This window comes from Apium graveolens, chromosome 7 (assembly GCF_009905375.1).
Source record: "Apium graveolens cultivar Ventura chromosome 7, ASM990537v1, whole genome shotgun sequence".
Taxonomy (NCBI): domain Eukaryota; kingdom Viridiplantae; phylum Streptophyta; class Magnoliopsida; order Apiales; family Apiaceae; genus Apium; species Apium graveolens.
The window spans coordinates 12,383,867-12,451,715 of NC_133653.1; the positions used below are offsets into that span (position 1 = coordinate 12,383,867).

A 67,849-nucleotide genomic window follows, 5' to 3' on the forward strand; every position below is an offset into this window, starting at 1 on the left:
AAATCAACTTGATTTGATTTTGATGTGTGCAGGGAAACAGAAAGAATCTTTGGTATCTGGATAGTGGTTGCTCAAGGTACATAACTGGAGATTCTACCCTGCTCACTGAGTTCAAGAAAAGAGCTGGCCCAAGTATTACTTTTGGAGATGACAGCAAGAGTTACACTGTGGGATATGGCTTGATTTCAAAAGAAAATGTCATCATTGAAGAGGTTTCCCTAGTGGATGGTCTCAAGCATAATTTGTTGACTATCAGCCAGCTTTGTGATAAGGGCAACTCAGTAACCTTCAATTCAGAAGCATGTGTTGTGACAAATAAGAAAAGCAACAAAGTGGTTCTCACTGGTGTGAGAAAAGAAAATGTGTACTTAGCTGACTTCAACTCATCAAATGCAGAATCAATCACTTGTCTTCTCAGTAAAGCAAGTCAAGATGAAAGTTGGCTATGGCACAAGAAGCTGTCCCATCTAAACTTCAAGACCGTGAATGAGCTTGTCAAGAAAGAACTGGTTAGAGGTATTCCTCAAGTGGAGTTTACTAAGGATGGATTGTGTAATGCCTGCCAAAAAGGAAAGCAGATCAAAGCATCATTCAGAAAGAAGCTTGATTCAATAATTGAAGAGCCTTTGCAATTGTTACACATGGATCTGTTTGGACCAATCAATGTATTGTCTATCTCAAGGAAAAGATATTACCTAGTTATTGTAGATGATTTTTCAAAGTTATCATGGACATATTTTCTTAAGTCCAAAGATGAAGCTAGTGAAATCATCATCAATCACATAAGGCAAGTCAACAATCATCCTGACTTTAAAGTAAGAAGAATCAGGAATGACAATGGAACTGAGTTCAAGAATTCTGTGATGAGATCATTTTGTGAAGAGAATGGGATTATGCATGAGTTTTCTGCAGCAAGAACCCCACAACAAAATGGAGTGGTGGAAAGGAAAAACAGATCTCTTATTGAAGCTGCAAGGACAATGCTTGAAGAATCAAAGTTACCAACATATTTTTGGGCTGAAGCTATGAACACTGCCTGCTACACTCAGAATATATCTTTGGTTAATCAAGCAAAGTGCATGACCCCCTACCAATTGTTTAAGAACAGGAAGGCAACTCTAAATTTTTTTCATGTCTTTAACTGCAAATGTTATATCTTAAAGAATCAAACTGATCAATATGGATAGTTTGATGCTAAAGCAGATGAAGAAATTTTTGTTGGATATGTTGTGGGTAAAGCATATAGAGTCTACAATCTAAGAACCAACATTGTTATGGAATCAGTACATGTTGTGTTTGATGATAAAAAGATTGAAGGACTGCAAGATGGAGATTACCATGAGAGCCTCAAGTTTGATAATGTGGAGATGGTTAGTGATGACAGTGATGATGAAAGTGATCAAAAAAAAGTGACTAAGATTAATGCAGAAAAATCTACAACTAATGAAGCACATAATTCAACATCTGTCGAGTTACAAAACGCTTCATCCGTCGGTAGGAAATCTGCATCATCCGTCGGTAGACAATCAGCCTCATCCGTCGAGACACAAAGTGCATCATTCGTCGGAACAATGAGAGAAGCTGAAAGTCAGAATAGATCACCAACATAAAGTTTCCCTTTCTCAAATCAAAGATTCACAAACTCAGGGGGAGTTTCTCATAATCAAAACTCAGTTACACATCAAGACAACAATGAGGCCTCTTCATCTAGAGCTAATCTACCTCAACAAAGAAAATGGACTAAAGATCATCCTTTTGAGCTCATCATTGATGATGAATCTTCTAGAGTTCAAACAAGGAGAGCAACTCAAGAAGAATGTCTATATAGCAGCTTCCTATCTAAGGAAGAACCAAAGAAGGTAGAAGAAGCTTTGTTGGATCCTGATTGGATTTTAGCTATGCAGGAGGAGCAAAACCAATTTGAAAGGAACAAGGTATGGAAACTGGTACCCAAACCTAAAGGAAAGAATCAAATTGACACCAAGTGGGTATTCAAAAACAAGATGGATGAAAATGGCATAGTGGTCAGGAACAAACCTAGATTGGTTGCTAAGGGCTACTGTCAACAAGAAGGAATAGATTTTGATGAAACATTTGCTCCTGTTGCAAGACTTGAAGCCATCAGAATTTTCTTAGCCTATGCAGCTCATGCCAATTTCAAGGTCTATCAAATGGATGTCAAAAGTGCCTTTATGAATGGAGATTTGGAGGAGGAAGTCTATGTCAGTCAACCTCCTGGTTTTGAAGATCCAAATTTTCCAGAATATATCTACTATATTTTGAAAGCACTTTATGGACTGAAGCAAGCACCTAGAGCCTGGTATGACACTTTATCAAAGTTTCTTTTGGAAAATCACTTCATAAGAGGTACTGTTGATAAAACTTTATTCTTTAGAAATGTTAATGGCTCTAGTATACTTGTTCAAATTTATGTAGATGATATTATATTTGGCTCTACAGGTGAAAAACTTTGCAAAAAGTTTGTCAAATTAATGCAAAGTAAGTATGAAATGAGCATGATGGGAGAACTAGCTTACTTTCTTGGTTTACAAGTTAACAAGTTAGTGATGGAATATTCATTAGTCAAACTAAATATATTCATGATCTTTTAAAGAAGTTTGACCTAATGGATTGCACATCTGCAAAAACTCCCATGGCCACTGCAACTAAGCTTGAATTAAACACTACTGAGAAGTCTATGGATATTTCAAGTTATAGGGGCATGGTTGGCTCACTTCTGTACTTAACAGCTAGTAGGCCAGATATAATGTTTGCTACTTGTCTTTGTGCTAGATTTCAGGCTGATCCTAGAAAATCTCACTTAGTAGCTATTAAGAAAATTTTCAGATATCTCAAGGGAGCACCAAAACTTGGCATTTGGTATCCTAGAGATTCTGGTTTTGATCTAACTGGTTATTCAGATGCAGATTATGCAGGTTGTAAAATAGACAGAAAAAGTACAAGATGAACCTGTCAATTTATAAGGAACAAGCTTGTGTCCTGATTCAGTAAAAAGCAAAATTCAGTTTCTACTTCTACAACTGAAGCTGAATATATATGCTGCTGGTAGTTGCTGTGCACAGATTTTGTGGCTGAAAAACCAATTGTGTATGCTTACTTATTCTTGAATTATTTCAGATATTTTTGCAAGTTTTAATGCAGCCAGAAACTTAATTGATTTCTCTGTTTTGGATGAAATTTTGGCTAAGTCAAAATTTACATCCCGACGGATGATCATTATCCATCGAGTTTGATCATCCATCGGAATATTATTTGTTAATAAAAATCAATTACTTTTCTGGATTATTTTATAACCCGAGGGATATTGCTTTATTCTCATCCGTCGAATTGTCTCAATCTTAGCCGTTAAATCTCTGAACATTATCCATCGGGTATACTTACAGTTTGTAAGTATAACATGACTGATAAGTGACAGAATTTTTACAGTTTATTTATTGTTAAATGGCTATTTTGGGCTATTTTGATTGGTTACTGTATTTCAATTTATTATTTTTGACAAGTTTATTTCTGAGATAGTATAAAAGCGGAATTCATTTCTATTCTACTCTTTTATCATTCTCAAATCAATTGCTTTAACTTCCTTTCTTCTCCAAAGAAAATATTCTCTCTGCAAATTTCTCATTCTCTAACAATGGCACCAGTAGTCAAAATCATGTTCTCAATCTGGATTTATCTATGAAAAGAACAACTTTGTAGCTCTTGTAAACAAGGAGATTCCACAGTCTAGAGACTTTCACAAGATGATGGACTTTGTGAAGAGCTGTAAACTCAGTTATGTTATGCTGGAATCACCCACAATCTACTGTGAAGTTGTGGAGGAGATATGGACAACTGCCGTGTACAACTCTACTGATAAGACTATAACTTTCACTCTTAAAGGTAAACAGTTTTGCATTAATAGTGACATTATCAAATCATGCTTTAGAATTCCGGATAACACTACTACTGTTCCACACACAGATACTGATATAGTTAACATGCTTAATGTTATTGGCTATGCTCTCCCCACCTCTAAGTTGAGTGAAATTAGGAGGCTAGGTCTTAGAAAAGAATGGAGCTATGTGTGTGATGTAGTTACCAAAGTATTTTCTGGTAAAATAAGCAATTTTGATTCTGTTATCATTTCTATGCTTAACATGCTTTATATGCTAGTTACTGATAAATTCTTTAATTTCAGTGACATGATCATGTTTGAGTTAGGTTATAAGTTAGGAGAACTTAATAAAAGAGGTAAAAGTGTCTATTATGTTAGATGCTTTATGATGTTTGCTAACCATCTTATTGAGAACATTGTTGTTGAGAACTCAACCAACAAACTAAATTATTGGGTTCAAGAAAGGAGAGTCATTGATGATCTCAACAGGGCAAGTCACTACAAAGAGGTGCCCTTCTTATCATGGGGGGACCTCAGGTAAGTGAGGTAAGCACAACTGTCTCCACTCTTCCAACCTCACACATTTCTTTGCCTTCAAGTGTAGCTATGACACTTGTGTCAATGACCCAACAGATGCCTACCCAAGCTACCAAAATAACAATTTCAAAATCCAAAGTTAAGAAAGCCCCATCTGGTTTCTTTCAAAAGAAATCAGTTGCAAAAACTACTAAACACAAAGAGGGGAGTGTGAAGGAGAGTGAGCAAGGTAAGGGACAGGGTGAAAATCAAAGAAATCCTAAGAATAAAGCTGGTGAGATTAGTGTACCTAAGCCTAACCACACCACAGTTTCCCAACAAACTGTGGTTGTTAATAATGATATTAGCTCAATTCTAGTTTCATCCTCCCAAAAGGATGTTACTATTGAAACAAGCTCCCAACCAGGAGCACAAGTCAAGAGGGTTAGGGACACAAGTTCACCACAGACTTATGCTAGAAAGAAAAGATCTAAAACCCTGGGGGATGCACAGGGAACACATACAGTGCAAACTAGAGCTAAAGACCCGGTCACTGCACCATCTCAAAGTCAGATTGATGTGGCTCCAATAAATGTGGAGTTACAGCCAAAATCATTAATAATTAAAGCACCCGAAACACCTAATTCATCCGCACACTCACTGGATGTAGACATGATTAATACATCACTTCCAAATTCTCCATCTTTAACTTTATTGGAGAAGCCAAAAATCCAAGCAAGTGAGCATCATCTTTTAGATGATTTGTTGGCTCACTTGCCAATTCTTTCTGAGTCTATTGAGACATCTGTGCCCAAATTTTCATCAATCTGCACAGAGTCTACAATAGTCTCCACTCCAAACTCATTCATTTCTTCTATCCCGGTGGATATTATTCATCCGTCGAGTAGTGATTGTATCCTGACGGATGTGCCTAACAGCATTCATCCGTCGGCTAGCCAAACTACTATCCCGATGGATATTCCTCATTCGTCGGGAGTCTCTGCACAACTTCAAATTCCTACAATTGTCACAAGTGCAGATGACTTAGTAGTAGTGCAATCACTCTTAGGACTGAGGGCAGGGAGTGAATTGGGTGAGTGGCTGGGTTGCTCCCAGGCAAAAGGAGAGAAAATGAGTGAACCTATGCAGACCATTTCTTCAGGTCTGGCAAAAGTGAGTGAGGGGAGTCCTACCTTAGATGGTGAAGGTGAGGGTGTGAGGGTGGGAAGCCAGGGGGAGCCCTTGATGCAAAAACATAGAGAACATGAGAGAAATGCAGGTACTGGAGAGATAATGATGGACACCATTGCTACTGAGTCAATGAATGTCAGTGATGCAAAAAGGGGGAAACTATTTCAGCAAGAATATCAAGTTGTCATAAAATCTATCTCCCTGGATGCTGAGACATTTACTCATCATGTTCCAGCTTATCAAACTCTAGCTGGACAGGGCAATGAGGAGGCTGAAAGGATGCTCAACTTAGTGAACACCACTCAATCCATGCCACCTAGAGCTGATGATGAGGTTGGCTATGGTACTGGTGAATCTGCAGATTTCTTTGAAGATGACGGTGATGATAGTGAAAGCTCATGGACATAGGGGGAGAAGCAGGCACCAGCTCTAGATCTGGCCTTCCATCATGGGCATTCTCCAAGGACTGTGATATTCAACACTTCAAAACCACTCTCATTCATCAAATCCAAGACACACATAATGCTCTTCAAGCCACAACAAATGCTAGCACCAGGAAGCTCTTACAGGCACATCTCAATTCTTTACAATTGCATCAAATCCAGGGTCTTCAACATAATCATAATGTCACTTCTCTGAAAACTGAGATTGATCAAGTTAAGAAGGATATCTCTGAAAGATTGGATGCTAAACTTCCAGATACAACAATGCTTGACATTAAGAGACAACTAAGGAAGAATTATAATCTTGTCACTAAAGTGGATTCCTTGGATAATAGGCTGGCTGCAATGGAAGCTTCTCTAACAGCTATTCATCTTCATCAAGCATAGCAAACTCAATTGCTGCAAAAGCTGGCTGCACAATCTTCTACCTCCACTCTACTTGATGATAACAAAAAGGGGGAGAAATCATTAACTCAAGTCAGTCAAGCAGAGCCAACTAGTGAGGGGGAGCATGTGGTAAATGTTCAAATCATCCAAGTAATTGTTCCAGAAATTACTCTGCCAAAGCCACCAGTATTGGACATCATTGATCTGATCCAAATAGCAGCTGTTAAGCTTGAGTCAAAGACAATTCCCAAGATGCTTGAAGCTGCAGCTTTGGAGAAGAAATTAGATGATAAATGGAGGAAAATAGATGCAGAAATTCAACAGAAATTTGGACCAATTCAGAACCCAAACAAAATCTTTAATCATCACTCTCAAGTCAAGCAGATTTCTGTAGAAGAGATGAGTTTGAGTTATCTGGAAAAAGGCCAAACTTCTTGCATAAAATCTCCAAAGGCAAAACTGGTCCTGAAGCCTAAAAAAAACTACTCAAAGTTTCCAGACAAAAATCTTATGGATATTGTGTATGAAACACCTAGGCCAGATGAGAAGAAGTTGTTGACTAGGTCAATTGCATTTTTTAAAAATCCAGATGATTCAGTACTTAAAAGAAGAATTGCCAAGATTTACAGAAATGGTAAGGAAATCTGTGTGGTGGCTGGACACCCTCGGTTTGTAGAAGCTAAAAAGGAAGATAAGGAAATAATCAGGCAAGAAAAGAAGCAAACTGCCTTAGATGCTAAGAAGCTCAAACAAAAAAAGAGCAAGCTGCTATCTTGGCCAAACTTCAAGCTGTGAAGACTACAACTAAGATTTCTGCACAACCATCTATGATTGCTGAACCTCAAGATCAGGAAAATTCAACAGGAACCACAACAGAAAAGAAGATTCAGATACAAACTCCCCTTCAAAAAAAAATTGGACTTTAGTGTTGAGGAAATGGAAGACTACATTACCAAAGAGTCTACAAATTCAACTCAGACATCCAAACCCTCAGTGGTATTTGAAGAATTCAAGGTGGTGGATCCAACTAGGAATATTCATGGTGAGCCTATTATTCCTAAGGATGAGCCATTAGACTGGGAAAGTCTACCAATTCCTGAGTTCAACTTACCTATCATCAACAAGCCAAAGAAAACAAAGACTAGAGCAATCAAGAAAGTGAAGCATATAAATCTCAGAACCAAGACCTTAGCAAAATCTAAACCTATAGTCAACAAGGGAGATCTTATGTATATATGTGATATCAGGGAGTTTTCAGACTTAAACCTCTACTTGGATGAACTGGAAGAAGTAAGAGGAATTGAGGCTAACAGACATCTTCCTGAAAGGCTGGTGTTCAAATATAAAGGAGGAAAAGAGATCATATGGCCACTTCATAGGATTCTTTAAGAAAGCCAATATATTCTAATAAAGATCTACTCAACTTTCAAAAAGAACTTTGGATTCAATGTGACTGCAAGGAGATTAGTTCTAAAGAAGATTGAGGAGCTAATGAGTAATAAAGCCAAAGATGCACTTCCAAAAACTCTATCAATTCCCTTCACATGAAAGAAAGTGCATTTGAGGCCTTATTGGATGATGGAATTCATGGATGATAAGGGAGTTAGAAGATTCTTCAGACTGGATGACCAACTGAGTATCTCTAGCAATGAGACTCTTTTGGAAATGCAAGAAATGTTAAACTTATCTGAAGCTGATGAACTTGAATTCCACAGACAACTCTGTTGGATGTATTTGAGATGTCATGTCTAATATGTTTCATGTATAGTTTTTAGATCTTAACTAACAGGAAATATCAGTTCTTACTGAAATCAGGACTTACTGGAAGTCAGGACTTAATGATATCAGGACTTAGATTATCAGAAGATAATATCAGAAGATGGATATCAGAACTTAAGTACTGGAGGACTAATAGTTAAGGAAGGAAGCTGATTTACAAGAAATAAGATCGAAACTAAAACGGAATAAGATATGCATGGAAAGAGTTCGAGTACTAGAAGAATTATATAAGATATCTGGTTGATATACTTTAGGAGACAGAATTATATTCCATATCAACTAGAAGTTATCTTGTAATTATGTGTCTATATAAACACAGACATAGGTTTACTCTATAAGAGTTACGATCATCGAGAAGATCATATATTGTAACCTAGCAGCTCTCGTGATATTTGTTCATCATTGAGAGAGAACAGTTCCATTGTAACAGAGTTTGTTATATCGAATACATCTATTTTCTGTTACTTGTGCTTTAAATCGATTTGATTGTATTCTACACTGTATTCAACCCCCTTCTACAGTGTTGTGTGACCTAACAAACTCCAGAATCAAATAGAAGAGAACAACAAGAAGCTTGGGAAGAAATCCAGACAATCAAGGAAATAGATTTATCTGCTCAGACTAGAGGAGCGCCTTGACATTGATTGTGAAAACTCTTTGTACACTTTGCTTTGTTTAATTTTCAATAAATACTGTAGCACTTATTAGTTTTATCTACTACTTTTATTCTGTATTTTTAGGGTGTTTTGTTATCATCAAGTTTCTCTTAATTTATGGCTACAATTCCAGTAGACATAAATTGGGGGAGATTGTTAGGAATATATTGTGAACTTGATGATAAGTTAAACAAAATACCTTAGTAGATTTAACTTAGTGAATTTTGTAGCACTCGACGGATGATCTAATACAGTCCCGACAGATAAACTTTACAGTCCCAACGGATGACAGATTAACATTCATCGAGTGAGTAGCTTATGTAATAATAAGAATTGTAGCACATTTCTGCAAACAACTTTGTGTAGATTCTGTAGGAGTATATGAGTCATGTTGACTACTAGATTGATATGCAAAATAGGTTGATTAATTGTAAATATGAGATGTCTTGTAATTCTGTATAAGTGAAATGGAGTCAAGTGACAAATAGACACCTGGCGGATGATCTACAAGACTCCCGACGGATAATCAACAAAGCTTCCCGACGGATGACAAGCATAGTCCCGACGGATGATCAAATTTAAAAAGATGTTGATAGTGACAACACAGTCACATGCGTTGGGTGTTTGCAAAAGGAATGTGGCAGCCTGTTAAGCAGGAATTTGAGAACAAAGAAGCATTACCATTTCCATGCAATTGTGAAGATATTCAAAGATGCTGGAATAGAGTAGTGAAGTAGCATGGAGTTAGACTAGATATGTTTTGTTTTATTATCATGTCTTATTGTCATATAAACTTGGTGATATATAAACCAAGTGTAGCTAGTAGAACATTCAACTAAGCAAACACATTTTAAAGAGATATAGAAAAAGCTGTACTTGTCAAGAATTTCTCTGTAGTTTGTTTGTTCTACTTGTAAAGCAGCTGTGAGCCATTTTAAGCTACACAGAGTTCTCAAACTGATATATATATATATATGGTGGAAACATTCAAATCCACCAGAAAGTTTTAAAGCTTGTGTTTTATTACTTAGTGTTTTGATTTTAATTATCCTTCAATTCCGCACCTTAGCAAATCAAACACTACTATATGTATTAAGTGAGAATTGTTTTAAAATCTGAAAAAGTAGCCAGAATTATATTCAACCCCCCTTCTGTAATTCTTGTTGTATTGTTAGGGAATAACAACAAACATCACAGGATTACTTAAAAATCTACAAGGTTTACAACATATTGATCCTCATCACTTCCTACACTCTCCACAACTTCACCCTCTTTTTCATTCTCATCTTCGCCAACTTCACGCCAGGCCTCATGACCTTCAACATATCATGCAATTTCACTATCTTTTCTTTCAGTCAGGTTGATTTCTATTTTTTCATATTTTTTATATACTTCATCGATCTAACGGATGCGTTCATCCTCCGTGAGGGACCGATCATTGTAAGCCTTTAGAATCTTTTCTTTATCAGCTTTTATCTCGCCCAAAATGTTTTGATTCACCTTCTGCTTTGTCTTTCCGGCACTCTCAGCTTTTTTACTTTCCTTTCCGCAACCGATACATTCCGCGATACTAAGCTAACGCCAAATGGACTTAGATGTGCTAGAAGATGCTCTTTTTTTACCCTTATCCATTTTATGTTTTTCAATTGCAAGTAAGGAGACATTTATAGGGCATGCTAACATCTACGTCACAATTTATTTGTACAGTACTTCATAATAAATTTATTATACACACTCACACACTATCTGAGTAGTCACATCATTCTGAAAGTTATCATAATATTTTCAAAATCTCAAAATAATAGAGTACAATATCAAAATACAATATTCGAATATATTGTATGAAAAATAATACAACGCATTGCATTATCTATCATATTCTGAACCTCACTTCATATGTTTATTACTCATCATCGGACAAGTAGCAATCAGAAACATAGTCGGGACTCGTAGCGAAATGATGATACATTCTTGCACCGTGATTGTCGTCATCTTCAGTAAACTCCCTACATTTTGTTTGTAGATCCATCCAGTTTAAACGCATTCTCATTTGATTCTCTTCCTCTCTTGCACGGAATAAAGCTAGTTCCATTTGTTGAGGAGTGTCTCGTTGCATGTGTATGGCGCGTTGTTTAGTTATTCGCACTTCATGTTCTTCACATTGGGCTAGACATCTTTGCAAACACCCTACACGCCACTCCCACTCCCTATGCATCGTGATTACTGAACCTCTTGAGTAACGTAAATACGGATCCATTGAATACTTAAAATCGTCATCACAAAACCATTTCCGACCAGTAGCTCGAATAATATCACCAGGAGTGTAACTCATTTCTCTTCAATTAGTATACAACATCATATTTAGATAATAAACAAAGACGAAAGGCCACATAAATGAAATAGCCATGCTTGTAACATTCACGTGCTACTTACTTTTCATACTGCTTTGAAACACATAAAATTGATTTGTCACATTATACAGTTTTTGCAATTTTTGCTGCATTTGACAAGACTACTCAATTACTTTGTTGCGGTCTGCATGTGGCTAACTAGCAGTGGCATGCCCTTCCAACTTTGCAGTTGCGGAGTGATATTCATACAAGTAACTTTATTTAATTTCATCTGCAAAAAGTGAAAACTTTTATCAAACAGTTACCTTTTGACTCTCTATTTCATTTATATGATTTGACTTGTCATTTTTGATTTTTGTGTCTCCTTCCGCTTGAAGCTTTTCACTGTTGCACTTCTCATTTTCGGGTTTCAAAATTATTTCAAATTGTTGCATGTACCTTATACTGTGTATTCACGGGATACTACCATTTCTGAGTAGTTTTTCAAAAAAAAAAATTGCAACTACTTTCGAAAATTCATTTTTAATCAACTTTGGGAATATTATCACAATTAGTATACATTGCAAGGGAACATTGAATAAGTAAACATAGAATTAGAGAAATACATTGCAACTGAAATATGGATAATGAATGAAGCTCTCAAATTTTTTAGTCATCCGGAAGATTAACTACGTACTGATCAAACTCTGAATCCGCAATCTCGTTAGCAATCTCATCATCTAAATCCTCATCCTCTTGTATCTGAGGGGATGTATGCATATGACCTCTCATGGCCTTGAGAAAAATCCCCAAGTTTGACAATATATTTCACATATTTTTTATCCCACTGCTGGTCCTTTTCAAGTATCTTTTTAGCCCTGCACTTTGTGATTGCATCCTCGTACTCCTTTTTCCCCATCTCAATCTCGTCCTCCATGAAGTGATAGTGTCGAGACATTTGCTTTAACTCATAGTCATATTCCTCCTTTGAAATGTGACCAGAGTTGAAACTCTTATTAATGTTTTCTTCATACTCGATCGTTGATTTCATAAGCTTCATGTGCATTTCCCCATAGCCAACGAACTGTTCATTGTCACGGACGTCATACCCTTGTGCGGCCCATATACCTCACATTCTTCTAACAAATTGTTTGACCAGACAGATTTCTGCTTGTTGAGCTTCAATCGCTGCCTGAGATTCGGTCCATTTATACCAATTAACTTCCCCGTAATCACGAATATCAGAACTAGCGTGTCCCTTGCCCTTGTCCATGACCTGACTGTAGCAGTCTCAAAATTTAGAAAATGTAATACTAGAAAGGGGGAAATTTAGTTCATGACTTGTAGTTTTGCATCTATTTATAGGCATAATTTTACATTGTTAAAATGTTATATTACGTTGTGCAGTTAGGAATGTGAAAATAATTAATGTTATTGGGCCAATAAATTTTAAGATGAAAGTATTCATTTGTGTCGTTGATTTTAGAACAAAAGTTGAGTTGTCAAATCATTTTAAAAAATTGCATGTGACTACTCCTATGATTTTATTAAATGTGCATTTTCTTTAACTACACACAGTACTTATTTTAACTTTTTATATTTGTGAGAAGATTCGGACTTTTAAAAGTTGACAAGTCGATTTTATTTTGTTACTTTTTGTAAAAGTTAAGAACATTGTATTATCTTAAATAATGAATTTATTTAATTTCTTGCCTCTTTAGATTATCCTTAATGTAAATCTAGATTATTATAGTTGTTTCATACAAGCCGTGTTGTTTAGCACAATTACAAAATTGTTTTGTATTAGTTCTTTCATCGTTCATCATGATTTTATACTACCATTTTCTAGTAGTCAAAACTCATAAATTTTCAAAAAAATTACTACATGGAAAGAAGTTTTTACAAAAAAAAATTGCAACTACTTTTGAAAAACCAGTGAAATTGTGTCTTCATAAAAAAAAATCGCTATCGACTCCCATGGTACCCTTTTTGAAGCCACGAAAGTTATATATATATATATATATATTATTTTTTCATTAAAACAATAAATACGTACTAAAAATAGGTTTGCATGACTTCCCAACAAAAAAAATTATACCAAAATAAATTTTTTACAACTTAATATTAGAGTTCCAAAATAAGCCTCCATAGAATTTTTCACACTTCAAAAACATTACACACACTTGCAAATCCGGGAGGAAAAATAAAATTAATATATCCCAAAACGCCAGTTCTTCTGGACCTCTGGGGGTAAACTCTAAAAGAAATGGTTTTCTATGTCATTTTTGGAAGAATTTGAATGGATATGCCAAAAACTGAACTTTCTATTCAAATATGCAAAATAAGTTCGGGGAGCCCTTATTGACCAACCAATAGTTGAGAGAATCTACATAATTTAACCGTTATGCTTTCGTATCACACCCCAAATAATTCAAAAAACGAAACAGTAACAGTTCAAGTGTTGTCTCCACTTAATAATAATAATGATGAAATAATGTGAAAAGGATCATGAGGGAGATGCCAACTGGGGATCAACTCTGCTCATCTACTGACTACTAAATAATGCATTCAAGAACTAAAAGCAACTCAACTAATCACTCCTCTGTCAAATGCGAGTCAGTTTCATTTAACGAATACCAAATTTTTATTACATGCACGTGCGCAAATCGACATGATAAATCCGAAAATTTAAAATTTTAGTATATTTTGATTTGTTCATTTTTTATAATAATGGTGGACCTTCTGGATTCACACCAATTCCACTAATCAAATTAATCTAAAATTATATATTTTCGTGTTTATCACATGTTTATGCCTACAAAATAGAAAAATTATTACAAATATCTCAAAAAGAACGAACGTATTCCTTTTTTTATTAATTTAAAATTATCATAATTACATCTATACTATACTATTATAAGCGAAATATAGTTTCGTTTGGTCGGTTGGTTAACACCTTTCTAAAAAGTATGCTAACACCTTACAAAATAAAGTATAAACAAATATAATTTTATTAAAAAAAAATATCAAGTATCTAATATAACTACAAACTCTATGAATTCTTATCCAGCTTAATATCTAATTGCATTCAACTTCTTTTTTAACTCTTTTGTAGGAAATCAAACACTTTTAAAATTAATTTTAGTAATTCAAATTATAGTATAACAATATAATTAAAAAATAAAAAATTTATATTTTTAAAAAATAATATCAATCTATCTATCTATATTATAATATTATAAGCAAAACATATATAATTAATTAAAAAAATGTCATATACAAAAGGTATACATCCATTAGTCCTATCAAAGTCCCACACTCAGCACAATTGCACGTCATTGTCACAGTACTCGCTACTAAAAACCTACTCCATTGGTCATATATATCAAAAACATATTTTGATCGCAAAATTAATATATAAATTTGAAAAAAAATAAAATTAAATAATTTATATTAAAATTAATATCATAAATTTCAAAAACTTATTTATTTTATTTCATAAGTTACCTTTTATAATAAAAAGTAAATATAATAATAATAATAATATGATAATAAATATTAAAATTAAACCATGCATCACACATGTTATATGCTATTTTAAGCGTAATAGGCTATTTTAAGCCTAACATGGTATGATTGGTTGTTTGGTTAAGACCTTTCTAAAAAATAGTAAACACGCCCGCAAGGGTTGACGCGGTTAGTTAAAGAGATAATAATTATTCTCTTGATCACAAGTTCGAATATCACAGGCGGAGAATAGAATTTATGATTATGCATCCTGAATCAGAACATGTCGCTTAAGTGTGTTTTATCGCGAGTCTGTGGGGTTTATCCAGTGCGCACTTGAAGGTTAGCGGTTGCGGGTTCCCTACGATTTCTTATGTTTAAGAAACACAGATAACTAAAAAATGGATGTTTTCGAAGTAAAAAGAAAATTTATATTTAAAATTTGTACACTAAATCTTTATTTATAAAATAAAGAATTTATGCTGTAAGTATTAAAATATGAGTAGCCATGTCACATTTTTAATATCTTTCGATTTTAATAATATAGTATTGATATATGGTGGTATTAATAAATTTTAAAATAAATATACGAGAATTGTTATATTAAATATGAACAATATTCTAAATCTTAATATTTTAAATATTCAAATTTGACTCCGTCAAAAGTATAATATAAAAAATATGTGTATCATTAATTTCAAAAATACATAATTTTTATATTTTATTTAATTATCTTTATAAAAAAATTACAAAAATTATTATATAAATAATATTATTATGTTATAATCAGCCTGTGCATCCCGTGTGATAGACTAGTATTACTTATCTATCTATACTATACTATTATATGGAGAACACCCTCTATTTGGTAGTTGCTGCTCGGTACAGTTGTTTGGTAGTTGCTCGGTACAGTTATCTTGTCTGGTCCGACAAATAACAACTGTCAGATCTAAAGTCAGAAAAATGGGAACATTGGATACAATAATAAAATATTATTATATTAATATTTAAACTGCTCTCATGGAAGTCAGGGTTCGAACCCCGTCAACAATTTATTATATTTAAATTTATATATTCTTTATTTAAACAATATATTATATTATATTATTTATTTTCAGTCAAGTCTCAAATTATTATAAAACATATATTGTTATAATTTATTATATTCTTCGATTTATTTTTCAATTATTGAAAATTATATTATAAAATATATTATTAAAAACTATCGAATGTTAAAAACAATTCGTGCATCGCACGGGTTAGAGGATAGTAAATATATAATAAATGAATGTGAGCGAAGTGAAATATAAATTTTTTAAATAACGTTTAATATTTGACCAACTCATGTAAAATGGAGCGGAGCGCGTAACACATTATCGCGTGTGTCTACAAATACGTTGTTTGTATAGGCTATACAGCAACCAAAGCAACATGACTTCACTCAACTAAAGAAGGGAGCAAAAAATAGTTGGAAAAGTACTTGGAAAGGAAAAGTGACTTTAATAATACAATCAAGTAAGACAGAAAAGCATAAACCCAATATTTGGTATAAAGATGTTGAGGTATCTATATTTTTCATATAAAAAAATCAGAGTAACTCCATGTTTACAACTATACACTTTAGTTATAATGAATGGTTCAGTGTGGTCTAGGACTCTACTCTTTATATATGTGGTTGTCTTTTTGAAAGATTCAATTAAAGATTCCCTTACTATTGCTGCTTGGCAACTATGAAAAGATTCTTGGTGGTGGGGTATATTAGCGATTTTATCAATTCTTAGATGTATGCCACTTATGCTGAAGTTAAGGCAATTTACATGTTAGATTCTATATAAAGGGTTTTGTATGCCCCAATCACACGATAAAAGTTCAGTGCTAGATGTAAGATAGCTATAGTCATTATTATATCAAAAAGTGTTTTTTATACTAAAATAAAAGTTATACTTCAATACTAGTTTCATGACTAGTTTCAAATTTTTATAAATTTTTTAAATCTTACTTAATTTAATATATTTTTGATAACTTAAGATATACAAGACAACAATTATTTAATATTTCCCCTCCATTTGTAGAAATAAATGATGTGGCAGGGATGCATATGTGCATCATTGTATGCATATTTGTATCTAAGTATGACAGTCCTTTGGAGTTGAGTTTTTTTGTATTTGGTACTATAATATAACAATAACACTAAATATAGCATTGGATTGGATTTGCTCTTAACGATGATTATTGTATTAATTAAATTTATTTTATAAATCAATTTTTTTGTGATTGCATGAATCCATCACATTTTGGTTATTTATTAGAAACTTTAATTAAAATTTATCATCTCATTCCTTACGGTATGGGCACACCACATAAAAAACCGTAATATATATAATAATGGTACGCATCGAGGGTGCAGGCGGAGAAACTTTCGTATATATATCACAATGGGAATCATGGAGGTGCCGAGAGGTGGTCCATTTTAGTGCAACAAAAGTATTTTAGTCGTGACAATGGCCTGTAATTGCGAAGTGTGCTCTCAGTGCAATGAGTGTATCTGTGTATGGTTAAATCGTAGCTGTCATTTAGCAATATCAAATCTAAACCCTCAAGAAAAAAAAGAAGCAATTAAAACCAAATTGACAAGAAATGAACTTTAATCTCTTCCTCATAAAATGCCTTCTGTTTTGTTTTATCACCGATTAAGACTTCTCTTTTCTGTTTATGGAAACAGATTAATACAGAAGATGAAGCATGTTTATGTATATCTTTTCTCCTACAAGAAGCAAAGCAAATGGACTGCATCCAATATATTTGACTCTCGTGCGAGGTTATTTTGAACATCTCGTGCGAAGATTTATTTTGACTCGTCCAATTCCGTTCCTCATATCTTTAGTAAAATTATTTTTGTTTTTTATAAGGTTCAAATCCTTCAAGTTTAAATTTTCTATGTTCGATAAAGAAAGCGAGAAAGATACTCTTATTTAGCGTCAGGATAGAAAAATATCCATATTTGCGGTCAAGTATCAAGTTGAGCTTAGTACTCCGGTGTCAAAATTGAATGGTGAATATATACTACGAAAAAATTATGGATGGAATCGGGACGATTTCATATGGACCTCAGGTATAGGAGTGAAACATAATCAAAGTTTAAAGAAGGGTCCCACCTGAATAATAAATCACCGGCCAGCTCACCTGGATCGTGTATTATATAAAGGCACACAGTTTGCAATTTGGCATCACTCACCAATAACTAACTGTATGTTTACTTTAACTGTTTTTCAAAAAAAAAAATTAAAAAAATTGGAAAAACTAAAAACACGTTCATATACAAAATTTTCAAAACAAAAAAACTGGAAATATGGAAAACACGGTTTTCAGTGTTTTCCAAATTATTACTACAGATATGAAAAGTGTGTAAAATAATATTTTGATGTTTTTAAACCTATAAAAGTGAAAAACACGTTAAACACGTGAAATGTTTAAATTGTTGTACTGATTGCTCTTCTATATATTTACTCAAATTATATCGTCATTTATTTAATATTTTTAAGAAAACAGAAAACTGATAATATATTATTTTAACATTTGAGACATATTCTCTCAGTTTTCAACTATTTTCTTAGTAATAAAAATTTTAAAAAATTTTAGAAAAATAAAAAAAATTTCTACAAGTAAACAACCCCTAAATTTCTTTCCTCCTATTTTTCCTCTCCTATTCCATAACATGGTATAAGGTTAGTTCAACTTCACTTCGATCTGAATTTACACTTTTACGGTATAATTTGGGATATATTTCCCATATGTTTATTACCTTTTACCGTATTCCATAACATTGTTAATGTTATACTATTACCTTTTCAAATACAATTGAGAAAATGTCTTTTTCATTTAAATTAAGAGCATCTCCAACCTCTTCACATGTGTTAGGTATAATATCTGCTTGTCACCCTATTATACATAACATGTATAATTTTAGATAACTAAAAACAAGCACACCACATTATTCACATTATTGATTGTTCACCCATCATCTATAATACTCCACCTCATTTCATTCATATATTAATTCTAATCTAGCCTAAATTTTATTCTAAATTTTATTATTTATAATTTTTTATAACAGTTTTAGATGTTATCCTTAGAGATGCTCTAATGCTGGGTAACACAAATATTATATCAAAATATTTATAAATTAACATAATATAACATGTGTCACATTTAATCAGTGTCACATTTAATCAGTGTACGTATATGAATGCACACGACATCCTATAGAAAAATTACTATTTATAAAATATTTGAAAAAAAATTATAATAATATTTGGGACATTTAACATTTTTATTTCATTTATGATCGATTTTTTAATGAAATTACTTCTATTTTGTAAGCACGGTGTAGAATTCGTGTAGTAGTACAAATTTTATATGATGAAGAACATAAATAGAGTGGAGTCATTTTGTAAAACAAGAACAACCTGTAAAATTTGGAAACTGAAACTAAATATTAATTAAGGATTAATTGATTTTTCAAAAATTAATCAAAATTGATTATTGCATATCTCCCATATGTGAATATATGAATTGAATATATAATGTGTGAGCATAAGATATTGAGGGATAGAAGAAGTATATCATGCGTGGGCCTGTTTAACAAAGAAAAAAAATATCTCTGCTACTCTTACGAAAAATTCAGTGCACCTAGTAACTTGTTACCAATATTAAATTTTTTGGCAGTTTCCTTTATTTGTGAAGATTTTACAAGCTATACTGCACCAAAAATAGATACTGCGTAACCACAAAATGGAATCACAGTTTTATCTCAGGAGACAAATTTGATTTCATATGTTTATTATTATTGAAATTTCAGTTCCATATAATACAATGTAAAAAAATAAAAATAAAAATGTATTAACAAACAAAATAATTCCTAGTATCTATGCTGACAAATTACAAAGCTAAATAACCTTCGTGTATGAGATGCATTATACTACAGAATATTGTTTCTGAAAACAAATAATGGAGTTATAATTACATATCTGGTTAAGATTCTAAAAATCTTACTGAAAGTGGGTAATAACTAATAAGGTTCCAAAGCTATTCAATCCATCCAAGCAAGGACAAGGTCGGTCATATCATAATTCATACTCCAACAAGTTGAACAATTGAATCTTTTCTTGTTAAAGAAATTCTACACCAAAGAATTCAACACATTTGATTCCATCGAAATCAATAGAAAATCAGTCAATTTGTTCTAAAGAATAACAAAGAGTACAATAAGTTTGTGACCCAAATTTGCATAAACAAAGCAACCTTTTCAGTCAGAAAAAGAAACTCAAGAATATGCTTCCTTTCACTATTGTGTATTTTGTGTGTGCATAGATGCATATCAGATATATTTTGATTTTTTTGACAGTTAAACGCATTCAAACTCTCTGCAAGGAGACGGTGAGTTTTGAAGCTTAAATTGCAATGACATAAACTGAAATGTTATGAATTGAAAGACTATATTACATTTTGAAAACAATACAATAACATTACAATCTAATACTTCTTTTTCAATGATCAAAACAATTCATTAAGTGAAAACCAATTAGGCCAAATCACAAAATCAACAATTTTGATCAACATTTTTTTTTGCTAACAAACATATAAAGCATAGACTAACAATTAAAGGACGGAACCTAATTATTCCCCGTCTCCTAAATTTATTTAATTCTTAAGACCTAAATAATAAATACCATAATTAAAACAAATTAATTACCATAATTCCATTACAATACCATATTCATTTCTCCAAGGGCACCAACTTCTACGAGCTTAGCAACAAGATGACCACTTAAATGAAGCGCAACAAGGCTCTCGAGTCCACCAACACGAGACCCTCCGATAAACACAACCGGCGCAGCGTCTCCGCCGCGATCACCCTCGTGGACCGCGGCGGAGAGTACGCCGATCTCATCCTCGTCTAACTCAATTACCGTGGGGTGCACGCCAATAGTAGAAAGCAAACGTTTCATAACGTGACACATGCAACATGAAGTACGGCTAAAAATAATAACGGGGTTCTCCGAGATGAGACGTTGGATTCTTGTCTCGGTTGTTTCGGACACGTCGAGAGCGAGTGGAGAAGTGGTGGTGGGGCTGAGTTCTAGCCGGACTCCGCCGTCGGACGGTGGGAGAAAACGCTTGATGCCTTGCATGATAATGAAATAATTTTTTTTTATTTTTTATTTTCCGGTGAGTTGGGAAAATAATAATTAGTGTGAGGGAGAGTGTTTTGATGTCAACGAAGCAAGAGGGGATGGTGGGAGTGTCATTCTTTATACAATGAGAAAAGGTGTATTATTTTGTTTTTTTTGGTGCCATTGGAGAAAAAAAGTGGAGTTCTTACGTAGTTATTTCTCCTCTCAACCGGACTACACCTCGCTTTTTGAAGGGTGATATTTCACGCGCCCATGACTACTGAATTAGTGAATTCATCCGTAAAATCATAAAATTATTTTGTTTGAATTATTATAATTTTTTGCAAAGTAGATCACAGAATGTTAGGTTGTGTTTTACAGAAATTTTCAATTTTTTAAAATAAAATTCAGGTTTTTTTAACATTTTTTTCAAAAAATATTTGTCGTCAGTTCCCGTTAAATCTTTGACATTAATTAATATATTTAAAACATAAATTACCAAATAATGACTATACTTCATGTATATTTTGAAAACAATGGTCAAAATTTCTTAAATTTCTAGTATTTTTTCTGCTTTTAAAATAATAATTTCATCAAATCACTGCCCGTACTCGTACTTTTATTGCCACTAAACAACAATATAATATTTCTAGAAAACACAACTGAAATAATAATCAGTTTATTCACTTTTTCTAATTCAATCAAATGCTCGACTTTCGTTTTATTAACCCCCTCACAAAAGATTTCGAATCAAAATTGGAACAAAAATGTTGACAAAAACATTCACTTATTGAAAAAATCATATAACTGGCGTGATCATGAAACGATTTGTTATTGACACATAGTATTTACACCAATATTTTGAAAGCTCGCTGCAACTCTTCCACACAAAATAATATGTCATTAATTATTTTGAAAATTTAAAAATATATTCACTATTTTGAAAACATTTGTAAAATAAAATCATCATCATGAAATTTACAATATAAAATTATTAATTAGTGAAAACTTAACGGGAGGACAACCATTTGTTTTGCAAAACGAAAAGAAAAGTTGACAATTATTTTAAAATTTTGATTACTATTATAGAAATCCGTATAAATTTCGATCATTATTATGTAATTTACTTTTTTTTATATTATTGTGGTTGTTCATTTTTATAAAGTAACTAAAATATCAACATCATGGTAGTTTCATTCTATCTTATGATTGAAGTAGAAGTTTAAAATAAAACAATTATTTATAGCTTCATCTCGATTAAAACTTTTGACTACGAAAATTTTCCGAATTTAAAAAAATAGTAATCCAGACCTCCAAAAGTGAAAATAACATGATTAAGTGCAACTACAAGCGCGAGAGTGGGGAAAACAATGTGTATCTCCACGTCATAAATAAGCCCATAAACCATTTTCTTAAATTGCTGGCCGAGAATGGGACCAATCACATGTACTCCTGCCTGTTTCATTTATTACCACCTTTATTTAATTGCCTAGTCACACCTCAGCTTACGTAAGTCTTCTCCCCCTCCCTCCTTTACTTACTGGGCCCATCTCTCCTTGGATGACGTGTGCCGTGTGCTGTGTCGGTAACTGAACCCGAACCCCCTTTACTACTTTTTCTAAGTGACATAATCACCAGCAACTCATTTCTCCGTTCTCTTTCCTTGTCATGCTTACGTTTGGTTGTGTTGACTACGTGGCACTTGTTTTTTCGAGAGAACTTTGCTTTGATTTCTGGTGTAGATGTTAGACTTTTGTGCATGGCATGTGGAGTTGAAGTGTGAGTCTTGACTCTCTGATTAGCTTGCCAAACTTGCAGTTCACATTCTTCAAACCAGACCCTAGCTTTGCCGTTTATACGATTAATCGATTATACTTCTCCCTCCTCCGTCCCATTTTAATCGGAGCTGATAAATAGTTCGCTTCATGTACTTTCGTTTCGTATATTGTATTTTCGTGTTTCGTGTTATGAATTCCTAACCCAAACCTGAACCGCTAAGAATTCGTTTCGTATTCGTATACCTTCATTTCGTGTACGTTTCGTTTCGTGTTTCGTGTAATTTAAAATTAATAATAAAAATAAAAATAAATAAATTATGTATTTAAATATTAAATTTGTATTAGTCGAGTCTTAAGTCAATAAGTCATTAAGACTCAAATCTTATAAAATTTAAATTTGAATATATTTTGTATATTTTTTTGTAATATTATATGTAAAATATTATTATAAGATATAATTACTCATATAATCTTGATAAATTTATTTAAATATTTATTTATTTCGTGTACTTTCGTTTCGTGTCGTGTACCCAAGTGTAAACTCAAAATCGACACTAAATTCATCTGTGTACTTTCGTGTTCGTGTACTTTCGTGTCCGTGTACCAAAAATGTCAAACAAAACCCGTTATTTTTGTGTCGTTTTTGTATCGTGTTATCGTGTCGTGTACGAAATTGTCGGCTCTAATTTTAATGGTGCATTTTGTAAATTTCATTTATATTAAAAAATAAAAAATATATTGTTCAATTTCTCGTTCTCACACAATAATATAACTTATTTTTTATACATTACATTAATTACATATACTTCAACAAAAAAATAAATATACACAAAAACTATAAAATAATGTGCATTTTGAATTTCTATACAAGGACATTTATGAGTACGGTCTTTTAGTTAATAATAAAAATTGAAATTATAAAATTTGCATGAATCGAAGAACATGACAAATATTTTGAAATATTTTTATTTTGCAAAGTGAGCTATTAAAATGAGATGTAGGCAGGGAGTAGATTGTCCAAACCTAGTTAACTTAAGTGATTAAGAACACGAAAATTTAGGGATAACTCTCTCCGTTTCGAAATATAATTTTTTTTTAATTCTTTACGCATATTTTAAGGTGCAGTCAATGTGGTATAATATAAGTTTGTCGTAAACCAGTCTAGCTTATGAAAATGCAATTATGAGGGTCAGGATTTACAAGATGGAAAAGAATGAAAACTGAGTCGGGAGAAAGAAAGGATGAATGGAATTGTATAATTTGTGTAAAAAGAAAAATAAAATGTGGTAGGTCCAAAGAGAAGCACCATGACATGGGAGAGGAAGAAAGTAAAGAAAACCAAGGGGTTGAAGATGCACCATTGATGGTGGGAAGGTATAATGTATTGCTATGGCTGGTGTCTGCCAATTTACAACTATATTATTCTTTTTCCTTTCCTTTTCCTTTTCTCAAATCTTACATCACCACCATCACTCCATCATCCTACCTCTCCTAGCCATAAAAATTACAGTAAAACCATACCACCTTCTATTTAAATACTAACATATATTCAGTTTTCGTTAAAATCTCGACTGATATTCAAAAATCACTAAAATTTTATTTTCCAAATCTGGTTACCAAATTTTTCTCAAATTTCATGAGTCTAAGAAGTGTATAATAATTTTCAATTTTTTTAAAATTCTGATTCCGTTGCTAAAATTTCAAAAATACGTTATGTTAGGTTGTAAAACAATCAATCTCAACATCATACGTAAGGAGCATAACGATGGGCAGTGACAAATCAATGTACAATTGCCTGCAATAAAGTGTGTTTATGTACAAAATAAAATTTTATACAATTGAATGAGACGGAGAAAGTAAAATGCAACAAAATCAAATCGGCCAATTATATATATATATATATATATATAAATTATCCACAGCCAACTTGATTGGGATACACCAGCCGCAATATTACATTGCGGGCTGCAGCAATTTTTCATTGCGGCGGGTGAATGCATCCGCAATAAAACAATGCAGCTGTTGTATGATATTCAACGGTGGTTGGGGATCAGTTCCGTATAAAATAATCATCATGCATAGCTTCACCTGCTCATAGATTCAATGGCGTTCCAAGTCTCAGCCTCCTGTTTCTTGAATCTCTCTTCTTGCTTTACCCCAAAGTTAGGGGGTCCAATAATTCACATTTTTTTGGTAGTGGAATATCTCACTATTCTACTACTATAGCCAAACTTAACTTTACTGCCGTTCTTTTTTATTCCACGACCTCCTCAAAAAGTTTTCATATATTTAAATTAAATAAATTATTAGTGAATTGAATCAGAATTTTAAAACAGTTTAAATTTTAAAAAAATATTGCCATAATTCATGATATTCTTCCAGTATCCTTAAATCAAAATTATGTTAATTTTATATTTCAATTTTTTTACTAATATTTGATTTTCTACCCGTTATACAGAATAACGAATTTAGCCTGTCTTAGTTTCACCCATCGTTATAATCGTACGATACCGAACATGTTAAACGACGAAAAATGAATCAATATTTTATTTATGTAGTTGATGTAGAGTAACATTCAAGCTTTTTGAATGAATTTTTGGGTATGATGAATTAGCTGGGATCACACACCTTTAGAAAAGGAGTTTCAATATTCTACTAAGAAGTATTTGTAAACGACATATAATATTAAATTCAGATCCCCACAAATAATTTAACCAAATAAAGACAAAAGTCATTAGTCTAACAATAGCCTAATACTTACTCAATTTGTCCATATTTTAACCTCAAATCATGCAGATCTTAGAACTTCACATGCCTGTATACTGTATACTGTATATATGTGTACTATAATATATGCATACGTGTGAATTACTCCAACAAAAACAACATTAAATTCAACTACTAGTTTTGATTAGGATAATTGAGTGGAAGCTTTTTAGCTGGTAAAACTCAATTTAACAGGTTCTTTGACCTTCGAACAAGTTTTTTAACTTTCCGATTATATTAGAAATTTTTTAATGAAAAAGAGAAAAATATCTTAATTACATACTTAGTGGGCTTACATGAATATCTAGGATATTTTTAACAGCATAATGTTAATTATTTAAATAATTTCTACAATTATAATAATATCCCTCATATATTCACATTAAAAAAAACTCTTTCTTTCTGCTCATCTAAATTAAGTTAGATGAGTACGTAGCATCAAGTTCATAAAAAATTTTGGACAGGTAAAATTTGGATGTTTTTCTTATTAACTGGGTGTTGAGAAGAGTTTACCATAGTAGCACAATATCCCATTATCATGATCCCATGCTTAAATATGTGCATTAACCTGGAATTAAACCTAGTATCATGATATTATTTAAAATAGAGGGTAGCTTCTTACATTTTCTTCATTGTCAATGGCTCTACTCGATCATTGTAATCTCTGTTCTGTGTAGACGATGAATCCCAAGAATTTGCATTATCTGTTGATTCAGTTCTCTCATAAATTTCCTGTTGATTCAGTTCGCGTAGAAGTTGCATTGTAAGAAATTATATTTCGAGCTGCTGAAAATTCAGTCCTATCTGATGACTGCTGATGGATGTAAAATCTTCAATCAGTTTATAGATGTGAGTGGTCTTGTAGAGGAGATAAAACAAGTTGTACAATACTAACTTACTGGCTTCATATGATCATTTACACAGGAATTTGAATTTAAGTATTCAACTATTCAAAGCATTCAAAATGACAACAAAGTTCATAATAGTCGTCTATCATCTAGGCTCCTCCAGATGTACTCACGTGAGAATTGATTATAGGCCTCTCAATGTCCATGAACAACATGCGCAGCTGCAACTACACTCTATGTATATTTCTCCCACACCTCTATCAAACAATTAACAGAGAATATTCATGGCTATCCATTTCTGGGGCGGACTCACAATTGTAAAATTATCACAAAATCACAAAGTTCAGTTATCCTATTATTTCGAAATCGAACATATACAAAAAGCAAGTAATAACCATATATTTTATTTTTTTGACAAAATGCATGAAAGTAATAACCATATTAGTTTACAATGAAAAGTAAAAGATCTAGGTGCAATATCTTTTCTCATTTTCATCTTTTCCGGTTTTGTAACCTAAAACCACCGATTATGATATGATCGAACCAAGGTATATGATATAGAAGACGAAATCAATGATTTAGTTACGGTTGCGGTTTTCGATTTTCGAAATCGAAGAATTACCTATACACTCTGTTTTCCCTAAATTACTTGATTGATTGACTAAACCAGTCAGGTGGTTTACTAATCCATTCAGGAAAAACTGATAACGAAGCATAAATTTTAATGTACTGTCCGAATGAAGAGCATATCTATAACATCGACTACCTAAACAGTTTGTCCACATCTATATCACACATGCAGGCTTAGATATAATTTAGTTCCCTTGCTTTTACTATAAAGACGCCTAGTTCAACCTTTTCATATATCCTTTTATACAACAAAATGGTTATCCAAAATTTAGTAACTACATGAAATCCATTTATCTTAAATTTAACTACTGTCATCAATCACGATTACTTGAATTTATCTGTTATGAGCTTTAATGACAATATTATAGAATGACTACCCTAAAAGAAACAATGTTTGGCTCACGTTGCTATGATCAGAAAAAGTTTGAGATTAACCAAACCTGAAATTTGAAAATGTATGGTTGCACAGACGAGAAGCGACTTCCAAAATGAGGTGTATTAGTAAGAGGAAGATCTTCCAGGCCTTGAACTTCTGTCAAGCGACTACACCTGTAATGTTTAATTCCTCCAACTGCTTCATATCGGATAGATTTGGTAAATCTTTTTATTTCCGTACAACCTTCAAGGTTTATCCATTTTAAGTTAGGAGGAAGTTCTGCAATGTACAACAAATGACCACAATCTGCAAGAATAAGAGTCTTCAGTGATCTAATCTAATGCCTCTAATTGATTCCGGTAACTTAGAAATATTTTGTCCCGAAGCATAGAGCTCCGCCAGGGATTCAGGTTTCCCAATTCAACAGGCAGTACTTCAAGACTGGTGCAACAACTAATATCAAGATATTTCAGAGCTGTCAAGTTGCAAATGTAATCTGGAAGAATTTTAAGGTAGTAGCTATCTCTTAATTCCAGCTTAACAAGTTTATAATTTTAAGATACCTAGAGCCCACGCTTTGAGCTCTCTTAGGGATTTAATGTTTCCCAATTCTATAGGCAATTCTTTCAAACCACCCATACCACCAATATCTAGAATTTATAGTGATCTCAGGTCACAAATGGTGTCCGGAAGACTTTCAAGGTTGTCAGAAGTTAATTTCAGCTCAAAGAGATTACTAAGACATCCTATCGAATCTGGGAATTTGCAAATATTTAAATCATCCGCATTGAGCCTAACCAAGGATTCAATATCCCTTAAGTTTTTAGGAACTTCTTCAAGCCTATGGCAACATCCTATGTTAAGACTTATCAGCGCTTTCAAGTTGCAGATGCTGCCCGGAAGACATTTTAGGTTCTTACACCACCGCAAATTTAAGGAAACAAGCCTCACAAAACTTCCAATTGATATGTGGACCTCATCCAAGCTACTACAACCCTCCAGATTTAAAATTTCAAGACAAGGCAATTTAGTGAAGTCCGCAATTGTGGTTAAATTTTCAGAATGCGACATGTCTAGTGTCTTTAACATTTTAAAAACCCGTGAAGCCTGTGACAATGAGTGCATCCAGGTGAAATTAAATCAGTTATGTTTATATATTTATCATATATGCAAGAAACGTACAATCAGTACTAACCATGTTTAGCTCCCACATTGTTCTCATTTCGCTACCAGGCAATGCAAGGAAAACAACTTTTTGCCGATCAAATTCAAAAGGTAAACGCTTCAATTGACAACCCCACCAGTAGAGCCACCTCAAATCCGTAAATGTTTGCTTAAAGCTTCCGGTGAGATCCATATTTTTAAGGTAAAGAAATCTTAATATACACATCCTTCTGAATGTTTTGGCTGCATAACTGTTTCTTACTTAAGATTCTGATAGAATCATAAATTGAGTGTGTTAGCAGAAGTTGCTAGGGATGATACCTTTAATTGCTTCTGTTCCTAACACGCACACATTTCAATAAGAAAAGTCAATGACCAATGTTTCTAAAAAAGTTTATGAGAGAAAAAATTATATACATATTTCTATAATATGGAGATGTCGATGAGTAACATCATAATATCTCGAAATTTTGTAGGAACCATCGCATGAATCTGAAACCATTGTGGGATATATTGAATTCACCTGGTGCTTCTTCAGTACATTGTTAATATCTTTTGATCGCCACAATCTACTATATTTTCCAAGCTCGCCAAGAGAGTTTTTAGACACAATTTTCCTCCCCATGATATGAAGCAGATCGTGCATCCCTAAAACATTTGTTTTACTGACCGTAAGTAAACTTCTGTTCCTTAAAATGTCGATATTATGATTGAGGAATGTATAACAAGTTCCCATTACATCAAGTCCAGTTTCTATCTCGTATACGATGAAAAACAAACAATATCTAGAAAAATATCTTGCAGCATAGGGTTAACCATTTTCAACGCATCAAAGCTAATCAACAGTATTTTCTCAACATCGACAATAGAAACTCGTCTTATATTGTCGATGAAACATCTCCATCCTTCTTCAGATTTGTTAAGCAAGGTCGAGCTACAAACCTTAACAGCCAATGGAAGACCTCCGGTACATTATAGTATTTTTTCAGACAATTCGACAAATGTGTCAGATATATCATTATCTCCAAGTGCATGTGGGAAAAAAGGTGGCGGGACTCGTCAACTTCAAGTTCACTTACCTTGTATTTGGCTTCTACTTTGATTGAATCCAATAGATCTCCATATCGCGTTGTTATTATGACTGGCTCCCTGAAGCAAATGGCCCATCTAAAAATTCTAGGGGCATTGTACTGTCTAAATCATCAATAACAATCCGAACTTTTGTTGAACAAATTCTAGCTCTTATCAACTCAATTCCTTGGTCAACATTAACAATAATAATGTTCCTACATTTAAGAACATCATTGATAAGTTTCTGTTGTAAATATGCCACACCTTATTTTTTGTTTCTGAAGCCTCCCTAATGTTTGGTAGGAAGTAGCTGCCCTGGAAACGGTGGTAGTGTTGGTTAAACACAACTTTGGCAAGAGTTGTTTTTCCAAGTCCACCCATGCCATGTAAACCAATCCTAATGACACCTTTTGTGACATTACTCAACAATGATGTTATGTCTTCAACACGATAATCCATCCCAACCGGATATTTGGCAACATCCAAAGTCGAAGGATTTATTTCATGCAAAATCCTATCCACAACTTCATGGATTATATCAACTTGAGACCTGCGGTGCAATTTATTCATTGTAGTTCAGTAATCAGATGAATATGGAATAAATATTTTGTTCAGAAATTAGGGGAACATACTACTTAAACTCTTTCCCAGCCCAATTTAATTTCAACAATCAAGTAATTCTAAAATTTTTTACTCACATATCTTCATGGACATGGTATCCCGAAAAGTTCCCCACCTTCGTCAGTGTAAATAGCCACTTATCCAAACTATCCCTATCATATCGAGATTCACGCGTGTTAAAAGCTTCACTAAAACTCCCCGTTTATTATCGCACAGCCCATGGTTCAATGTTGTAAAACACAGGAAGAACCAATCTATCCATCGATTGGCAACAACAGAGGATCTCCATGAGTTCATCAAGGCACCACTCGGAAGAAGCATAGTTTTTGGAGAGGACAACAATGTAAGTTTTGGATTCATGTAGAGCTTGGAGCAAAGCTTCTGAGACTTCTCCGCTATGTAGCTCAGGATCATCCCTAAATGAACGAATACCAGTGTGCTTTAAAAAGTCGAAAAGATAATCAGTAAATGTGTACCTTGTATCTATGCCTCTGAAGCTTAGGTTCAGACAATAGATTGTACAACTGTTAAGATTAATATAGCATATTGAGGAAAGAACAGTCCGAGTGATATTAATTCAGGGAAGCTTGTATTTTAAAATGAAATTTCTTTCCTCTATCAGACAATTATTTACATCTTTCATTTACTCATTTATCTTCTCAAAATGAATATGTTCCATTCAATCCAATGCTAAATGCAAACTATATATCATAATTTTTATATGTTTATTCGGGCTAAGTACAAATTGCACTCCAATGCTACTTGCAACCAAGCGATTCCAAATATATTCAACTTTTTATTTAACTCTTAATTGATTGATCAAGCAGCACATGATTTGCAGCTATGTAAACTTACACATTCTGGTTCTTATGTGGTTATCTTTGATATTTGTTTTTGATATTTCTTAAAGATTGATGATCAAGGTTCCTCTGACAAATTTTAGTTATAAACACGTCTTTAATTTTAAACTTCCGGGGACTAGTTGTTAAATTAACAAAATCTGTATCTTAAAACCCTCTCTGTTCGTTCAGTTGCCAAGAATATCTCACTTTCAGAAGTACTGTACACACACAGTAACAACTGCAAAACCGTATTACTACAAAACCTAAACCCTAAACCTTAAACCTAAGAGCTTAGTTCTCTGTTTCTCTCTGCATCATCTGCTTGAAGTGTACGAGTTTTTAATATTTCTATAATTTTCAATGCATGTACATAGATATGCTGTGAGTCTGGACGAACAAACTATTTTCTCAAGTCATCAAATATTTAAGCATACACCCTTAATAGGGTGCGTGTTAGGGAAATACACGAAATGTGCATATCTCGATTAGAGTATTTATATCCTCCGGGAAGTACCTGTTTATGAATATGTGGAACATATACTCCGCTTCTATCAAATTTAGCATTTTCTTGTTCATCCGTTTCTTCAAAGGAGAGCCTTTTGCCACTTTCATAATGAAAAGTGTTTAGATTGTTTAGAGGGGCAGCTTCTTTCTTCTTCTGCACTGACAATGGTGATCTCGCACTTGTCAATCACTGCAGTCTCTGTTTTGTATAGTAGATGAATCCCAAGAATTGTCGCATCTGCTATTAATTCGGATCCCCCAAAAGGAGTGGAATCGAAAACAAATATGATTGGAGCTGCCGTGAATTTAATTTTATCATCACTATCTCTCAATGAGAAGACTGATTTTGGTACTATATCCATACATGAGAGATGGTCATAATCTTCATCATCATAATCAGAAAAGGGGAGATTACCTCTGTCGCTCCATGCAAAATTATTTGTGGTAGTCATGACAGAATAAGAGGCTCTTTGTAAATTCAAAGCCTCCATGTGTTCAAAGCAGAGAACCATTCCCAAAAAATTGTGTGACACATTTGGCGGCAAATGTAAATACACTGTTGAAGCAGAATTACTTGATTGACTAATCCAATCTGCTGACTGACTAATCCAATCAGGAAACACTGATGATGGAGCGTAAATTTTTATGTGTTGCCCGAATGAAGAGTAAACCTGTTGCAAAGAGATGCCCTTAAATCAATTAGTCAAATAATATATTCAGGCTAATACATGCATTAGTAGGAACATGTTTTTTTTCAGAAAAAATATTAGGAAGATATCAGAACATGAAGCGGATATCTTAAGACTAAATATTTCGGAAAAGCACCCTATAAGAAACAAGGTTTGGCTTACTAATCTATGAACATAAAGAGTTTGAGATTAACCAAACCTGAAAAAAACGTTTTGTGAAAGTGTTTGCTAGCAAAGATGAGTTGCAACCTCCCATATGAAGTGTTTTAATAGAAGTCAGTTCCTCCAAGCCCTGAATCTCTGTCAAACCACTACAACCTGTAAGGTCTATCTCCTCCAGCTGCTTCATATTGGATAGATTTGGTAATCTATCCATAGACGTACATCTTTCAAGGCCTATCCTCTTTAAGTTAGAAGGCAGTTCTGCAATGTTCAACAAATGACAACAATCTGCAAGTATAAGAGTTTCCAGTGATCTTATGTGTCTGATTGATTCCGGAAAATTTGAAATACTTAGTTTCCCAGCATATAACTCTACCAGGGATTCTAGGTTCCCCAAGTCTATAGGCAATACTTCGAGACTAGTGCAACCACCAATATCTAGATTTTTTAGCGCTCTCAAGTTGCAAATGCTATCTGGAAGATTTTCAAGGTTGAAGTTATTTCCTAAATCCAGTTTAACAAGTTTACTAAGATGTCCTATTGATTCCGGTAATTTTAAAATGCCTAGCGCGCCCGCTTTGAGCTCTTTTAGAGATTCAATGTTTCCTAACTCTATAGGTAATGCTTTCAAACTACCCATTTCACTCTGCCCTGTACAACCAATATCTAAAATTTCTATTGACCTCAGGTTGCAAATGGTGTCCGGAAGAGTTTCAAGGTTGCAGTTATAATGTAAATTCAGGTTAATAAGATTACTAAGAAGTCCGATCGAATTTGGTAATTTGCAGACACTTAGATCCTCTGCATCGAGCTCAACCAAAGATTCAATGTTCCCCAAGTTTATAGGAATTGCTTGCAGCCCATGGCAACATGTTATATTAAGACTTTTCAGTGCTTTCAAGTTGCAGATGCTGTGCGGAAGACATTTTAGGTTCTCACAGAACCGCAAATTCAAGGAAACAAGCCTCTTTAAACTTCCAATTGATATGTGGACCTCCTCCAAGCTACTACAACCCTCAAGATTTATAAATTCCAGGCAAGGCATTTTAGTGAAGTCTGTAGTAGTAGTTAAATCTTCACAATTCGACATGTCTAGTGTCTTTAACTTTCCAAAAACATGCGGAATCTGTAAAAACGAGAGAAATTGTGAGCAATTTATCAGACATGTTAATACTATTTATCATCTTATAAGCAAGAAACACAATAATAGTACCTACCATGTTTAGCTCCCACATTGTTCTCATTTTGCTGCGAGGCAACGCAAGGAAAACAAGTTTTTGCGGATAAAATTCAGAAGGCAAACATTTTAAAGGACAACCCCACCAATAGAGCCATCTCAAATCTTTAAATGTATTTGTTAAGCTTCCAGTAAGATCCACATGATCGAGGTAAAGAAATCTTAATCTACTCATCTTTATGAATTGTTTGGCAGCAAAACGAGTTCTCACTAGTGTACAATTAATCTGCAATAAGAAGTTGCTAGGGATGATACCTTCAATGGCCTCTGTTCCCTAACGCTCGCGCATCCATGTCAATGAAAAAAAGTTAATGACCAATGTTTTTGAGTAAATTTAAGAGATAGAGAGATTACTTGTGCAAATGGAACGCATAAAATCATTTTGTACAAGTATATATTCATATATCTATCTATAAGGAGAAGTTCATGAGTAATATTATATCATTTATATATTTATATAGAACCATCATATGAATCTTAAACCAGAATTTTATATAAATATTAAAATCACCTCTTGCTTCTCCAACACGTCGTATATATCTTGTGATCGCCACAATCTACTATGTTTTCCATACTCGATAGGAGAGTTGTTACGCACAACTTTCCTTCCCATGTCGCGAAGCAGATCGTGCATCCTCAACCTATTTTCATTATCTATAGTCAGTAAGCTTCTTTTCTTTAAGAGGTCAATACCATGATTCAGGAACTTATAACAAGTTTCCATTATTTGAACAACCTCTCCTTTCTCACGCCCGACAAAAAAACAAGCAATATCTAGAAAAATATCTTGCATCACAGGGTCAACCAATTTCAACGCATCAAAGCTAATCAAAAGTATATTCTCAATATCAACAATAGAATCTCGTCTCAATTTGTCGATGAACCATCTCCAATTTTCCTCAGATTTGTTAAGCAAGGTCGAGCCACAAACCTTAAGAGCCAACGGAAGCCCTCTAGCACGTTCTAGAATTTCTTGCGACAATATGCTAAATGTGTTGGACATCTTAACATCTCCTCCGAATGCATGTTGGCAAAAAAGTTGATGTGACTCAGCATCACCCAGTTCATTTACCTTGTATTTGGCTTCTACTCTAATTGATTCCAAGAGATCTTCATGTCGCGTTGTAATTATGATTGTGCTCCCGAAAGCAAATGGCCCTTCTAAGAATTCTAGTGGCATTATGCTGTCCAAATCATCAACAACAATCAGAACTTGTGTTGAACAAATTCTAGCTCTTATCAACTCAATTCCTTGGTCAACATTGTCAACAATAATGTTCCTACATTTAAGAACATCACTAATAAGTTTCTGTTGTAAATATGCCAGGCCTTTTCTTGTTTCTGAAGCCTCCCTAACGTTTGGTAGGAAGCAGCTGCCCTGAAAACGGTGGTAGTGTTGATTAAACACAGCTTTGGCGAGAGTTGTTTTTCCAACTCCACCCATACCATATATACCAATCCTGGTGACACCTTTTGTGACATTGCTCAACAATGATGTTATGTCTTCAACACGAGAATCTAGCCCAACTGGATATTTAGCAACGTCCAATGTTGAAGGATTTATTTCGTGTAAAATTTTATCAACAATTTCATGGATAATATCAATTTGAGACCTGCAATGCAATTTTATTTATTATATACAGTATCTGATCTTTGTTAAGTCATCAGATGAATCTGGAATATATATATTTTGTTCAAAAATCAGGGGAATATATACTACTACTTCAATTTTTTCCCAATGCAATTCAATTTCAACAATTACAGAAAATCTAAAGATGTTTACTCACATATTTTCATGGATACGGTATCCCGAAAAGTTCCCCACCTTCATCAGTGTTAAACGCCACTTATCCAACCTATCCTTATCAAAACGAGATTCATGCGTGTTAAAAGCTTCACTAAAACTCCCAGTTTGGTATCGCACAACCGATGGTTCAATGTTGTAAAACACAGGAAGAACCAATCTACCCATTGATTGACAACAACCGAGGATCTCCATGAGTTCCTCAAGGCACCACTTGGAAGAAGCATAGTTTTCAGAGAGGACAACAACGTAAGTCTTGGATTCATGTATAGCTTGGAGCAAAGCATCTGAGATGACTTCTCCCCTGCGTAGCTCAGGATCATCCCTAAATGTTCGAATACCAGTGCGCTTTAAAGAGTCGAAAAGATAATCAGTGAAAGTGTATCTTGTATCTATGCCTCTAAAGCTTAGGAAAACATCCCATTGAGTAGGATTTGAAGTTGAAACAGAAGAAAGCGGATTCTGAGTATGACTTGTAGAAGCCATTATTAATTCAGAGAGCAAATTGTAGAGCTTTAAAACAGTGGCTAAAAACAAGTTATAAGATTAATAACTACAACTTGTACCTATTAATTTAACTGGATAACACTAGATATTTCATCATATATAATCTTTCAAGAAGCTACTAAACACCAGCTTCAGAAATCATAAAAGAGTGTTCTTGAATAAACATGATAAAGTCATTAAATCAAGTTTACTTAACAAGACCATAATATTTAAAAAGCAAATATAGAGGTCAAAAAAAGGTAGCTGGAGAGAAATTTACATTGAAAAAATGGGATCTTTTGCAGAAAAAGAAAGTTGGAATACTGTATATTGAAGAAAGAACAGTTTGAGTGGAAGAAAAAGGGAGTGGGGTGGGGGGGGGGACTAAATTTTACAGGCTGTATGAGCCCCATCAATGTCCCAAAAATCAAAATTTTAAATACGTGCCAAAATTCAAAGAAATTTATATTTAAGAACGAAATGATTAATAATTAAGTACTAAAGTTACACGATGACGTTATTGATAATGCATAGTTTACATGATACCTAAGTTGCCCATATAGATTTGTTGCAGGGGAACGGAACGTTGTTCTGAAACCAGTCAGAACTGAAATGTCTGAAAAGAACATTTCACAATGTATCTGATAAGGATGTCAATAGTTTTCTGTTCCTAGTAAAAATATGATAGGGATCAAGTACTAACATCCTTATGGGCGTCGAACAGGGTGTAGAACTTGTATATAAAGCCGAGGTTAAACAATGGGAATAGTCTAAACCCAGCAATTATCAGAGACAATGTAGAGATTAAAACAACCTCTACATCAACTTTAGAGAAGAAAATGGGTTCAACTAAAATGTTTAATAAATTTCATGATGTGAAGGCAGAATTATCTGAACATATCTTTAATTTGCAGGTACTGCAGGAAACTTTAAAGGATATGTAATCTAAATCATCACAATCTTGTTTTCTACTCTCAAACTATAAACTTTGTGATTTCTTCTCACAGTAATTTAGCTAGAAACTGGTCATGAAAGTTCAATACAAGTCCCCACTTCAAAAAACAAAAAAACAAGCACCGCTAATTTATAAAACGTAATTAACATCAATTTCAGAAGGATTGTCTAAATTAGCTATCGGTTTAGGTCCTCCTAAACTGAACCGATATACTCTGATGGGCCATAACTATTGACTTCGAGTTTCCAACCTAAATCATACTCCAGAGAAAATTATAGATCAATCATCATGTAGGTAAGAGATAAACCAAGTAAATTCTTATGAATTTAATAGTATTATCTCATGAAATGCAGGTGAACATATACATGAATATGCTATGACAAACAAACTCTTATCTCAATTATGTTTGAAGCATTCAAAGTAGAGACATAAAACTATACAAAAGTCGACTTACTCAAGTGTGCATGCTTTATATTTCCCTAGCGTATGCTACTAATACTTATCTACCTTTGGGACTCCTCCATATAAAATTTCATGTTTTCCATGTCCATCAACTCCATCCGGATATCATAACTGCTCTCTATATGTTTCTCCAGGAGAGATTTGAAGATGGAACGTCGGTTTATGCAGGGGTGAAACAAATGATTTGTGTCAATCAAGCAAAGCACTTTCTTGTTCATCTATTTCTTGAGATAAAGATCCAGTTCTTGCACTTCTCAAATAACTCAATTGCTTAGAACGTTAGAGAAAGCCGCGGTTTTTGTGACTTTTAAGATGTTTTGACGGTTTTAAAGAATGTATCGTTTCTTCATCTACATTGACGATGGTGTTGTCTCACTCGTCTATAATTGTAACCTCGGGTTTGTATAGTAGATAAATCCCAAGAAATTCTGCTTTTCCTCCTAGTACAGCACTACTTTGAGTCTATGACCAAATAGAGCATTACTGTTTTCTAAAAATTCTAGAGGTGCTGTGAATTCAATTCTATCATCACCGTCTGTGACCTAGAATTTTGTTCTTGGCACTATATTCATACACGAGCAATCGTTACTAGCAGCATACAAGAATTCAAACAAAATCTCATCCCTGAATTCTAAATCAGCTGTGGTGGTCTTAACAGAACAAACGCCTTTTCCACTATCACATTCTCCAAGGTTTTAAAGCAGAGAATCTTTGCCAAAAAGTTGTGCGATACATTTGGAAGCAAATCTAAAGACACTAATGACCCTGAATTACTTGATCGACCAATCCAATCCTGACCAATCCAATTCGTGAACACTGATGATGAACTGTAAATTTTATGACATGCCCAAATCCAGAGCATATCTGTTGCAAAATAAAACCCCAGAAAAAGTTAATCAACACATGCACAAAAGCAACTCAGTCATCGTTGAGTAATCAATACTCTTCTTTATTAATAAGGGGAAACACTCTTTCGGTAGAACAAAATCCGCTGACATTCTTCAGCCTTTACAAAATCCACTCCCGGTTGGAACAGAAGTGTTTGGTGGCGCCAATATCCACCACCCACTTAGCTTTATTTTCGATCATATTCACCTCAGAAATAACAGCAGCAATGACTTCATTTTCTTCGGCTAGATGTGCTTGGGGTTTGTTGTTCTCATGCTTTGTAGGATTCATTTGGGCATCGGCACGTTGAAGACATTGGTATGCTTTATGTCCATAGCAGCCTCCGCCCCTATTCTTTTTCTTTCAATTTTTTTTTCGGTCCTGATTTGTTTTGATGGACTCCAAGCTTTTTCTGGTTTTGTTTTCCTAGAATTTTTTTGTTGTACCTGTCATTTATAGAAAACTCAATAATATTAGCTTTAACAGAAAATTCATTACCAGTTGAAGAACCTTTATCCTTTAGTCCGCTGGCTTCTTCAATTTTCATGTGGCTGATTAGTTCTTGCAGAGACATATCCCTCATTTTGTATTTGAGTAAATTTCGGAAGTTAGACCACAAATCAGGAAATTTTCGATGAGGACATTTGCTTGCAATACTTCACACATTTTGGTGCCTTCTTTTATCATATCAGCTACTAGATTTTCCAAATTGACTTGGCTGACTTGTTATTAATAAACAAATTAAATTTGTGGTTTGTCATATGACTTACCAATTGACCTCTTGCAGTTTTGTGATCTTTATCGTACTTCAGTTTTTTCTGGGTCTGAACTCGACTCCAAAACAGTTACATCTACAGCAGGTGTAACAATGGTTGAAGATACCTGAAGATGGTCATTAAACAGAACATAATCAACTTCAAGCTGTTCCAAATCCAAGAAAATTAGCATTCGTTGAGACCATCACTTGTAATTAGCGCCATCTAAAGGTTCCATCTTCGATAGATCAAGAAGAAGTTTATTGAATGATTGGGCCATCTTGGGAGAATGAATATATCAATAACAACGAGAGTTTTCATTTCTAAATTGAAGGTAGAAAGTTCACTGATATAAACACGAAAGAGAAAGAAAAAATAAACAACAAAAAATAACGTTGTGGCGTGATAGAGATCACTGCGTTAAAAGTAGACCTGGCAATATGGGCCCAAAACCATATATTCAGTCCAAACCAAATCAAAATTTAAAATTTGGCCCAAAAATAAATCATACATTTTATTTGGATTTGGTTGGTTTCAAAATCACGTATTTCTCTTAAATATGGGCCTAAATATGGATCAAATGTGTGATATTCATATTTTCAGAAACAGACTTCGAAGACCTAAAGACTCAATTGACATTCAGCTAGCAAAACTGTAACCCTCTCTCTGCACGACTATACACCTGGGTCCTAAAATTATTTTTACACTAAATTAGAAGAAACTTTAATTGATTTACCTTTCATCTTCGAGCAAGATTTGGCTGATTTTGCACCGTATTCTCAAGCTCAAGTTGATTCTCTGGTATGTATCTACAAACACCTAAACATACATAGAGACACACATCTTCACTTTTTCTGTTTGACGGAGTTATTTTTAATATTTGGGTATGTTGAATTTATGTATATGTATGTTCGATTCATGTATGTATGTTTAGGCGTGTTGGTCAAATTGTGTACAGTGTACTAATTGTGATAGCGTATGCATATTTGTTTATATTTCATGGTATGTTTATGTATATGTTATTATTTGGGCAGTCTAATTCTATTGTACATATCTATATTTTTTTTTGTTTTTTGTTGGTTTGATGTAGATTTAAAGTTATAATGGAAGAAGAACAAAGTTCGACCACTAGTAGACCTACAAAAAGGTTTAAGAAATCTACGTCAATAATTTGGGATTTATTTGATAAGTTTACGGAGAATGGAATACAAAAGTCTAGGTGTAAAAAATGTGATCAAGTATATATAAGTGAACATGGTACCTCAAATATGCGAAAGCATATATTTTCAAAACATGGAGAAGTTGTGCCTGGTGATGAGCTTGAAATTGTTCCTTTTGAGCAAAGTGTTTATCGTAGTCTAATGGGAAAATCAATAGTACAACATAATTTGCCCTTTAATTTTGTTGAGTATGATGGAATTCGGGAAATGCATAGGTACTTAAATCACAAAGTACAAGACATTTCGAGAAACACTATAAAAGCTGATATCTTGGATATATATAGGATTGAAAAGAGAAAAATGAAACAAGAGTTAGAGTTTTTATCTGGGAGAATATGTCTTACATCTGATTTATGGTCTTCATCAACCATGGATGGGTACTTATCTCTTACTGCACATTTTGTGGATGAAAATTGGGAATTGCAGTCAAGGATCTTAAATTTAAGATTTATGCCTCCACCACACACTGGACAGTTATTGGCAGAAAAATTTATTAGTTTGCTTAAAGAGTGGGGAATTGAGAGAAAGGTGTTTTCATTGACTCTTGATAATGCTTCTGCAAATAATTCTTTCATAGAGATTTTAAAAAGTCATTTGAATATGAATGGTGTCTTGCTTTGTGATGGGGATTATTTTCATGTGCGTTGTGGTGCACACATCTTGAATTTGATAGTTCAAAGTGGCCTTAAAGTTGTAGATGATTGTGTAAGTAAAGTTAGAGAAATGGTAAAATATGTTAGAGGAGCAAAATGAAGGATGATAAAATAGGCAGAATTTGTTAGTCAACTTTCAATTAATTGCAAGAAGAAACTTTCTCAAGATGTTCCAACAAGATGGAACTCTACTTATGTTATGTTGGAGAGTGCATTGCAGTACAAGGTTGCCTTATCTCAGTATGAATTAGTAGATAAAAATGTGGGTTATTTAACAGATGAAGAATGGGCCAAAGTTCATAAAATTTGTCAATTTTTAAAGCCTTTCTATGATATCACAGTTTTATTCTCGGGAAGTCAATATCCAACTTTTAATCTTTACTTTCATGGAGTGTACAAGATACAGTCACTTATTAGCAATGAAATGCAAGACGAGGGTAGTATTTTATATCAAACGACATTTGAAATGAATGAAAAGTTTAGGAAATATTGGAAGAATTATAGCTTGATATTGTCATTTGCTGTAATATTGGATCCTCGCTACAAGTTAAAGTTCGTGGAGTATGTCTTTAGAAAGATCTATCCTACAAATTATTCTGAAAAAGTTAGACAAATCTATGAGAAGATGGAGGAGCTTTACTTGGATTACTATCGAATATCAAATATTTCTTCAACATCCATCACTTCTTGTCCAAGAGTTACTAACGAAGACCATGATGAAGAAATGGATGATATAGATGTAAGCTTTTTCTTTGATCTTAGTGTTCATTTTATATATTTGTATATGTGCTTTATTCTTATGCTAACTTTGTTTTAATATTGTAGGAGTTTGAATCAATTTTTTGTCAAAATGACTCACAAAATGAAACTAAATCACAACTTCATTTGTACTTGGAAGAAAGTAAATTGGATGCTAGAGTGAAACTTGATGTACTTTCTTTTTGGAGATCAAATAAAAGCAAATACCCCATTTTATCTGCTATGGCACGAGATATTTTAAGCATGCCAATAATTACTGTTGCTTCCGAGTCTTCTTTTAGTATTGGAAGTCAAATTATTAGCAAGTATCGTGGTTCTATTACACCGGACAATGCAGAGGCGTTATTATGCACTCGCAATTGGTTATATGGGGCTAAAGGTAAAGTTAATACCATTTTAATTTGTTGCATTATTTAATTTCAATTACACATTATTTAGTTTTCAATACACATTATAATGTAATTATTGTAGTTTTTGGGGATGAAGAAAGTGATTTGGAAGATTCCATTGGCGATGTTGAGAAGCTTGTACTTAGTTTGCAGACTCCGGAAAATTGATGTTTTATTTCATTTGCTATTGTAAGGTAATATGCTTATTTACTGTTCTGTTCTATGGTAGAAACATAGTCACAAGTAGCAACTCCTGTGATTTGCTATTTAATTGCTTGGTACCATTGAATACACTGGCCACTGTGTTACCTGTTGATTAATGGGTCTGTTGATTAATGGGTGCATCCTCTTGAACCTCTGGCAGAATAATATTTTCTATTTTCAGTTTAACCTTTGTAGAACAAACTGTTGGTGTAAAACTATAGCTGTTGTGTTTTATGTCCTAGGTGTGCACAATTTAAATTTTTGTAAAGCCTTCTGCAGCATCCAAAATGCTTATATGGTTTCTCAAATTTTTCTATTCTTTTACTGAAATGTGTGTGATCTTGTTTTGTTGCTGCTTCTATTTCAAGTAGTTTCTTTACTCTTAAGTCACAACCATGATGCTCTCTTTTACTTTTTGCTAATTGAAAAAACTTTTCTACACTAGCTAGAACCATCAACCAGCTCATTTGATCACTGTGCATATTGTTAAATAGTTTAGATTGTTTTTTAGATTGTCTCTATCTTTTTGGTATTAAGCACTGATCTTATAATTATCACTATATTCTTAGGTTTTGCCTTTTTATCTTCCAGATATGTACTACTACTAAGGTGCTCATCATATTGACTAGAGAATCAAGATGAAAATAGAGATACAGAAAGGGGTCGACAACAAGATCAGATACTCAGATAAATATGCAGCAGTTCCCAGTGCTGCTTTTAAACGGAGAGAGTGTTGGTACTTTTATTCCTTTGTACCGTGTGTGAAATATGCAATATCAAAATTGCATCAGCATCCAACATTGGTTAGTCATATGGTATTATAGCTTGATAAGATAAAAGAGCATGTGCTTGTGCTTCTATGAAGTTCAAACTTTCGGAGCTCTGTTTGCTATATGGCTTTATTTGGCAGGTTCAGGTTCATTTCCCACTGTATTTCTGCCTTAATTTGTTAGCAAATGTAATTGTTAGCTGGTGTAAATATGTTGAGATTGATCCAACTTAGTCAGAGAGCCCTGATTATTGTTTATAATCATTAGCTCATTAACATCCATATACCTACTTTACTAAAAGCCAAGTAGAGTTGATCAGCAAAAAAATTTACTACTATATATTTAACCATAAAGAAATATATATTTTTAAAATAATTAAATATATTAAACAATGTTAAATAAAACAACTAAAAATTGATTGATGGAGATTTTAATTTTTTTATAAAAATATGGATATCCAAATTTTAATCCATAACCGTATAAAACCAAACCAAATTATAACCATATTTGATACAATATGGTTAAAATATGGTTTTGGTTCATAAACCGGTCCAAATCCATTTTAATGAGTTAAAACCGGTCCAAATCCATATTCCGCCAGGTCTACTTAAAAGCATAATTCGCCTTGATCTAGGTGCGATCAAAACAGGCGTCCCCCAAGGGTTACACAGCTCTCCTTCAAATCATGCACTCAATTTTAAGGAGATGGAACGCAGCAATACCTCATAACCATAACTGAACCAGAAGAACACAACGTATATATATTTTTTAATAAGACGAAGGACAAATTATTATATCAAACCTCAATCAAATCAACCAGTATATAGTCTAAAGACAGAAGAGTAACTTATAGAGAAGGAGGTAGAGTAATTTAAGAAGACGTTACAAAAATATTTTATTAGACGTTGGAAAAAAGATTTACAAAGAATTAAAAAGATTCTTCCTTTGCATTTTCTTATTTCTTGCAAAAGTAATAAACTGAAATGTTACCAAGTCTTCTGCTGATGACTTCTAAACTGCATGACACACTATATTATGACAAACTTTATCTGCAGGAGACATCTGAGGGTAGATTGCCGGTTTATGTATGAAATTCGTAGGCTCAACAGAATTAGTTAAAGTGCAACTGTTCACGAATGAGACAGTCTCTTTTGTCTTAGCAAATGAGACAGGCTGTATCTAAATGAGACAGATACTATATATATTCAGCCAAATATAAATTGTAGAAATATAAACATGCAATGCTGGAAATATGTTAAGGCAAGAACACCAAATCTTTTCACTTGGTTCGGCCCCTATACCTAGTCTATGGCCTACATCCAAGTCCCCATGCCAACTAGCATAGAGAAAGTATTATATCCACTTAAATAAAGTACTTACAAACTTTTCTTGATTACAATCTTGGCCCTGAATGAAAGAACCCTCCCTAGCACACAGCTACCTAGCACATAGCTACTTGGCCTTGATCTTGTAATCAATATTCCCACAACCCGGGACAAGTGATACAATACACCTTTCTTTCAAATACAAAGATAATAATATGAAAGATTACAACTCGACTATAAACTCTTAATTAACTGGATAATCAATGAATGTAATTAAGAGGATGTTTTTCTCAGAAATATATAAGATGGAAAGTGTAGAGAGTTGTATTACTGGAAACCATCAAGTCGAGTATATATAGAAAACACGTAACGGATATAATGTATTTCAAACTCTTTTGAATATAATAAAAGATAAGATTAGGTTTGAAATATTTGAATGTGTAAAACAAGTAATCCATTAGTTTGTTTCTTCAAAGAGATAAACCTGATAAAGATTGAATATTTGAAATAGGTTAGGTTTATCCAAAATAGAGTTTGTTTTGAAAAGATAAGTCAAAGGTTATCCAGTTAACTAAGTTAACATTTAAACAAAACTCTAATACTTATCTAACTAACTAACAATCTGATTTGCTGTAGACTTCTTCAATGCATCATCAGAAATCACGGATTAACATTCTCCCCCTTTTATGATGATGCCAAGGGTAAAGAAGTGTTATGCTCCCCCTATAAAAAAACACTTTAATCTCCTGTTGCAATATGTTAGATAGTAACAGTGTATATATGCAACAATCAGTTGGTAATCATGAGAATATGCAAATGAAACATATGACTAATCAAATGAGACAGGTAAACAAATGGGACAGCAAATAAGATTAAAAACCAAGATTAAAAACCAAGCACCCAACAGTACTTAAAGTTATAAAACCTTAAATATTTAATCCAGCACATAAACCAGTGCTATCCAAACAAAGCAATATTAAAAACCAAGTCTTAACCAACACACACAACACAAACCAGATAAAGCGATCGTCTTAAACAAACACATTAAAAATTCTCCCCCTCAACATCATAAAAGGCGGGTAAAGAAACTAGTCAGAATCATCAACATCGACAGGAGCAGAATCTCGAGTCTTTCTCTTTCCCTTGTTGTGGTAAACTGGAGGATCACCATACTCGGAGAACAGCTTGTCTAACTTGCCTTCATCTGGAGCTTTCCCATCCCTCTTGCGAAGCCATTCCAAGATATATGAACGATATTCAGCACGAGTCATCCCAAAAGCTTCGGGTGGAGGAACTGCAGGCAGGGGCAAAGGAGAAGTAATCTCGGCCAGAGTCATATCACCAAGCCAATCCTTTTTCTGGTGCCATGGCATGCTACGAGTAGAGACCTGCTGAGATATGTACTTGGTTTCTGTACCAAGTTTATAGAAGAGCTTGACAAATTCTTCCTCCCAAGCCTTTGCAGCGGTAACCATCCCCTCATGAAGCACACTAAACTCAAAATCTATAGCCCTACTCACCTTCTTATCATGGACATGTAAAATCTCCAACTTAGCATTTATTGATTCAAGAGAAGCAGTAACAGACTTATTAAACATCTCATAGGAGGCACGCATCATACTGACTTGTGAAGTCAGGGATGCCAAGGACTCGATAGAAGCAAACTGAGTTTTAAGAGATTCCAAGAGATTGTTGTTTTCAGAAACTTTTGACAACAACGATTTCAATAAAACAGAGTCCTCTTGATCAGGATCAGACAGATAGTGAGGAGACTCAGGAAATGAACCAAACGACTTATGACCCTCACAAAAAATAAGAATACCAGACTCAATAATCTCAATATTATTAGCAGACATGACAGACATATCAAACATAGTAGACATTGACTCAGTGTTATCATCATCAGAAACGATAGAAAAATTTCTAAAGATCTTTGTCAACAAAGCAAGAAAGGACAAGTACATAGACTAATGAGATGCACAATGACTCATGTATTTGATAATCAACGAAGCAATATCACAAGGAGTTTTAGTCATGAAAATCGAAATTAAAATAACATCTTGATAAGTGACACGGTCACGACCATTCTTACGAGGCAAAAGATTTGTATGAAACAATTTAAAAAGCAATAAAGCAAGTGGAGTAAGATCATGTACCATGGGCTTAAGAGAGGTACCGATAAAGTTCTCACCAAGAATCACTTTCAGTTGTTCTTCATACTATAATCCTGGAAACTCCATAAATGCTGCATGCGTGGTATACCGACAGACACCGGAGCACGAGATACCACAAACTCGAGACAACAGATTAGTATTGAACACAATCGGAACACCTTGAACCTCAGAATAAACCATATCCTCCTTTATCATTGAGAAATTAGAATAGTATTCCCGGACTAAAGAAGGGTAAATAACATCTGGTGGGGATAAAATAGGTTCACAACCGAGAGCGGAGAATAAATCAACAACACCCACTCGCTGAAGCAGAGCAAGATCACAAATTCGTTCTTTAAGAATGGGTTTTGACACGATTTTAGGCTGAGAAGATTTTTCGGCTGACATTGGAGTAGAGGTATCAGGATTAGTTCTTTGGCGTTTAAGAAGATGATGGGTTAGGGGTTTTAGCGGGTTTAGATTTGGATCGAGTATGAGGGGTCGACATTGTTGAAGAAGAAGAGAAACGTTTGGAAAGAGGAAAAGAAAAAGAAGTTGAGATTATATAGAACAAGAGAAGAATATGAAGAGTTAGAAGTGAGATAGAAGTAGAAAGGTGGAGTGTATCTCGAAAAACGAGGAGACACACAAAGATTGAGAAGAAATAGATGGAGTAGTCAAATCAAAGTTAAAGACTTAAAGGAAAATACATGCAACTCGGTTCAGTTCCAAAGTTCAAGAGTCCCATCAAATAATTACATATAAAATATATAATTAAGACTGAAACACGCAAACTAATTAAACCAAACACAGCAATTAATTCACAAAAATTCATCAATAAATTCCATAGATAAATCAGCATTAAATTAATCAATTAATTAAACACTCGATTATACAATTTCAGTCACAAAGATGAATTATGCAAATAATTGACACAAATAAGCTAAATAGAATGCATGCAGGGATGTAAAAGTAAATTAATGAGAGATAGTGCACATACCAAGTTCACGTCTCATAAGACAAAAACGATCTTCGCCTAAAGGTTTGGTGAAAATATCTGCTCTTTGCTTATCAGTTGAGATATAAATTAACTCAATATTACCTTTTGAGACATTATCTCGCAGAAAATGGTGACGAACATCAATGTGCTTAGTACGAGAATGCATAACAGGATTTTTAGAAATATTAATAGCGGAGGTATTATCACAATAAATTGGAATATTTGTATAATAAATACCAAAATCCTGCAATATTTGTTGCATCCACAAAATTTGAGCACAGCAACTACCAGCTGCAATGTATTCTCCTTCAGCAGTAGAAAGAGATACATATATTTGCTTTTTACTGTTCCATGCAACCAAACAATCACCTAAATATTCACACGCACCACTTGTACTTTTTCTATCAACCTGTGACCCTGCATAGTCAGCATCTGAAAAACCAATTAAGTTAAAAGAAGTAGAACTAGGATAAAATATTCCAAGATCTCTAGTTCCCTTAAGATACTTGAAAATCCGTTTAACTGCATTCAGATGAGATTCTTTCGGTTGAGATTGAAAACTAGCACAAAGACAAACACTATACATAATATCAGGACGAGAAGCAGTTAAATATAATAATGAGCCGATCATACCTCGATATTTAGTAATGTCTACAGGTGTACCTTGTTCATCTTTAGTGAGCTTGACAGATGTACTCATCGGAGTAGCTTTAGCAGAAATATTTTCTAATGCAAATCTCTTAAGCAAATCATTCACATACTTACTTTGATGTATGAAAATACCTGCATCAGATTGGTTAATTTGCAAGCCTAGAAAATATTACAATTCACCCATTAAACTCATATCAAATTCTTTATACATGCAGTTAGAAAACCACTTACACAAAGATTCATCAGTTGATCCAAACACAATATCATCTACATAAACCTGTACTAATAGAAAATGATGGCGTTTATGAAAAATAAAAAGAGTTGGATCGAGTGTACCACGAGTGAAGCCATTCTTTAGCAAAAACTGACTGATACGCTCATACCAACATCGAGGGGACTGTCTCAATCCATAAACAGACTTTTTGAGCTTGTAGACATAGTGTGGATATTTTTCATGAATGAAACCTGGAGGCTGCTTCAAATAAACTTCTTCCTTAAGATGACCATTTAAAAATGCGCTTTTAACATCCATTTGGTAAAGCTTGAATCCTTTGTGAGCTGCAAATGCCATTAGAATCCGAATAGCTTCGAGACGAGCTACAGGGGCATATGTCTCGTCGAAATCAATTCCTTCCTGTTGGTTGTATCCCTGAGCCACCAAACGAGCTTTATTTCGAATGATGTTACCATCTTCATCCTTCTTGTTCTTGAAAACCCAACGAGTACCAATGACTTTGGCATTAAAAGGAGGAGAAACAAGTTCCCAGACTTGACAACATTCGAACTAGTTCAATTCTTCTTGCATGACAACCGACCAACATTCATTTGCAACAGCTTCTTGAGCATTTTTCGGTTCAAATTCAGCAACAAAGGCACAGAATGCACATAAGTTATGAAGCCTACTTCGCGTAGAAATCCCTTGATCTAAATCAGTAAGAAGATTATCTGGTGGATGATTCTTCACAGTCCTAGAAGATTTAGGAAGTTGAATATTACTCATCTCTTCCTCATTAGAATTGTCTGCCTGGAAATGAATAGGAGTTGTCTCATTCAAAAGAGACTGCCTCATTTCCGCTTGTGAAGATTTATCCAGAGGAGTAACAGAATTCATATTTGAAACACTATCGGGAGTCTTTGGAGAGCCAGAAGATTCATCCGAAGCTTGAGTAGATCCCGAAGAATTATCAGAAGACTGAGATGGACCTGGAGAGTCTTGACTGCTTGATTTGTCAAAATGAGACTGTCTCATTTGGGAATGAGACGATAGATCCGCAACATCTTCTTCAATTTGAGATATCTTCAAGGCAGATTCATTAAATGCAATGTTGATAGATTCTTCAACTTTGAGTTTGATAGAATTATAAACTCTATAGGCTTTGCTTGTAGTGGAATATCCCAAGAAAATTCCTTTCGTAGACTTAGCATCAAATTTTCCTCTAGTGTTCTGTGTATCTAAGATAAAACATTTTGAACCAAATACTCGAAAATAACTGATGTTAGGCGTTTTATTCTTAAGCAATTCATAAGGAGTTTTAAGCAAAATAGGACGAATAAGCACTCTATTGAACACATAACAGGAAGTGTTTACTGCTTCTGCCCAGAATTTACGTGGCAGATTACTTTCATGAAGAAGAGTACGAGCAGTTTCCTGTAGAGTTCTGTTCTTGCGTTCAACAACTCCGTTTTGTTGAGGTGTACGCGGGGCAGAGAATTCATGAGTAATGCCTCTAGATTTGCAGAAAGTCACGAAATCTTTCTCGAATTCTCCTCCATGATCACTACGAATAGTCTTGAGCTTTAAAGAATACTTAGTCTCAAGATTAGTAATAAGATCTTTGAATTCACTAAAAGCTTCATATTTAGTACGCAAGAATAACACCCAAGTAAAACGAGAGTAATCATCTACTATAACAAAAGCATAATTCTTATCTCCCAAACTTACATATCTTTCTGGACCAAAAAGATCTAGATGTAACAACTGCAAAGGAACAGAAGTTGATACTTTATTCTTCGCAATCAAGGAAGTTTTCACCTGTTTTCCAAGCTGACAAGCTGAACATGGTTCTAACTTCTTGTATTTCAGCTTTGGTAAACCTCGAACTAACTCATGTGAAGATATCTTTCGAAGTAGATCCATATGAACATGACCAAGACGCCTATGCCACAGATAATGTTGCTCTTGAACGGTAGCTAGGCAGATTTCTTCTTGCTGCTCATCAAAATCTAACACAAAGATGTTTCCCTTTCTTTTGGCTACTAAAGCAAACTCGTTAGCTTTATTACCAATATAACAAACATCTTTATCGAACTTAACACTATGACCAGCATCAGTTAACTGACTTACACTAATAAGATTATATTTTAGACCATCAACTAGACGAACATTATTAATAGCAAACTTGTCGTTACCTATGATACCTTTACCTACAATACGTACGGTAGTGGAATCTCCAAGAGTAACTAAGCCTCCCTCTTTAGCGATTAATGAGAGAAACTTTGATTTATCTCGAGTCATGTGACGAGAGCAACCGCTATCAATAATCCACTTGTTTCGAGGAACATGGACTTTAAAACAAACCTGCAAAAGATCCTTTATCTCTTAGGTACCCACGTGACTTTGGGTCCTTGAATGTTAGTATCATAAATCTTATACAAATGCCTGTCAGATTTCTTAATCCACATTTGAACAATATTAACATATTTATGCACAGATTTAGATCTAGTTGCTGAGTTAGTATTGTGGCCCTTAATACCACATAACCGAGATGCAGAATTAGTGTGACCAGATTTGCCACAGTCTTGACATTTTTCATAAGGCATCTTGTATTTCATAGGAGTTCTTTTGTAGCCACTTTGAAAAACCTTCTTCTTGTTGGCTGATCCATACCCCAAACCTTCTTTGTCAAGAGAAGATTTCTGTTGGGCAAGTAAAGCATTCAAGGTTCCTTCTCCATGAAAACATTTGGCTAGATCAGTTTCCAGCTGGGCAACCTTTTGCTTAAGTTCAGGAACTATAAAATCAGAAGATGCATTTGATTGGGCAGAAAAAGTTCCCTTCTTTAATGCATCAAGACATGCATCCTTCATCTCGATCTCATTCTTGAGGTAGTTGACTTCTTCTTTCAGCTTAGAGACCTTCTCAGATAATAGCTTGTTTTCTTCTACTAAGGATTCATCTTTGATGGAATCATCAATCTCATTGAGAACCTCACTCAATGCTTGTTTAAGATAAACATTCTTGAAAGGCATATGTCATAACCTATTCGTTTATTCGAGGATTTAACTCAACTCAAATAAGAATGTAATAAGTAAATAGTGGATCTATCATCAGAAAGATCTCACAAAGTAACATCTGTCAAAGGATAAAGAAACATTGTTCATCTGCAGACTTGAAGATTCACTGGAAGAAGTTCAAGAATTTGATCATGCCTCAGTGATATAAATCAAGATCGTGGATTTAATCAAGTGACAGAGATCTCGTCAGGGTATCATTTATTACAAGGATTTAATCTGAAGAAAATCAGAGTATCAAAGTCAAGACATGAAGAAACGTCACGGAAGTTAGTCACTCATGAACCAGACAGTACATCGAGTGTCAGCATTGAAGTGGCGGAATTGATTCATAAGTCTCAGTGATTTTCAGAAGATTGTCAGAAGAATGGATGCTGCTCAGGGTTAGTATTAATCCTCTATTAACTAATTAAGTCATATAATTTAATTAAGAAAATAAATTATATCTGCAAAGATTAATTTATTGATTAATTGAATTAAATTGATTAATTAATTTAGAATTAATATTGAGGATTTACAAGATTTTAATTGGTTTAAAATCTGCTTAAATTCAAAACAAGACAATTCATTTGAACTAGTATGACAATCGGTATGACAATTGCTAGTCATACCGAAAGTCATGCCAATACATTTAATTGTCTTATTAGAATTTCTGTTTAGATTAAAATCTGTTATTAATTCAGCAAGACAATTCATTTGAACTAATATGACAATCGGTATGACAATTAATAGTCATACCGAAAGTCTTGCTAGTTCATTTTGATTGTCTTGCTAGTTGTAAATATTGTCATACCGAAAGACTTGCTGGCCAAAGAGATTGTCATGCCAGTACATTTTTCAGTTCGGTGTTTGATAAAAGAAGCAGAAGACTTTTATTGATCAACACTCTTACAGAATCCAATCTAACAGAAAACAGAACACACAAGAGAAAAAGAAGCAGAAAACAAAGGCACAACATTTTATTTTTCATCTGCTTTTCTTCAAGATTAAATTTCTAGATTGTAAAGTTAAATCCAATCAACTAGAAATATTTATCTTGTTCTTGTGTATCAATCTAGCGGATTAAAATCCCTAGAACTTAATCTCAAATCGCATTTAGCATTTGATCTTTTAATTACAAAAATAGAAAAAGTTCATGTCGAATTTATTCTAGATTTGTAATAATTGATTTGAGATTAATCCCTTATAACCGATACCGTAGTTGTAACACCTTTCAAGTTTAATAAAAGTTTTATTTAACTTGAATTTTGTTTCACAATTTTATTCCGCATTTTATTCGATTAAACGGTATTGTTTGCATTCAACCCCCCTTCTACAAACAAATTGGGACCTAACAATTGGTATCAGAGACTTCTGATTAACGTACAAATCTAGATCCTAGACTTTTGTGTTTCTTTCACTTCTTGAATTTTTTATTCACTCAAAAAATTCATAATGACTACACAAAAAGTTGGAACCGTTAAAATTCCACTTTTCGATAAAGAAAATTATGTTATGTGGAAGAAGAAGATGCTACTGTTTTTACAGGTTGCTAATCCCAAATATTTGTAAGTGTTGAAGAAGGGTCCAAAAATTCCTATGGTTATTGAACCAGAGGTAATAGAAAATGATGTGGTGATCACCAAAGCGAGAACTTATGTGAAGGATCCTGAGGACTTCTCTCCTGCTGAAATAGAAGAAGCCTCCCTGGATGCTAGCCTTCAATTAATCTTAGTAGTTTTCCTTAATCCCCTGATGAATAGACATGTGATGAATTGTAAAGATTCCAAACATATCTGGGAAACTATTGAGATTATTAATGAAGGCACAGAGGAAGTTAGGGAGAACAAACTAGAAATCCTAACCTCTGAGTATGAATACTTTAAATCCAATCCAGGGGAAGGAATCACTGAAGTGTTTGAGAGGTACAATGCATTGATCAACAACCTGAACATTAATGGTAAATACTATTCCATCAGGGAGGTCAACAAAAAGTTCCTTTTAACACTGCCAACTCATCTCGAACATAGAATCACTGCCATAAGAGAAGCAAGAGATCTGAGTGAGATTTCTTTGGAAAGGCTCTATGGTGTGTTAAAGACTTATGAGTTGGAGCAGATTCAGCAGAAGGAAGTTTACGGGAAAGGAAGAGTGGTCAGCACGTCTACTGCTCTAGTAGATGATGAACAACAACAACAACCACAATATCAACAACAATCTAAACAGTCAGAAAGAATGGTACAGTCTTCCAAGGTTGAAGATAATGTGATAGTAGCAGAATTTGATTCTCCTACTACAAATCAATCAGGAGATGATTATTATTCCTTGGAAGACCTGGAGCAATTGGAGGATGAGTCAATGGCCCTGATTGTCAAGAGATTCTCAAATATCAGATTCAAAAGGAATCCCAAGTTCAAGTACAAGTCCAACTATAACAGATTCCAGAAAGGTGGATCTTCATCCTCTAACACCAGCAGTGGTGGGTATAAAACAGGGATGGTTGATCAAAGCACCATTCGATGCTTCAACTGTAATGAGTTGGGACACTTTGCCACAGAATGCAGGAAGCCAAAACAAGCTAGGAAGAACTCTTACGATTCTAATCAGAAGAGTAAATCTGAAAGGGCTTACCTGGCAAAGGGAAGAAGCTGGGATGATACTGACAGTGAAGATGAAGAAGTTGGGAATCTTGCTCTCATGGCTAGTGATGCAAGCACCTCATCGTCAAGAAAAGAGGGCATTAAACAGGTACAACCGGTAGTGTGGATTCTTGACAGCGGATCGTCAAGACATATGACCGGAGATAGAGCCCTGCTATCAAATGTGATTGAGAAAGCCGGCCCAGTGGTTACCTTTGGAGATAACAGCAAAGGTTTAACGGAGGGATATGGCTGTTTGCTAGCTGGAAATGTTATCATTGAAAATGTATATGTTGTGCAAGGACTTGAACACAATCTGCTTAGCATTAGTCAGTTCTGTGACAACGGCTATAATGTTTTATTCGACAAGCTGAAGTGTCAGATTCTGCACAAGAAAAGTGAAAAACCCTCCTTAATGGGAATCCGGAAAGGAAATCTGTTCGTAGCTGACATGAACTCTGGAAGCAATCTTGAAGTCAATTGTTTCTATGCAAAGGCATCGTCAGATGAGAGTTGGCTATGGCACAAGAGACTTTCTCATCTCAATTTCAAAACAATGAATTCTCTTGTCAAAAGAGAATTGGTAAGAGGTCTGCCTCAGCTGGAATTCTCTCCAGAAGGACTATGTGAGGCTTGCCAGAAAGGAAAGTCAAAGAAAGCAAGTCACAAAGGCACTGACACATCTTCCATAACTGGTGTTCTGCAATTATTGCACATGGATTTATTTGGTCCAGTTAATATCCTTTCAATGTCAAAGAAGTGTTACTGTCTTGTGATAGTTGATGACTATTCCAAGTATACGTGGGTTTTATTTCTTCGCTCTAAGGATGAAACACCACAAGTTGTGATTGATCATATCAAGATGATTGAGTTAGATTCTAACGTCCCTGTTAGAGCAATAAGGTCAGATAATGGGACAGAATTCAAGAATACACTTCTCAATGGATTCTGTACAGACAAAGGGATTACCAGACAATTTTCAGCTCCTAGAACCCCTCAGCAAAATGGAGTGGTAGAAAGGAAGAATCGTACATTGATTGAAGCTGCAAGAACGATGTTAAGTGAATCAAGTCTTCCAATGTACTTTTGGGCTGAAGCTGTCAATACTGCATGTTATACTCAGAATCGAACTCTAATCAACAAAGACTTCATAAAAACTCCTTATGAGATTTTTAATGAACAGAAACCTTCTATCAAATACTTTCATGTATTTGGTGCCAGATGCTTCGTGCTCAAGGATGGAGATGATCGTCGTGGTAAGTTCGAGGCAAAGGCATATGAGGGTATTTTTGTTGGATATGGAAGAAGATCATATAGAGTGTATATCATTGATCAACACAAAGTAACTGAAAGTGTCAATGTTACATTTGATGACACTAAACTCCCTAGTATCCAAACTGAAGATCCTTCTGAGAAACTGAAGTTTGATGATACATCAGATTCAGAATCAGAACATGGTCAAGAACCTGAGGTTGTTGCTGGTGAAGAACCTGTTAATCATGATGATACTCAAGGTAATAGTGATGGAAACTTTGGCAACAATGAAGATACCACTGCTACTGACGGAGAATCTTCAAGTCAACATGGCAACAACTCAGGGGGAGATGCTGAAGGATCATCTAGTAGGACACAACATCACAATGAATTTCAAGGCGAATCATCAAGATCAAATCTTCCAAGACAGACTGTCTGGAATAAAGCTCACCCTTTTGAGTTGATTATTGGTGATCCAGATGTTGGAGTCAGAACTAGACGTGCTACTCAAAATGAGTGTCTGTTCTCAGGATTTCTTTCTGAGATGGAACCTAAGAAGATTGAAGAAGCACTAACTGATCTAGATTGGGTGATTGCTATGCAAGATGAGCTCAATCAGTTTGAAAGTCAACAAGTCTGGAAACTAGTACCTAGACCTACACACAAGAAAGCTGTTGGTACTAGGTGGGTATTCAGGAATAAACTAGATGAAGATGGTGTGGTTACGAGAAACAAGGCAAGACTGGTAGCAAAAGGGTATTCTCAAGCTGAAGGCATTGATTATGATGAAACCTATGCTCCAGTGGCTAGACTTGAGGCCATCAGGATATTTCTGGCATTCGCAGCATTCTCAAACTTTAAAGTTTATCAAATGGATGTCAAGAGCGCCTTTCTGAATGGAAAGCTGGATGAAGAGGTATATGTAGAGCAACCTCCTGGTTTTGAAGATCCAGATCATTTGGATTTTGTCTTCTTTCTTTTAAGGCTATTTATGGGCTAAAACAGTCTCCAAGAAAATGGTATGACACACTCTCTGAATTTCTTATTGAAAATAGCTTTATTAGAGGTGTCATAGACAAAACTCTCTTTTCTAAAAAACATAAGAATGATACTATATTAGTCCAAGTCTATGTGGATGATATAATATTTGGGTCTACTAATGATAATCTCTGTAAGAGATTTGCTAAGTTTATGCACAGCAAGTTTGAAATGAGCATGATGGGAGAGCTAAAGTTCTTTCTTGGATTACAAGTAAATCAAAGGTTAGATGGAACATTTATGTGTCAATCCAAGTATCTCAAGGAACTCCTCAAAAAGTACAATCTAGAGGATTCTGCATCAGCAAGGACTCCATCAACTACAGCTGTCAAGCTTGGACCATGTGAAAACTCCATTAAGGTAGATGTCACAAGCTACAGAGGTATGATTGGCTCGTTACTCTATCTTACTGCAAGTAGACCAGATATTATGTATGCTACATGTTTATGTGCAAGGTTCCAAGCGGATCCTAGAGATATTCATCTCGTTGCTGTTAAACGAATCTTAAGATATCTTAAGGGAACACCAAATCTAGGTATTTGGTACCCTAAAGAATCTGGTTTTAACCTTGTCGGATATACAGATTCAGATTATGCAGGAAGTGTTGTTGATAGGAAAAGCACCTCAGGGAGTTGTCAATTCCTAGGTAGCAGACTAGTCTCATGGTACAGCAAGAAACAACAAACAGTTTCCAACTCAACGGCCGAGGCTGAATATATTGCTGCTGGAAGCTGCTGTGCTCAGATCTTGTGGATTAGGAACCAACTACGAGACTATGGCTCTGTATTGAACAAAATTCCTATTTTATGTGACAATACAAGTGCAATAGCCATCACCAACAACCCTGTGCAGCACTCGAGGACAAAGCACATTGACATCATGTATCATTTTATTAGAGAGCACGTCATGAATGGTACTGTTGAACTATTTTTTGTTCCAACAGAAGAACAAATAGCAGATATTTTCACTAAACCACTTGACGAATCCACATTTACCAGATTAGTTGGTAAATTGGGCATGTTGAATAGTTTTAGTGATTAATTTAGTTAATATCTGGGATCTGTTCTTGAATGAATTTACAAATGAATTTTTCATAAATGAAAAATTCATTTGCAAATTTATTTTATCATTTTATCATATTTCTTGCTTATTTCTATGTAATTTCTATTATCTTATCTTATTTATTTACTCAACTTGTTAATTTTAATGTCTCAGAATATTTTATTTTCTCTAAAAATATTTTTCTATGAATTTAATTTGTTAAAATTCAAAAGAAATCTATTTTTGGACTGAAAATATTATTATCTCTGAAATATTTTAATTATTTTAATTCTGTAAATATTATAGGTCTGTATTTCAGTTTTACTATTTTGTAATATAATTTCAGTACATATATAGAAGTCTGTACATTTTGACTGTATTTCTACTGAAATGACAATCGGCAAGACAATTGAAATTGTCTTGCTGAAAGTCATTTCAGTATATATTTGTCATATTAGTGTTTTTCAGTATAGTTTATACTGGCAAGACAATCGGTATGACTATCAATTGTCTTGCCAGTTATAAACATTATATATATATTATTTTATTTTATACTGGTATGACAATCGGTATGACTATCAGATTGTCATACCAGTTATATATTATCACTTGTTTTATTCTTATTGTTTTCGGTTATTTTCTTTCTTTTGCCTGGTATGACAATCGGTATGACAATCCCGGATTGTCATACCAGCTGTAATATAAAGGCGTTTGTTTGTTTTTTTTTAAAAACCATTTCAACAGTTCATTTCTTTTCATAAGTCGAACAGTTTTCTTCATTTTCTCTCTTCTCTCTCTTCGAACTAAAACAAACGAACTGCTTCTTTCCTTGCTCGAGTTTTTACTCAGCAAACTGAATCTTCACTCCTGTGATATATACTTACATATATATACATACAGGAGTGCTGTCAAAATTTTCAAAATTTGTTTTTTTAATCAGTTTGCCCCTTCAAATTCAATTTGTGTTTGTTGATTTTGAACATTTTTATTATTATTTTAATTTCTGATTTGTGTCTTTTGGCTTGTTTAATCTGGGTTTGTGAGTTAAGGATTTTAACGAGATACATTCCTGTCTAAATTTTTCGATTATAATTAATTTAATTCGAATTATTGAATTAATTTAATTTATTCGAATTTTCTTAATATTATTCTTAAAATTCTGAAAGTGTGTGTCTTATTATTATTTTAAATGGCTCTCAATTTCCAAATTGTCGCGCATAATCAGGTTGGTTATTTTAATCCGGAAAAATGTGATGTTGAAAAATTTAAGCCTTGGATTAGATTTTTAAATGACCATTCGATTGTTAGCTCTGTTATAAAATCAAATGTGATTTTAAATGTCGATCTTCTTAGACTGATTTGCACAACATCTACTGTGGCCGGTGATTCAAAATCTTTTTCATTCACCGTGGCAAACACACAGTATGTAGTTGATGAATCAGTCATTAATCAGCCGTTAAATTTTCCATTGGACAATTTCTGTAATTTACCCTCTGAAAATGAAATCACAAACTTTTTCCATGCTATTCACTATCAGGGGGTGATCAATTTAACCAAACTTTCTAAATCCAATTTGGTGTCTGAATGGGATATTTTCTTCGATACACTTTCCAAAGTGTTTGCCAACTGCACAAAATCCAATTTTCATAACATCACTTCCACTCTGCAGTATATTGGTCTTGCGGTTGTTTTCAATCAAAGGATCAATTTTGGCAAACTACTTTTTCCCATTCTCTTGAGACGTCTAACTTCTGCTTTACGTGATCATTCTACAAATCGTAGGGTATCATGTTACTATGCTCGTTTTCTCATGCTTATAGCAGATCATCTTCTCACACCTGAACACAAAGCCCTTTTTGCTAACTCTGCAGTAACCGAACCCCCTCCAGTTAGCAAAAAGATTTACACTCGCCAAGACACAACCTTCAAATTCATGCAAGTTCCAGTACTTGTATCTGCTTTCATGGCCACTTATATTCCTTTACCTATTTTCAATCTTCCCGGTCATGAACAGCAACCTCAACCTCCAGTGGTTCAAGCCACCCAGGCTCCTCCAACATCAGATGCTCTTCCATTACAGGTAGTAATTCCTCACTCTCACTCCCTTCCTACTTCTGTTGAAAGACCCCCAGTGGTTGATAGGGCTGACCATGAAGTTGTAGAACCACAGCTTCAATCCCAGGTCATAGAGCCAAACACAGAGTCACATTCTATCTCAACCTCTCCCCCACTGTCTAAAATGTTACCCAGAAGATTACTAGGAAGTAGTGCATTGTTAAATATGAGTGAACCCTCAGCTCTGCCTCCTCCTAAGAAAAGAAGAACATATACTGAGGCATCTGAAAGCCCATCCTTGTCCTCCCAACAGGACATGGACTTTGAAATGGCCAATGAACAGTTACTAGAGGCATTCTCTCAACAGGATGCATCTATTGAAATTCGCCATAGGGCCATGGCATCTTGTACTGAGTCAAGCACAATTCCATTACTCACAATGGAACCATACACTTCCCCAGATCATACTCAGGACACAGAACGAGGAGTGCACGTAGAGTCGGTTACAGTGCCTGCCATAGTTACGGCAGAAGAGCAGTCACATGCTTCAGAGGGAAAATCTGACTCTCCGCCATCTTTAATAGAGTCATTTTCTCCCCTCCCAGATCCAACACCTCTGGCTCCCTTATGGGATTCTCCACTCGCAGATTTATCTGGAGAAAGTGGAGGGCAACTCAGTCAATCTATCCCTGAAGAAATTCAGACATCTATTTTAAAAGATTTGATGGTATTGACTGAGGATCGGGACTCGCGAATTCCCATTGCACCACCACTGACCTCTCTTGAAGAGGCTAGGGTGATTTTAACTGCAGGTACAGAAGAACAGCAACAGGAAGACTCCTCACGAGCAATTATATTGAGAGAAACACAAGCACGTGAGGTGAGTGAACCAAACACGAGTGAAATTCAGGTGAGAGCACACACAGACACAGATACTCAAAACCTGTTAGCTCAAATTGCTGCTCTAAAAGAAGAACTTGCTAAAAGCCAAGCTGAAGCTCAAGCATTCAAAGCACAAGTGGTTGAACGGTCTTCTTCTTCCACCTCTGTCAACAATCAGCTGGCAATCATCAGGAATGACATCTCAGATCTCAAGACCACTGTAATACCAAAGCTCAATTCCATTCAGGACACTCGAACTTTATCAGCTGATGACATATCCAACTTCTGCTCTCTACATACAAGAATGACTTCTCTTGAAGACCTCGTTGAGATGAATCATTCACTGGACTCCTCAAGATTTCTAAAGATAGAGACGGGCATGGAACATCTCAATGAAGGGATGAAGCACCTATATTTCATGATCAAGAATTCTCATTGCCCTAATGAAGAACAAAGAGCTTATTTTGAAGGACCGTCTGGTGGAGGATCAGGCTCTGGAGGTGATGGAGGTTCCAAAGGAAGGTCAGAAGAGGATCCCTCAACTAAGGGGGAGAAGAAAGGGAGTAGTGCCAAAGGGAAGGAAAAAGATACCTCTGCTGGAGACAAAGGAAAGGCTGATGATGTCTACTACAGTGGAGAACATGATGACTTTGATATTTTTGACATTCCCACTGAACCAGTTCAGGAAGATAAAGATGGTTTATTTGAAGCTGAAGAGGAAAGTGATTTTGGAGAATGGGAAGAAGAAGCTCAAGTGGATCCTCTGTTTGAGAAAGAATTTCAGAAGGAGCAGTCAGAGATGAAAAGAAAAGAAGCTGAACTCAAGAAGGTCTCTCAGATCATTGACATGAGGAAAGACATTCAAAGAACAGAAACTCTTCAAAAGCAACGTCTTCATGACATTAAGGCTCAAGAAAGGAGAAGAGATGTCAGACTGAAGATCGGTGAAAAATGGGATGAAGCTAGGAGAGTACTTGATATGCCTCAGCTGAGCACTAACAATGATAGGCAGTTCCTACATCTTCTTGACAAGCTGGAAATCTCAAATCCTAACAATGACATGTACATGAATGCTATCAAGACTGAAGTCTCAAGGATCACAGCTGCTTTTGATAGATCCCTAAATGAGATGAGCATTTTTGTATATTGTCAGAGTGAAGGATCTTTCAAGGTGTCACTTCATCTGTTCGAGATTCGTTCTTTGTCAGAGAGTTGGGTTCTTCTCAACAAGGTAAAAAGAAGCTCAGAATTGAATGAAGTTCTTCGAGAAAGGCTTAAAGAGTTTGCCAGCAGGGCTAGTCCTCAAGTGGTCAACAATCCTCATCAGGTGAGATTCTTTAAGTCTGATTGTCTTCAAATCTGTCAGCTAGATGTACAATCTCTTAAAGACTACTCAGCTAAGCATCTGGTCTGGATGGAACATCATTTAAGAACTGCTGGATATTCATCCATGTTGAAGACTCAAGCTGCTGATTTGATTCAAGCTTATTGTGAAAAGAATATTAAAAGGTACAATCAGATCAAGAATAAGCTGAAGTCAGTTGGAGTTCAACCAGTCAGACCAGCAAGCTTCACTTCAGAAAAGGATCGTGTCTTTGACAAGGAATTGCTTCAAGATTTAGAAGAAGGTGAAGTCAGAAGAGAAGACAACTGAAGTCAATTAGCTCAAAACTCAATGTAATATGATTAGAGCTTTATGAATCAAGATAGTCTAATGTAGTTATATGTTCAAGCTAGAGGAACATCTATCTTGTATTCACTTGTAAATTTCATTTGGAATCTGGAAAATGTTAAATATAATCCAGAACTTTTCTGCTATTTACTTTGCATTACTGTTTATATCTTTTTCTTATTTGTTAGTTGAGTTATCCTCTAGGTATTTGTTGTTATTGTCTAACAAGCAAATAGGGGGAGATTGAAAGGCATATGTCATAGCCTATTCGTTTATTCGAGGATTTAACTCAACTCAAATAAGAATGTAATAAGTAAATAGTGGATCTATCATCAGAGAGATCTCACAAAGTAACATCTGTCAAAGGATAAAGAAACATTGTTCATCTGCAGACTTGAAGATTCACTGGAAGAAGTTCAAGAATTTGATCATGCCTCAGTGATATAAATCAAGATCGTGGATTTAATCAAGTGACAGAGATCTCGTCAGGGTATCATTTATTACAAGGATTTAATCTGAAGAAAATCAGAGTATCAAAGTCAAGACATGAAGAAACGTCACGGAAGTTAGTCACTCATGAACCGGACAGTACATCGAGTGTCAGCATTGAAGTGGCAGAATTGATTCATAAGTCTCAGTGATTTTCAGAAGATTGTCAGAAGAATGGATGCTGCTCAGGGTTAGTATTAATTCTCTATTAACTAATTAAGTCATATAATTTAATTAAGAAAATAAATTATATCTGCAAAGATTAATTTATTGATTAATTGAATTAAATTGATTAATTAGTTTAGAATTAATATTGAGGATTTACAAGATTTTAATTGGTTTAAAATCTGCTTAAATTCAAAACAAGACAATTCATTTGAACTAGTATGACAATCGGTATGACAATTGCTAGTCATACCGAAAGTCATGCCAATACATTTAATTGTCTTATTAGAATTTCTGTTTAGATTAAAATCTGTTATTAATTCAGCAAGACAATTTATTTGAACTAATATGACAATCGGTATGACAATCAATAGTCATACCGAAAGTCTTGCTAGTTCATTTTGATTGTCTTGCTAGTTGTAAATATTGTCATACCGAAAGACTTGCTGGCCAAAGAGATTGTCATGCCAGTACATTTTTCAGTTCGGTGTTTGATAAAAGAAGCAGAAGACTTTTATTGATCAACACTCTTACAGAATCCAATCTAACAGAAAACAGAACACACAAGAGAAAAAGAAGCAGAAAACAAAGGCACAACATTTTATTTTTCATCTGCTTTTCTTCAAGATTAAATTTCTAGATTGTAAAGTTAAATCCAATCAACTAGAAATATTTATCTTGTTCTTGTGTATCAATCTAGCGGATTAAAATCCCTAGAACTTAATCTCAAATCGTATTTAGCATTTGATCTTTTAATTACAAAAATAGAAAAAGTTCATGTCGAATTTATTCTAGATTTGTAATAATTGATTTGAGATTAATCCCTTGTAACCGATACCGTAGTTGTAACACCTTTCAAGTTTAATAAAAGTTTTATTTAACTTGAATTTTGTTTCACAATTTTATTCCGCATTTTATTCGATTAAACGGTATTGTTTGCATTCAACCCCCCTTCTACAAACAAATTGGGACCTAACAATTCTTTTCTCTTAACTTTCTATTTTGAGCCTGCAAGGTTAGTACATCCTGGGATATATATGAATTTTTATTAATTTGAACAGTATGTACCTCATCATTGTCACTAGAGTCAGATTCAAGTCCAGCAAAGCATAGTTGAGCTAATTCATCGTCTGAGTCAATTTCCACTTCAGAATCATCATCACTCCATGTGAGTAAAGCTTTCTTTTTGGCTTTGAGCTTGTAGCAATCTTTCTTGAAGTGACCTTTCTTTCCACACTCAAAGCATGCATCCTTGTTTTGATTATTTTTGTCTTCCTTACTTGAACTAGGTCTGAATTCTTTCTTTGGAAATGAAGACTTCATGGGTCGTTTAGATGCATTCTTTTTGGCCAGAAATTTGTGGAACTTCTTAGTGAGAAGTGCAATCTCCTCATCAGAATCTTCAGAAGAATCACCTGCATCTGCATTAAGAGCCAGAGTCTTTTTCCTGGGGGCTTCATCTTCTTCATCATATCTACGTAGTTGGTTCTTGAATTCTTCCAATTCACTGAACAGTGTTAGAGTATCCATAGTCGAAAGTAGGGACGAATCCTGCAGAATTGTAACCTTTGGAGCAAATTTCTTTGGCATTGCTCTGAGGATTTTCCTATTGATCTCAGATTGAGGAATGATCATTTTCAGAAGTGAGATAGAGTTCATTAATGTCAGAAACCTCCCTTGAGCATCTCGAACGCTTTCATCTCTTTCCAACCTGAAACCTTCATATTCACTCATTAGCATACTTAATTTTACTTCACGTACCTTAGACGTGCCTTCGTGGCTGACTTTGATCGTATCCCAGATCTGCTTGGCAGTAGTACATGCTGATACTTTTCTTAATTCTGTAGCTACCATGCCATTGAGAAGAGAATTCATAGCTTTAGCATTGGAGTTCATTACATTTACTTCTTCAGGAGAAAGATCCTTGAGAGATTTTGGCTTCCCTTCTTTCATGGGAATGGTAAAACCATTTTCTACAGCATCCCATTCGAAAGCATCACGCTGAAGAAAGATTTTCATCCGAAACTTCCAGTCATTGTAGTTTTCAGCACCATGAAGCAATGACGGATAATTGTTTGAATACCTATCTGGTTGAGCCATGGATCGCTAGCAAAATAAATACTAAAAAAAGAATTAAATGCACCTGCTCTGATACCAAATGAAATTCATAGGCTCAACAGAATTAGTTAAAGTGTAACTGTTCACGAATGAGACAGTCTCTTTTGTCTTAGCAAATGAGACAGGCTGTATCTAAATGAGACAGATACTATATATATTCAGCCGAATGTAAATTGCAGAAATATAAACATGCAATGCTGGAAATATGTTAATGCAAGAACACCAAATCTTTTCACTTGGTTCGGCCCTTATACCTAGTCTATGGCCTACATCCAAGTCCCCATGCCAACTAACATAGAGAAAGTATTATATCCACTTAAATAAAGTACTTACAAACTTTCCTTGATTACAATCTTGGCCCTGAATGAAAGAACCCTTTCCCTAGCACACAGCTACCTAGCACACAACTACTTGGCCTTGATCTTGTAATCAATATTCCCACAACTCGGGACAAGTGATACAATACACCTTTCTTTCAAATACAAAGATAATAATATGAAAGATTACAACTCGACTATAAACTCTTAATTAACTGGATAATCAATGAATGTAATTAAGAGGATGTTTTTCTCAGAAATATATAAGATGGAAAGTGTAGAGAGTTGTATTACTGGAAACCATCAAGTCGAGTATATATAGAAAACATGTAACGGATATAATGTATTTCAAACTCTTTTGAATATAATAAAAGATAAGATTATGTTTGAAATATTTGAATGTGTAAAACAAGTAATCCGTTAGTTTGTTTCTTGAAAGAGATAAACCCGATAAAAATTGAATATTTGAAATAGGTTAGGTTTATCCAAAATAGAGTTTGTTTTGAAAAGATAAGTCAAAGGTTATCCAGTTAACTAAGTTAACATTTAAACAAAACTCTAATACTTATCTAACTAACTAACAATCTGATTTGCTGTAGACTTCTTCAATGCATCATCAGAAATCACGGATTAACGATGTAAGCGTGAAACAAATGATTCGCGCATCTGCAAACAATCCACTATTTTGTTCATCTATTTTTTTGAGATAGAGAGCTAGTTCTTGAGCTAGTTCTTGAGATAGAACTTGACAGAGAACAGTTGTCACTTTCCAAGGTTTTCAACCGTCTCCAAGAATGTTTTTCGCCTATATGGATGGTGTGCACTCGTCAATTATTGTACTCTCCGGTTTGTACAGTAGGTGAATCCCAAGAATTTCAGGAATATGTTTCATTGTCATTGTAAGAAAATAGACGTGCTTTGAATTCAATTCTACGGTCGTCTGTGAGCGAGAATTTTGTTATAGGTACAATATCCATGTATGATAATTCTCGATAATCATGAAGAGGAGAGGTTCGAAGATAAATCCACCATCTATATGTATTTGTGGTAGTCGCAGCAGAACTAAAGGCTGTACAGTCCGTCAAGAATTTCGAGCAAAGGATCAGTGCCAAGACATTGTGCCACAGATTTGATGGAAAATTTAAAGACACTGAATAATTAATATAAGGTGGCAAGTCAGATCGAAAAATCTCAGCTGTTTCAATGATGCGATCTGGTGATTGACTAATAAAATCCGGAAACACTGATGACGGAGCAAAAATTGTAACCTGATGCCCAAAACCAGAGTATATGTGTTGTGCAAAGTAGGAGCAAAGACAAAGTTGATCAACAAATATTTAAACTACTAAGAGCATCTCCAAGGCTAATAGCTAAAATGGTTAGCTAAATGATCATTATCTAAAAATTTGTTGAATCTGTAAGAGGTTTTACTCCAGTGGTACTAGGTATGATGGTTAGCTATTTTCAATAAAATTATTTTTTTACTATGTATATATATATATATGAAAATTTTATATGTTAAAATAATTTTAGTATATATTTAGTTAAATACAAGTGAAAATATAAATAATATATTTAATGAAAATATATTAAATATAATAGCAATTTAATATTATTTCAATTGAAATATAATAACATATTTAAATATAATCAAACATAATTAATAAACATTACTTATATATATATTATAAAATATATAATTATATTATATTATATTATTTCTATTTGTATTCATAAAAATATGCATTGTATATTAAAATAAATATAATAAAGTTTAAAATATTAAATATAAAATAAGAATTTTAATATATTTTGATTTATATATATATATATTAAGTGTAATATAAATATATGTATATATTAAGTTTTAAATAAAGTAACAAAGTTGATATGGATATTTTAGCTGATGGTTATAGGATCAACAGATATAGAAGACGGGATGGAGGATATTTGCTAACAGATCTAATGGTTGGAGTGTTATATTTTTTAACTAATATCTAAATCATGTTGCCACCTAGAAGAGCATCCAAGGGAGAGCACCTGTTAAACAGTACTCCAAGGGAGACACTGATAGGTAAAATTTTAGATGAAATTTTCCCTCCACTGTACACCTTACCGCTAGAACATCTGGCTTCATCAAATATATATAATTAAAGTTTGGGATTTTAGAATTGAGTGGAGTTTTACAAAAAATTATATTTATATATATAATAATTACATTTATTATATATATAATTACTAATTTAATTTTATATTTTAACATTATGTAATATTAATTATAAAAATTTAATATCAAGAAGCTGTAAAAAAATCATGTTAACCAATTTTATTAATTAATTATATAATTTTTTATTGTACATTTTTATATAAAAAACTATTAAAAATTACTTGGATAAAAAATTAGTTAAATATTTTATAATATATAAAAGTAATGTTTGTTAACTAATTTTTTTCATGATTTAATTATTATAATAACATAGTAAATATTTTTATTTTATACATATATATATATTATTTCCACTTATATTTAAGTTAAAAAAATATTTTTTATTAATAATTTCTTACCAACCCTTTTTGATAAACATAACTGTTAAAATTTGAAAATAACAATAAAAACTGTTTTTAGAATATAACTAATCATTATAGTTAATACCACTGAAGCACAATTCCTTAGAAGTTCATCAATATTTACATAATATCTATTTTCTACTAATATAGCTAATGAATACAGTTACTCCTGTTTTTCATGCTTTAACCCAGTACTTTTTCATTAACGCCTCCGGCCATCCATCTTTTAAATTCAATTCTCTGCGAATGCATCATTCTATATTGATATTTTAACGAGAGATGGACCAAAATGTCACTATTTC

The 67,849-nt window shown here is 34.1% G+C and overlaps 3 protein-coding genes across 7 annotated transcripts; all 3 read right to left on the reverse strand.

Annotated features, from left to right (window-relative positions):
• Positions 1-20,175: 20,175 nt before the first annotated feature.
• LOC141670593 (glutaredoxin-C6-like) lies at positions 20,176-21,017 on the reverse strand. Its single transcript, XM_074476527.1, has one exon. It carries the CDS (start codon positions 20,893-20,895, stop codon positions 20,467-20,469), a length of 429 nt encoding a protein of 142 aa, XP_074332628.1. The 5' UTR covers positions 20,896-21,017; the 3' UTR covers positions 20,176-20,466.
• Positions 21,018-28,718: 7,701 nt separating this feature from the next.
• Positions 28,719-30,080, reverse strand: LOC141673266 (TMV resistance protein N-like). Its single transcript, XM_074479996.1, has 5 exons — positions 29,775-30,080; positions 29,519-29,606; positions 29,206-29,401; positions 28,963-29,128; positions 28,719-28,778 (listed from the first exon to the last, which is right to left on the reverse strand). The coding sequence occupies exons 1-5, from the start codon at positions 30,078-30,080 to the stop codon at positions 28,719-28,721; spliced, it is 816 nt and encodes a 271-aa protein (XP_074336097.1).
• On the reverse strand, positions 29,659-39,286 carry LOC141671256 (TMV resistance protein N-like). 5 transcript variants are annotated; one of them, XM_074477428.1, is made up of 8 exons: positions 38,931-39,286; positions 35,353-38,606; positions 34,077-35,178; positions 33,546-33,839; positions 32,366-33,454; positions 31,488-32,148; positions 30,209-30,547; positions 29,659-30,060 (listed from the first exon to the last, which is right to left on the reverse strand). In XM_074477428.1, the coding sequence occupies exons 2-6, from the start codon at positions 35,853-35,855 to the stop codon at positions 31,582-31,584; spliced, it is 3,555 nt and encodes a 1,184-aa protein (XP_074333529.1). In that variant the 5' UTR covers positions 35,856-38,606; positions 38,931-39,286; the 3' UTR covers positions 29,659-30,060; positions 30,209-30,547; positions 31,488-31,581. The 5 variants fall into 5 exon arrangements, with proteins under 5 accessions (XP_074333529.1, XP_074333532.1, XP_074333531.1 ...); XM_074477431.1 differs by having other exon boundaries at positions 35,353-35,694; positions 37,265-39,286; XM_074477430.1 differs by having other exon boundaries at positions 30,247-30,547; positions 35,353-39,286.
• Between the last annotated feature and the right edge of the window lie 28,563 nt (positions 39,287-67,849).

Coding starts and splice junctions, on each gene's coding strand:
- LOC141671256 (XM_074477428.1), bottom strand. CDS start 35,855: ATGGCTTCTACAAGTCATACTCAGAATCCGCTTTCTTCTGTTTCAACT. Junction 33,840..34,076: donor ACGTGTTGGAGAAGCAAGAG/GTGATTTTAATA, acceptor CGCGAGCGTTAG/GGAACAGAGGCCATTGAAGG. Junction 32,149..32,365: donor TCACAAAACGTTTTTTTCAG/GTTTGGTTAATC, acceptor TCTTTGCAACAG/GTTTACTCTTCATTCGGGCA.
- LOC141673266 (XM_074479996.1), bottom strand. CDS start 30,080: ATGAATAAATTGCACCGCAGGTCTCAAGTTGATATAATCCATGAAGTT. Junction 29,402..29,518: donor AAGTAGAAGCCAAATACAAG/GTAAGTGAACTT, acceptor AATGTACCGGAG/GTCTTCCATTGGCTGTTAAG. Junction 29,129..29,205: donor GATATTGTTTGTTTTTCATC/GTATACGAGATA, acceptor CGACATTTTAAG/GAACAGAAGTTTACTTACGG.
- LOC141670593 (XM_074476527.1), bottom strand. CDS start 20,895: ATGCAAGGCATCAAGCGTTTTCTCCCACCGTCCGACGGCGGAGTCCGG.